The sequence below is a fragment of the Podarcis cretensis genome, assembly GCF_951804945.1.
Source record: "Podarcis cretensis genome assembly, chromosome: 2".
NCBI lineage: Eukaryota > Metazoa > Chordata > Lepidosauria > Squamata > Lacertidae > Podarcis > Podarcis cretensis.
In genome coordinates this window covers 35852276-35923580 of record NC_137171.1, presented here as the reverse complement: position 1 = coordinate 35923580, position 71305 = coordinate 35852276, and the positions used below count along the sequence as shown (strand labels likewise).

General features: G+C 43.7%; 2 protein-coding genes across 18 annotated transcripts; one reads left to right on the top strand and one right to left on the bottom strand.

The window, feature by feature from the left end:
- Nucleotides 1–18415: 18415 nt before the first annotated feature.
- EXOC7 (exocyst complex component 7) lies at nt 18416–54340 on the top strand. Of its 17 annotated transcripts, XM_079966006.1 has the most exons (23): nt 18416–18658; nt 19708–19773; nt 20116–20300; nt 24201–24306; nt 25019–25241; nt 26658–26798; nt 27748–27915; nt 29281–29292; nt 35113–35205; nt 35896–35964; nt 37560–37705; nt 37812–37964; nt 39086–39184; nt 39706–39768; nt 40564–40630; nt 43344–43382; nt 46114–46179; nt 47025–47142; nt 50110–50205; nt 51520–51583; nt 52661–52702; nt 52816–52949; nt 54142–54340. In XM_079966006.1, exons 1-23 carry the CDS (start codon nt 18599–18601, stop codon nt 54242–54244), a joined length of 2313 nt encoding a protein of 770 aa, XP_079822132.1. In that variant the 5' UTR covers nt 18416–18598; the 3' UTR covers nt 54245–54340. The 17 variants fall into 17 exon arrangements, with proteins under 17 accessions (XP_079822132.1, XP_079822141.1, XP_079822145.1 ...); XM_079966015.1 differs by lacking the exon at nt 29281–29292 and having other exon boundaries at nt 18417–18658; XM_079966019.1 differs by lacking the exon at nt 35113–35205 and having other exon boundaries at nt 18417–18658.
- A 7812-nt stretch (nt 54341–62152) lies between these two features.
- Nucleotides 62153–69180, bottom strand: ZACN (zinc activated ion channel). The gene is made up of 6 exons (XM_079966294.1): nt 69085–69180; nt 67923–68083; nt 66996–67040; nt 66681–66787; nt 65401–65570; nt 62153–62984 (listed from the first exon to the last, which is right to left on the bottom strand). The coding sequence occupies exons 1-6, from the start codon at nt 69128–69130 to the stop codon at nt 62911–62913; spliced, it is 603 nt and encodes a 200-aa protein (XP_079822420.1). The 5' UTR covers nt 69131–69180; the 3' UTR covers nt 62153–62910.
- Between the last annotated feature and the right edge of the window lie 2125 nt (nt 69181–71305).

Below are 71305 nucleotides of genomic sequence, written 5' to 3'. Positions count from 1 at the left end.
CACACACACACACACACACACACACATGCTGTCCTATGTGCCCTTGGAGCCCCAATGGGCACTTGGATGACTGGGGAGGGGCGCTGCAGGGTTGCTGCAACGGCCCACATCACCTCTGCCAAGGTGCCCAGAGGAGCCTGCATGCCTCACCTGGCTGTCCAGAGCAGTGGAGGAGCGGTTCAGGGAGTATGCTGGTGTGCTCCTAGCCACTCCAAGCCAGAGTGATTTTTGCACACAGGCACCTGGACCTGCGCCCTTTGCAGGTGCCAACCTGACCAACCCCTAGGTATGCCCCTGGTTGTTGGATTCCAACTCTCAGCAGGACCAGTTGTCAGGGATGGTAGCAACTGGCGTCAACAACATCTGAAGGACTACAGGTTCCCAATCCATGAGGTAGAGCGCATTTGTAGAGTCAAAACTGATTGATCTTAATGATGTAAGAAATCTGAATATGACCGTAAATAAAAGCTTGCTGCAGCTGTAACAAGAGGTTTAAATCTGAACATGTATGAGTTGCATGCATTAGGGACAACCCTCTCTCCCCCCCCCCCCAATTCATAGCTCCCTTTGTGAGATTCATTTCATTCCATACAAGTGCTGTGTAGCTCTTTCTGGAGCCAGCAACAAATCTACAGCATTTCAGAGGTTGGCTCCTTCTTGGGAAAATAATGACTGTGCAGAGGACTATTGAGGAGCAAAGGTTCAACATAATACAATGGCCCGTCATTTGGATCAGCATGATTATTACTTTTCTGTTGCTTGTTTACCATATTCCCCCAGCTGTCCTGCAAACTATCTTCCTTTCTCGCTGGGCAAACACCAACACCTCAAACTGCTCTCCCCTTCAGAGGAAAAATATACACATAAGCCCTCCTCTTTCCCCCCTCTCTGTTTCTTGCCATCCTTTTATTTGTTGCTCTTTCTCTTCCATTGAGTACAGGGGTTGGCACAGAGCCATCTTGGCAACAACCTGCTTTCACTTGCTAATCATTCTAAATATTGAAAATCAACGCCTAGAATAAACAGCTCTGCAATGGGGCCCAGTCTTTGCTCAGTTTGGAAATGCTAATCTGCCCAGCTTTTGTTTCCTTCAGGAGGATTTGACGCCTTGCCTTCTGAGCAGGTCACAGCTGATGGTTCCCCAACCCCTCACCCCTCCCCTTTACATTTTTTTTTTTTTCTCATCCTGAAAATTCGTCCCCTTCTAACATTACTCACTAGGGTGGGAAAAAAATAAGGAATGGTGCAGGGGAGCAGAAGGGCTGGACACATGGTGCATAGTAATTAAGAAGTGTCCAAAGTTGAGGAATCCAGCTTCCAGTGCAGAGAAGAATCCAGAAATTCAGATATGTTGTTCAAATGCCCCTTTGCTTGGCAAAATGAAGCCAGAGATTTCGTGGGAATGGGCTCTTTTCTTCTTCTTCCCCTTTGTTCTTTTTGGGAGTTCTTGTGCTTGTTCTCATCAGTTGGATAGTCTAAATTTTAGGCTGTTAAAAAAAGCAGCAAGCGTCTTGGGCTACAGTTCTAATCCAGGACCCAATGGGAAATGTTGAAGCTTAATAGCTTCATTGTTCAGTTTTGTTCCTCAACCAATTTTGGTTTGTGGGGCATTCTAGCCCAGCCCGCCTGCCCGCAACTGCCATAGGATTTACTAGATAAGAATTGCTCTCGTATCTGAAGCTGAAGTCCATTTCACACATTACACAGAAGCAAACTCAGGTTGGCCACTAAATGTGCGCTCAACAGATTGCTGCAGGCAGAACTCCCCAACTAGTACACCTGCAAGATACTGTACTGCAAGCTTGTGTTTTACATCTTAACTTAGGGGAGGTGGCTATGGAAGGAATTCAACCTAGCGCTAAGGAGATTGTTCCACCAGCATAAGGATTTCAGCTTGCAAGCGGAATGATCTCCCGTCTACTCACGTGCTGTGTTCTGGGGGTTTCCTTGACCCATACACTGAGCCAGTGGGGAGGTGCAGGGGTGGGAGAAGAGATGGGAAAGCCCCATTGCACTAGGAAAAGTCCTTGCATTGGCTTCTGCTAGTGGGACTCATTAGTTGACTCTAGCCCATAGCTCAGTGGTAGAGCCCATGCCTTGCATGCACCGGGTCCCTGGCATCTCCAGATAGGACTGAGGAAGACGTCTGTCTGGAACCCTGGAGAACTGCTGCCAGTTCATCTACTTATTTTCGGTGTTGTATCATCTCACAGGGACGCAGGTGGCGCTGTGGGTTAAAGCCTCAGCGCCTAGGGCTTGCCGATCGAAAGGTCGGCGGTTCGAATCCCTGCGGCGGGGTGCGCTCCCGCTGCTCGGTCCCAGCGCCTGTCAACCTAGCAGTTCGAAAGCACCTCCGGGTGCAAGTAGATAAATAGGGACCGCTTACCAGCGGGAAGGTAAACGGCGTTTCCGTGTGCAGCTCTGGCTCTGGCTCTGGCTCTGGCCAGAGCAGCGATGTCACGCTGGCCACGTGACCCGGAAGTGTCTCCGGACAGCGCTGGCCCCTGGCCTCTTAAGTGAGATGGGCGCACAACCCCAGAGTCTGTCAAGACTGGCCCGTACGGGCAGGGGTACCTTTACCTTTACCCTATCATCTCACAACATTTGCGAGTGACACAGCGCAAGAGACAGACAGTGCAATCCTAAGTGTGTCTACTCAGAAGTACAAGTCCTAAGAGTTCAGTGGGTTTGCTCCCAGGCAAGTGTGTGCAGTGTTGCAGCCTCAGTGACATGTTTTGGTGTCTGATTTGAAAATAATCTATCACTGAATCATTTTTATTATCCTACCACTTCTAAAAAAGACCCAGCGCTGGGAAAGATCTCATGAGTTCCCCAGGCCATTCATATTGTTGTCATAGCTGGAGAGCAGATCTAGGAAGGATCTACTAGGGTTTTCTGTTTTATTATCATTGCTTAAGGTCTAAACCACTGAGCCTTGGGCTTGCAGATTGGAAAGTCGGCGGTTCGAATCCCCGCGATGGGGTGAGCTCCCATTGCTACCCGGTCCTTTCTCCTGCCAACCTAGCAGTTCAAAAGCACATCAAAGTGCAAAAATAGCCCTTCATTTGTTAAATAGTATTCTAATACTATTAGAGTATTAGAATACGAAATACAGCCAATGATAATCTAGCTTGGTGTGCCACAAACAGGAGAGATCTCTCACAGGCTTGAAGGCAATACCTCCATATTGAGTTGCCAGCACTTGGGGGGGGGGGGGGAATCAGCTTCTGTGCTTTTAAAGAGGTTTGCTTTGCAGTCATTAGCAGGTAACTGTGCCTATCACATGCCATGAATTTCCTTTCACCCACTTAAACGGGGTTTTGGTTTTTTGCCATTGTCCCAGGAGCAATCTGGGTGGACAGTTTGCAAGTGTCTAGTGCTTTGTATTTGAATGGATTGAACTTCTAGAGGTGTCTTGCTGCTCACAAAAGTTAGCACTGCCCTTGGCTACGCAAGAGAACTTCAGTAAAGGAAGCCTAGATGGTCCTAGAGTGCCATATGGGAATAAAAGGGCTAAGGTATTTTCCTCTGGTGTTGCATAGAGACTGAGTTGGCAGAGCTAGGAACCAGACGGAGGTTTCCTGCATCCAGAGGCTATCAGCTCACAGCTGGCTTCTTTTCCAGAACACTGTCATGCATTAAATCCTAGATCAGGCTGTGACAGTAAATCAGTCTTGTCCTCTTCACTCTTTATGCCTATTCCTCCTCTGTTGGATGACATTAACAAAATCCTCCTAACAAGAGGGATACTTTCCCAGTTGCCAGTTCCCACATAATATTAGTTCTGTTGCAGGCTCTCAAGGGAACAATGGAAGTTCCTGATTTTCCACATGCACACATACCTGTCTGTTTGCTTTAAATTGCATTCCATCCCCACTTCATACAAATTCAAGGACAACCCATGACCTTACACAGTCGGTCACTTGTCCCGAAATCATAATAGCAGCCCAAATGAGAAACCTCAACCTGATTATTTTAAAATTCAGGTATGTATGCGTGATAATCATGGCTATAAATGTATGTCTGAATGCTTACAGTGGCCTCCACAGGTGCCCCATGCTGGTGGCATTTCATTTTACTTTGGCCCTTCAAATCAAATCTGCTAACCTGCAGCTTAGGTTCAAGTGTACTTCAGATCTGCAGTTTACAGAGCCTAGCACAAAAAAGAACACCATCTGCTGTGGCAAGCGTGTGTGCTCAACCCAATCTCAACATCATTAGCTCAGAGCACTGTCTCCAGATAGGGAGTTTCCAACCCAGGGGATTTGCAGAGAACACACTGTGCCAGTGCTTGTGTGCTAGGCTTTTTTCTTTTTTTTGGTCCCTGTAGAGAGCAGTGTTTCAGGTCAAAGTATTTTCTCCAAAGCAGCTGTGGGACCGTTTGATTTTGTTTTCCAGTGCCCTGGATCAGCATGCGTATTTACAGCTATGATTTGGATCCTTCATAGAGGAAAGAGGGCCTAGAGATTTTGAAGCTGAAAGGTTGCGGACTGACCATACAGTACTGGGCTGTTCTCTGGTGCTTAACAGGTTTAACTGCAGAAATCAGCAGGTGACACTTTTCACAACATTATACAGAGATAAGCACCACCCCTGCTGATATCTATACAGCAAGCTGCTGTTAAAGGCAAGGGCAATTTAAAAGTTGGTAACCCTACCCATGCATGTGTGTGCTCCTTCTTCGTTTTAATAGATGACGTAGTTTTAGGCCTGGGATGCATTGTGACAAAACAAGCTATTATTTGGCATATATCTTAACATGTCGTTAAAAAACCCCAACAGCCTTAAAGGTAAAGGTAAAGGACCCCTGGCAGTTAAGTCCAGTCGCGAATGACTCTGCGGTTGCGGCGCTCATCTCGCTTTACTGGCCAAGAGAGCCAACGTTTGTCCACAGACAGTTTTTCCAGGTCATGTGGCCAGCATGACTAAGCTATTTCTGGCAAAACCAGAGCAGCGCACGGAAACGCCGTTTACCTTCCCGCTGGAGCGGTACCTATTTAACAAGTGGATTTAACAAGTGAAGGGTAAATTTGACTCGAATGCGCCCTGCATCAACTGCTGAGCATAGGGGCTAAAACCAAGGTGGGCTGAGAGACAGATAGCCAGGTGAGGTTCTGCCACGTCACTGCGCTCTGCTGGCCTGCTTGGCGGCAGTCGAGATACATGTCCTGCAGAGTGACCTGCCCCAGGGAGCCCGGCTCCTTAATTACTTCGCCTCCTTCCTTCCGCGCACCTTTGGGAGGCCAGAGAGGTAAACAAATATAAACAACATCCATGGCACCCAGCCGTTAACTGGCTGACGTGCTTCTCGGCCGAGGCAAATGTGTGGCACAATGAGGCTGGCAGGCCAGGACATGCCCATGAAAGGAAGAAGGGGCTTGGGAGAATGAGGCTACCAGTGACCTGAAGCCGCAGGTGCAGCCTGTCCTTTTCACAGCCAGCATGCCAGGAGAACAATTCCTGTCAGCTCTGACTCCCTCAGCCCACACCCTGGTAGACACAGTTGTAGTGAACATCTCATGCACCTGTTGGCTCAGTAGGTGTGTGTGCGGTTGCCAGTGTATTCTCAGAGCCTCTAGAGGAGGGTCTCAAGCTATCCCTCCCTCCCTCCCTCCCTCTCTGCCCCTTGGCTTGTGCACTGGCAACACCCTAATGTGTTCCTCCATTATTTACTTATGGGATTGATAAACTGCCCACCATTTAGAAATATTGTGGTGGTATGCCAAAAGAGAAATAATACAGTGCTACCTCGGGTTACAGATGCTTCAGGTTACAGACTCCGCTAACCCAAAAGTAGTACCTCGGGTTAAGAACTTTACCTCAGGATGAGAACAGAAATTGCGGGGTGGTGGCGCGGCAGCAGCAGGAGGCCGCATTAGCTAAAGTGGTACCTCAGGTTAAGAACAGTTTCAGGTTAAGGATGGACCTCTAGAACGAATTAAGTTCTTAATCCGAGGTACCACTGTAAATGCAAAGTTAAAACGATAAGAATGTATTAAATCCGTCTGTACTCCCTCTTTGTGGTGTAGCCCCTTTCAGCAGTTCTATGGTGAGAACCGTTAGCTATCTACTGGATGCCCCTTCAGGATTAGTTCCTAGGGAGAGAGGGGGGAAACCCTTTGATCGACAGATGAATTACTGTAGTGCTGAATTTTGGTGAATGTTAATTCTGGAACAGTTATTTTCACCACCAGTCCCAGGAAAATATTTTCTCCACTTCCAAAATGTGACCCGACTTCACTGTCCGTCACTACATTTGTAGGTGGGAAGACCCTTCATAAAGGACAAATATTCTTCCGCATGGAGCCCCCCCCCCCTGATCCAAAGGAGTGTTACATTTAGAATGCCAGAACGAAAGAGAGATGAAATGCAATAATTTGTGTGAAAGATGGACTTTCTTTGGAACTGCCCATCTTGAGGTTGAGGAACACTCAAGGTGCAAAGGTCTGCTTGCTGATGGTTCCTCTCTTTCCACCCCCCTCAAAAAAGGGTTCTGGTACATTATTATATGCTCAGCATGGATGTATTAACATCTGCCCTTCAGGATTTCAAAGATGAAAATAGAAACACTTTTGTGTGTTGGCATTCTCACTTCAAGGATTATTGCTTGAGCCCCCACTGCGTTACACGTTGCTGAAGGCACTTTTCTGCTCGTGGTTTATGCTGTGTTTATTTAATCTGCAATATAGGCTGACCTTCACCAGCTTCCAAAGGAACTTTCTTTAAATGCATGCACTTTCTTAAGAATGTTTAATCTTGAGGTGGATCTGCTTGTATTTATGACAGAATAGCAGGCACTCAAAACACATTTACCAACATTTGCTATCGGGGTAATTAGCAATGGAGAATACAGAAGGAAAACAGCGAACTGACATTTTTAGTTCATGCAGGGTTTGAAGGATGAGGAGATGTCACAACTTGTGAAACTTATGGTCGTCCACATGGTGCCAGAGTGCAATTTCCATCATTCCTGACCACTGGCCATACTGGCTGGGGCTGACAGGAGTTGGAATACAACAACATCTGAAGAGCCACCGGTTCCCACCCCTGTTCTAAGGCAGGGGGTTGAAGAGGGGTCTCTGTGAACAGGTAAGTGTGTCTATTCCTCTGCTCACTAGCAAAGCCAACGAAGGGAAGTGTGCAATAGAGGGTCACTGCAGGAATTCGGCTACGGGAATCTGTGAGGCATGCATGCCTCATTTGCTTGGTTTGCAGGAGGTAGTGCTTTGCTGCTGCAGCTTTCGCCACGAGACACATTAACAAGGAAGAGTGTATAAATATCCAAAGGTCACTTTGCTCCACTGTATCAGAATATGATGAGGAGCTGCTTTGATCCGTTCGCAATTTATGAATGATCTGGCCATACTCTCAGGTTGTGCAGGGCAGGAGCTGGAAAAACCTGGGGAAATTGCATACAGATATTGCACTGCAGTAAATAAATGCTCAAGCGATCATCATCCTTTTACCCAAACAAGTTGTCCATTTTTTGGTTGTTTGTAAATTGTTTGTAAATTGCAAAACCAGAAAATTATTTTTTAAAAATTCTAAAAAAAGAGAGGAAGAAAAAGTTCCTTCTGTCTACTTTCTCCAAAACAAAAAAACAAAAAAACAAACAAAAAAACAAGTGAGTTGTCTGTGTGGACTTTAATGTGGGCAGGTGGGCTGCTGTCAGGAATATTTCCCACTGCACAGCAGTTTACTGGTGGAATCAAGTTGGGACAATAGAAATGCCATAAGAGGTTCTTTAAAGAGATGATTTAGTTGAGATTTCTGCATTGCAGGGGTTTGGACTAGATGACCCCCAGGGTCCCTTTCCAACTCTACAATTATATGATTCTGTAAGCTAAATGTTTCGATAGCTCTGTCCACTTCTCCATGATAGTCTGGAGGACCAGCAATAGAAACAGTACAACTCCAGCGCACGTAATCCCCAGTGTTCAATAAACACCTGTATTTCCCATTCTATTGCAAGTTGTAATCCAAAACATTTAGTGGGTACCAGGCTGGCGAAGGATGATCTAGTATTTATCATAACAAGAAGGATAAAACTCTGTATTATATTGGTGCGGCTTTTGAACTCTGAGCCTTGTTTCTCTTCCCTCCCTTAAATCAGGGATGCTGTTATTGTCCACATGGGAGAGAAGAACTGAAATTTTCCAATGTTTTGAAAACCTTGAGCTCATGATTTTCTGGGTAAAGAGTAATTGCCCTAAAAGATGATGACCCAGGTGAGGTGGATAAGATTAGATTGCATGTGGGGGGGAGATGGGAAAATGGCACAGTGGGTTCTCAGGCTGCCTGTTCTCACGCTTTGTATCACTGGGGAGGCGTCATGAGGTCACACAAGGAGGGGGGATTGCAGGGAGACTGATGTGTCCTTGCTTGCAGCCAAATAATGAAGGTTTTGTGATTTTATGTTAAGCCACGTGAGGCTTAAATAGTTCTTGAGCTTCTCTCCCTCCTATTTGTCAAGCCCAATCATTGTTAATGCAAAAAGAGGAAGACGCATTTGCAAAGCAAATGAGCATGCTGGTCAATTTAGGTTTCCACAAGTTAGAAGACAATTAAGGAAGGTACTGTTGTATAAGCTGTGTAAGCGAAAATGCCCTAAGTTTACAACGTCTCAGGCAGCAAAATGTCTTGATCGGGCCCTGGACCAGGTGCAGAGCTGAGGTAGAAAATGGCAACCGTACAGGTTGGGAGATAGAAAACTGCTCTAGGTGCTAGTAGGACAGGAAGAAAACTGGACCCTGTATTGTGGAAGACCCATATCTAAATGACTTGTGGACATTGGTTTCATCTACCAGTAAATATTGAATTATGGTGTTGGAGGAGACTCTTGAGAGTCCCATGGACTGCAAGAAGATCAAACCTCTCCATTCTTAAGGAAATCAGCCCTGAGTGCTCACTGGAAGGACAGATTGTGAAGCTGAGGCTCCAATACTTTGGCCACCTCATGAGAAGAGAAGACTCCCTGGAAAAGACCCTGGTGTTGGGAAAGATGGAGGGCACAAGGAGAAGGGGACGACAGAGGACGAGATGGTTGGACAGTGTTCTCGAAGCTACCAGCATGAGTTTGACCAAACTGCGGGAGGCAGTGGAAGACAGGGGTGCCTGGCGTGCTCTGATCCATGGGGTCACGAAGAGTCGGACATGACTAAACGACTAAACAACAACAAAATATTGCCAGCTTCAGATATGAACTGCTATGGTTTCATCTTGAAATACGAAGCATCTGCCAGCTTTGGATAGGAACGGAAGGCAAAGAAAGCATCTTTCCATTTCTGCATTACCCTATTTGTCACAACAAAGGGGAATACGGTGACATATCAGCAGAGCCTTCACCATTGTGTGCCCATCAACCTCAGCTGTGTCAATTAACTGGGGGAAATTCTCAATCTGTGATTATACGCTTTAGTTGATCTACTAATTATCTTGATTAAATCTTGCCGCCGTAATTATTTCATTTTGCAGCAAAATAGGATCCCAAATGTGAGGATCAAATGACTGTGGCTATTTTTAGCCACACAATAAGATCAAAGTGAATGAGTCAGCCAGAAAGGCCCCCTTGTCCTCCGACAACATGTGAACCTGGGGGGTTGGTCACACGCAATCCTGATCTGAAGACAGCATCTCCCACAAATGACATGAGTCTCAGTAAACATCCCAAAGATATTATTTTCTTTCTTGCACAACGCAGTGCCTTTTGGCCAAACAGTACTGACAAACAGGTTCCCTAGTCATTGTATAGACGTGGTGGCATGCAAATACACTTGCCTACAATTCACTGGCAAATGAAACTGCTGCTCTTTGAATGAGAACCAAAGAAGTACAGGCACACCCTAATAGATATTCATCAGGCATGCCCTTCCTTGGCTCTCTGAAACAGTATGAAGTATGCTTTGGGCTCTCCGTAAAGCTGTCTGGTGGTCTAACAAATTTATTCGCTTCATGCTGTGAAAGGAACTGAAAAGCTCCACCCTACTTTCATATTCCCTTTAAAAACATTGAGCCTAATGAATAAAATTATAATTAAATTTGTATCTCACCCTTCATTGAAAGATCTCCTGGCAGTTCACAACATAAACATACAAAATGAAAAGACAAAACACACAATAAAACAAACCAATAGACCCTCTCCTGCTAGCACCTTTTAAAAGGCCAGAGAATGTTAAAAAGCCTGGTTCTAGAGAAATGTTTCTGCTTAAATAGATATTGTTGTTGTTTTTATATAAAGAGGACATATTCTGAATCCACATCCTCTAGGCTCCATTGTGTTTCCCTTGAGATCATTGGGGTGTGTCACAGTGGGGTGTTTAGGGCCCTCTGAAAACCTCGGACCCTCCAAACTATGTTGGCAGAGAGGGTCCTACCAATATTTGTGAAGTGCTATGGGTGTGGACAAGGCCATAGGCTCTGGATGCTGTCAAGGTGGTAACATGTTCTGAAAGGGTCTCCCTGAGCAAGACTTTCTCAGTGGGCTTATCTTCTCCTTGTGCCCATTGGTGGCCTGCACGAAGCCACTGTTCCTCTCCCTCTGAGCCCAATCCTCACCATTGCTTAGAGGGAGAAAGGTATTCATGAGAGCAAATAGGGACAGCAGCAACAAGGAGGAGAAGTGGATGTACAGTGGTACCTCGGGTTAAGTGCTTAATTCGTTCCGGAGGTCCGTTCTTAACCTGAAACTGTTCTTAACCTGAAGTACCACTTTAGCTAATGGGGCCTCCTGCTGCCGCCGCGCCACCAGAGCACAATTTCTGTTCTCATCCTGAAGCAAAGTGCTTAACCTGAAGCACTATTTCTGGGTTAGCGGAGTCTGTAACCTGAAGCATATGTAACCTGAAGCGTATGTAACCCGAGGTACCACTGTACTGGGATCAAACTGAATTTGAAGCAAGCAGTTCATACCCAAGATGCTGTGGCAACAGTTCTCTGGAATTCTGGTGAAGGAAGCCCCAGAGCTTTTATGTTTTCGACATCAGTTGATAGCTTTTCTTGCAAGTCTCCCCAGTTATCTATTTTTTCCTCCTCCCCCCTTTTTATTTTTTATTTTGACAAAGTAATAATAATAAATAAGTAAGAATAAAAATGTGCACCCCACCACCGAGACTTCCTAGCTATCATAATTTGTGCAGCTGTCAATAAATTTGTGAGCAAGTCCTTCATAGCCTGTGAACCTTCCACCACATTGTAAATTGATAATAATGCTACCTCTGGACTTTCGGTCAGCTTTAACTCAGTGATTTCTGTTATCTCCTTAAACACCCTTTGCCAGAAAAATTGAACATATTTACACCCCCACCACATGTGAACATAATTCCCTGTTTCCTGACATCCCCTCCAACATAACACCGAATATTCTTTGTTTATTCCCAGGGGAGCGGAAGGAAGCAGTAGTGTGTCAGCTCTTAAAGAAAACTTCACTGGATCCTTTAGATCTATCCAATTACCTCCCAGCTTCAAATCTTCCATATCTAGGTAAGGTAATTGAGAGAGCAGTTGCTGAACAGCTTGGTAGGTTTCTGGAGGAAACATTGGCTTTAGATCCATTTCAGTCCGGATTCTGTCCTGGTTTTGGGACCAAGGCAGCTCTGGTCGCCCTAACAGATGATCTCTGTAGACAACTGGATCGAGGCGGGTTGGGACTGCTGATTCTCTTAGATTTGTCAGTAGCCTTTGACATGGTTGATCATGATCTTCTGGACCACCGCCTCGCCGACGTAGGGATATAGGGCATAGCCCGAAAATGGCTGTGCTCCTTTATCTCTGGTCGGGGACAGAGGGTGGCACTAGGGAGGGAAATGTTGTCGCTCCACTCCTTGGTGTGTGGAGTGCCACAGGGCGCAATCCTCTCCCCGATGCTTTTTAACATCTTTATGCGCCCCCTTGCCCAGATTGTCCGAAGCTTTGGACTGGGTTGTCATCAATATGCTGATGACACTCAGCTCTATCTGCTGATGGATGGCCACACTAACTCGGCCCTGGACACACTGACCAGATGCTTGGAAGCTGTGGCTGGATGGTTTCATGGGAGGCGATTGAAACTACATCATTCAAAGACAGAGTTCCTCTGGCTGGGTCAGGATGGCATGGGGATGAGGGATCAACTCCCTTCTCTTGCGGGGGCCCAATTAGTGCCGGTGCCTTCTGTTAAGAGTTTGGGTGTAATCCTTGACCCCTCCCTTTCCATGGAGGCGCAGGTTACAGCAACAGCCAAGGCGGCATTTTTCCACCTTCGCTGCATCAAGCAGTTGGTCCCTTACCTTTCCCGCTCCGACTTGGCCACAGTGATCCATGCAACGGTCACCTCCAGGCTTGACTATTGTAATTCGCTCTACCCGGGGCGGCCCTTGAAGCTGTCCCAGAAAGTCCAGCGGGTGCAGAATGCTGCAGCGAGGCTCTTCACGGGGTCTCTGCCATGGGAGCATATTCACCTAGTGCTTTTCCAGCTGCACTGGCTCCCGGTGGAGTACAGGGTCGGATTTAAGGTGCTGGTTTTGACCTTTAAAGCCCTTCACGGCTTTGGACCCTCATACGTACGGGACCGCCTCTCCCGATATGCCCCATGGAGGACCTTAAGGTCCATAAATAGCAACACCCTAAAGGATGTCAGATTAGCCTCAACCAGAGCCAGGGCCTTTTCAACACTGGCTCCAGCCTGGTGGAACGCTCTGTCTCATGAGACCAGGGCTCTGCAGGATCTGATTTCTTTCTGCAGGGCCTGTAAGACAGAGTTGTTCCACCTGGCCTTTGGCTTGGAATCAATTTGACTCCCTCCCCCTCTTTATTTTTTCCTTTCTCCTTCTGTGTTGGAACTCCTATTTGGGGACTTCCCTGGCTTTTTTCTGGCCCATGTAGGACCAGTCTGGATAGTTAGCCTTGGTGAAGACTTGATGTTTTTATCCCCCAAAATGTTTTAGATTGAGTTCCACTGAAATGAGGTTGCATTTTAATGTTTTAATGTATTTTAATCTTGTTTTTTAATTAAATTGTTTTTATATTTGGTGTTAGCCACCCTGAGTCCAGTCTTGGCTGGGGAGGGCAGGGTATAAATAAATTTTATTATTAATTATTATTATTATTAGATTTAAATATATTTTATTTCTGCAGCTTTTCATTCTTGGTTCAATACAGTTTTATGATCTGTATTACATTTTATATTCTGTGTCTGTACATTACTCAGGTATACTCTGTCCGACTGCGGAGCAGTTTATATGTACAGTGTGGAAAAAGTGAATAGAGAAATGCTCCCCCTCCCTCATAACACTAGAACTCAAGGACATCCATTGAAACGGAATGTTGGACCATTCAGAACAAAAGAAAGTACTTCTTCACAGAGCGCAACTATGGAATCCGCTCCCACAAGAGGCAGTGATGGCCACCAACTTGGATAGCTTTTAAAAAAGGATTAGAGAAATTCATGGGGGATAAGGCTATCAGGGGCTGCTAACCCTGATGGCTATATTTCACCTTCACTGTCAGAGGCAGAATGCTTCTGAGTACCAGTTGCTGGAAACTATGGAAGGGGAAGAGTGCTGTTGTGCAAAAGTCCAGCTTGCAGGCTTTTCTTGGTGTCTGGTTGGTCACTATAAGAACAGGAAGCTGGACTTGGAGGCCTGCTGGCCTGATCCAGAAGGCTCTTCTTATGTTTGTATAAATTCTGAAATTAAAAAATGAGATTGATGCCCTCAGCAGAGGACGGTGTCTTGCCACAAGTGTCAACAGCCTGGTTGCCTTTTGTAAATGGAATGGTGGAGGTGCCATTTTGTCCTTTGCCTCAGGCAGCAAAATGTATTGGGTTGGCTCTGTATAAGGTAAAGGTAAAGGGACCCCTGACCATTAGGTCCAGTTGTGACCGACTCTGGGGTTGCAGCGCTCATCTCGCTTTACTGGCCGAGAGAGGAAGCCGGCGTACAGCTTCCGGGTCACGTGGCCAGCATGACTAAGCTGCTTCTGGCGAACCAGAGCAGCACACAGAAACGCCGTTTACCTTCCCTCCGGAGTGGTACCTATTTATCTACTTGCACTTTGAGGTGCTTTCGAACTGCTAGGTTGGCAGGAGCAGGGACCAAGCAACGGGAACTCACCCCATCACGGGGATTCGAACCGCCGACCTTGTGATCGCCAAGTCCTAGGCTCTGTGGTTTAACCACCCGTGTCCCTGGCTCTGTATACTATGTTGCAATAGCCCAGAACTATGAAATGTTCACAGATGGCGTTGGTGTGACATGTGAAGCATGATTCAAAAGATTATATTGTGTTAGACTGATATATGATAATTATCATAGCCACCACATTCATGGCAGTTGTGACAGCCTGGCATATATAGATGGCAGAAAGGGGGAAATCTCAAGCCTGGATTTCCCCCTCTGAAAATTCAGGATTTTTGCCAGAGTTATTAGGAGCATAGTGGGCCCCCTTCTGCCCTAGTAGTTCAGCAACTTCTCTGTGTGGCTCGTAAGAGGCCAGCCGTGGGGCAGCTAATTTCCGCTCTTTTCTAACCCTCCTTCTCCTCCTCTTCCAGCTGTGACTTTGTTGCTGGGCTCCTGTCTGGCAAGAATTTGGCTCTTCACCTTTTATCCTCCAGAGTGTTTCTTTAAGGAGGACGAAATATGTGGTGCTTTAATCACTCCCCTCCCTCCTCGTGCTTCTCTGGAGTAACAGCCTGGTTTCTTCTCAGGAGATATAATGCTTTGGCCAGAAATGAAAAAACTCCGGCCAGTAGCACAACAGTAGCTCCTGCTTCCCTGTTCCAGTCCTGTCCTCACCCTTTCCCTAGTCAAACACTCTGATGCTTATGGTCAGATAGTAACCAGAAAGTCCCTCCCCAAGGGGCTTGAGAACAAGCAGAGGAAAGAAAAGAATGCAATGTCACAAAAGGAAATGAAGCAGGCATTCCTTGCCTCAAAATCTGTGTTCAGGTAAACCTCACCTAGTTGGACACCAGCTAGACAAAAGCACGATACCCAGGAATAAAGAGGTGTGGGTGTAAAACAGGGCCCACACCTCTTATGTATGTGGAATATACGTGGCTATTCTTATTTTGGCCAGGAAAACATCATTAGGCCATTAGCTTGGTTTGTACATAACCTAGGGTGATTTGTAGGGCTGAGGGCCCATGTTCCTTCCTCTTTCCCCTTATGAGGGGTGCCATGTCCTAGGGGCCAAACTCTTTTGCCCCCCCCATATTTTTGTGGGGCAGGGTGGGTCCCCCAATGGCAGTGGTAGCAGCAGCAGCAAGGGGAGCTGTCAGCCATTGAAGGCACGCTGGCGCTGCGTTTGGCTCTGCCCCTGACACCTCCTGACATTGTATGTGGAGCCACACGTGTAAATTTTACCTTTGTGCAGTAAGCTAATTTTATACACACACACACACACACACACACACACCCCTACCTCTTTATCCTCCATCCATGCAAGTGAAAGGCGTCATCACAGATTGGGGACACATTCCAAGGGCACATTCCAGCCAGGCAAAACCACTCAAGGAGGGTGCAAAAAAGAGATGGAGAGGATTGTTACCTGAGAGAGAGTGTATGAGGTGAAGGGAATCCCATGAGTCAAATCAAGAGGACTGGGTGGGTTGCATCTGGCCCCCAGGCCTGAGATTCTTCACCCCTGCTGTGCATGTTTACTCAGAAGGTAGGCCCACTGTGTGCAGCTGGGCTTACTCCCAGGTAAGTGGGCATAGAATCATAGAACTGCAGAGTTGGAAGGGACCACGAGGGCCATCTAGTTCAACCCCCTGCAATGCATGAATCTTTTTGCCCAACATAGGGTTTGAACCCACAACCCTGAGATTAAGAGTCTCATCCTCTACCAACTGAGCTATTCCAGCCCTCAGCATCTTGTGTGCTGTTAAATAACAGTTAAAAACACAATGGCAAAAAGTTGGTGCCAAGTGGAGCTCTCCCATTCTCATACCTGCATTGGTGGGGGACAATGTTTGATCAGATTGCAGCCAGGGAGGGAAGGTATAACCCCCATTCCTTGTGCCCCTCCACATCTATAACAGAATAAAGAAAAACTAGATGTAGCTGTAAACTACACATTTAATGCAATGTGAACCTTGGCTCTCACCACTCCACCTCATGATAGGGCCAGTGCTATTCCAGCTGATACCTTTCCTTGCAATTGCTTTCTCACATTGTGTCCCTAAACCAGTTATAGGGAAAGCTGCCTTCTGAACAAACCCTAAAATACATGTACGGCATAAAATGGAGTCTGGGTAACTGACACCTCTAGCAAAAAGTTTTCTAGTATAAGCTGGTACACTGCTGAGTGCACAGTATATGAAACAATTGTACAGTGAATAGGATTACTGGCTTATTTCACAGAGGCCTAATCTGGAATAACTTTCCGCTTGTAACATCTCCATCTGAAAGAGTCAATGAACTCCCTGCCAGGTAGTGTATTTCCCCATTCTCCAACACATTATTGCGGTGTGTGTACTGCTGTTTGCTAAGTGGATTAGGAGTCAGGACATAGTATTTACTTTTATCTGAGTTGCATCAAAAATAGCTTGCCCCCTACCTGAAAGGAATGTCCCAATTAAATTACAAATGGCATATCCTAAGTGTAAGGACTGAAGTTTGATTGATTGGTTGGAACAAACAAAGCATTCAACCCTCACTATTCCCTCTTCAAAACTGGTACATAGGGGACACCTAGTGGAAAAGACATGTTGGTTGAATACATTAAAAAACGAGCAAACCCCGGTTTTAGCATGTCACTAATTTCTTGTTCCATTTGTAATATCACTAAAGTGGCATCTAATTTTTGTTCCTTCTGTAAGAAGTAACCAAGGCTTACTGGTTGCAAAAAGCTATATATTGTTACCCATTTGAATGCCTGAAGATTTGTGTCAAAACCGCCCCCCCCCCATTCAGTGTTTAGAACCTTGATTACAAATAATGCACCCTTGTTTTTTCTAAGCATCCAAGCATCTTGGCATCTATGCCACAAGAAAACAACCACAGAAGGAGAATTGTCAAGAGGAAGCTTTTTGAAGTGTACTGATTTGAACTCCTAAAACAAGAGATAGTGTCTAGGGACTTATTCCCATCTCCATGTGCAGGGATTACAGCGTTCAGCTCTTTTTAATAATAATTGGCTTCATGTGAGTCAGCTATACCTCTGCAGCAAGTTGGGACCCAAATGGTCCTTTAACTGCCCATTTTATATCTAGAGCAGAAGAAACAGCTCACAGTGTACAACAGTAATGAATGTCCTTCTGATTTATTGTGGTGTTTTCCATCCAAGAAACGCAACACATGTAAAGGGTATGTGTTTGTAATGTGTACAATGAATCCCCTGTGAGAATCAAACAAATGCAGCAACATCTTTTGCTTTAAAATGGTTTATTTCTATACAACTCCTTAGATTTGAGGACATTTTCACTGGTGACCCTTCTGTAAAAGTAGAAAGAAGTAGCACTGAATTTAGTGGAACTTAACTGACTCAGGCGCAAAACAGCTCTGCTCTTATGCATCTTTACTTAAAACTAAGTCCCACTGAGATCAGAACCACGTACACCCAAATCAATGTGTGCCTAGGAGGATTCCTTTGTTAGTGCAGACTGCAGCTCTTGTGATGGTTCAAGCAATACCAAAGAAAGTGACAGTTAGAACTGTGAGCCTGATAGATACGGTCCAGCATTTGATGGGAGGAAAACAGAAACTTTTCTTTAAGGTGAATGGTAACAAGCAAGCTGCATCTACAAGAGCTAGTAATATGCTATTCTAGGGAATTCTTGAAAATTAACATTTCTGCAAAGCCGAAGAGCTCACTTTCACATTTAGATGTTGTTTATGCAACATCTAAATTTTAAAACCTTCGTAATTTCAAAATACAGCACACGTGTTTGCAGTGCTCTGACGTCTAGTTCCCAAGTAATATTAGTATCTGTGGCTGGAACACTTTGAAGTTTGCAAAGAGCTTTGCAATTTGGGTCAGAATTATTATTATTTTTTTACATTCAACCAAAGCCATTTGAGAACTAGGCAGAATATAGACAAATCTGTATATAAGGCAGGCATATGAGAAAAGGGTATCCAGTTACCCAGTTAAGGCTATTCTTAACCTAATGCAGTCGGCTGAATAATTAAACGAATATGACCAGGTAACTAAACCAAGCTTGCTTTTCTCTGTGGTGTGAAGCGACTTAGGTACAACTAGCTCCACCTGTTTGGACCCCAAACAGATTGCCACTGACTGCCGTCTCTGGGCGGCATTAGTTGCCTCTTTTAACATGGAGGCGGCCTGGCAGGGTCCTCGGTTCTCAGCATTCCAAGCCCAGCCCCCTTCCGCGCACGCGCACTACCGCACCAAGCTCTCAGAACTCATTTCATCTCTCCAAAGTTCCGCGCGTTCCCCCCCACCCCACCCCCCGCACGCGCTCGCGGGGCGGGGCTCCGTTCTGTTCCTGTCAGGTGGCAGCCTATCGCCCGCCACTCTCAAGATGGCGGCCGTCCCATGCCGGGAGAGGGCGGGGAATGAGGCGGAAGTGAAAGCGGGTAGTGTTGACAGAGAGCTATAGCTATTGAAGCGGCCTTTGCCTGCGGAGTTGCTGAGGGGGGAGAAGCGCCTTGGTGTCAGGATGATTCCGACGGAGGAGGCGTCCGCCCGGAGGAGGGAAATAGAAGAGAAGCTGAAGCAGGTGGGCGGCACCTCACTGTGCATCCCCCCCCCCCAGCATCGTCCTCTCAGCCTCGCCCTCGTTGGGCTGAGGCTTCGGGCCCTGCTCTGCTCCCCCCCCCCCGTTTAAAGTCTCCCGCCTCCAGCTTTCGGTTCCCCCTGCGTGGTTCACTGCCTCCCTCAGAGACCACAGGCCCAAACCCCTGCCCTTAACCTGGGACTCAGTTCCACTGAGCTCAGGGAGGCTTCCTTCCAAGTAAATACAGGACTGGGTTGTGAGTGATTCCCTAAAACCAAGTGGGGGGTAGGGAGGTGGGAGGGAAAGCCCACTACATGGTAAGATTGCCATTTGTTTACTGTACTTCCCCTGTAAACTGCCTGTGTGACACCCTGAAATACAACTATTTTCTTGGTTCTCTAAATGAAAGGAAAATCTTCCCCTGTTAATTGTTTTATGTGCTTAGCGGCACAAATAAGCCTGGCTGTTTTGTTTCTTTGTGTCCTTTACACGTTGTCCCAATAACTGGGTGGCTTCCAATAATAATAAAAAAAGGCAAGACAGGATTGCAACACTAAGGAACTGATGCAGCAGAAAACCAGACAAAAACGAGTGCAACCGAGTTTGCAGCAGCACCAAATTATTGCAGACATTTAAAGTCCAAGAATACTACAAAGATGTAAAAATCAGAAAACGGTATTAAGGCTAAGAAGGTTGACAAGCCAGCATTTTCGTGTTGCACGAACGTGCTCCAAAATGTTTAGAGGTAGTCCCAAGATCCAGGAGTACAGCCTTCCCCAGCACCCTTGACAAGAGAGTGTTTCTCTAAAGCTCTGTGGTTCAGAGAGCGTTGTGCCAAATTGGAAATACTTTAAAATATCATGAAAAGGTATATTGGTTAAAGCTGCTTTTTAAAATTTTGTTTAAATTCATACCCAAATCTTGAAAAATTTACATTAAAACATATAAAAGCAACACCCTGTTACCATTTTCCAAGTCTGCTAAGCATCTAGAAAAGTAGTTCAAGAGCCAGAGTAATGGGTTGTGTCTTTCCTCCTCTCTTGCAATGACAGGAAGAAGAAACATTATCTTTCATTAGAGATAGTTTAGAAAAAAGTGACCAGCTCACAAAAAACATGGTAAGTTTGCATAACATGCATTTTATTTTAAAGTGGAGCATAAATATATTATAGGGCAATCCTATGTGTGTATGTACTGGGAAGTAAGTCCTACTGAATTCAATGGATCTTATTCCCGAGTAAATGTGCCTTACATTGCAGTCCTAATACATGTTAACTGAGAAATAAGCTGCATTGAGTTAAATGGAACTCAACTCCCAGGTAAGTGCATAAAGATTGCAGTGTAAATCTCAGTTTATGTTGTGTTTCACTTGATGGAACTCCAAACTAAAATACAGCAATGCAGGTGGTTATTGTTGAAGGAAATGGACCCCATGAGATATCTCTGGTTTTGTTTTTTAGGTTTCCATTCTCTCATCTTTTGAAAGCCGTCTGATGAAGCTGGAGAATTCAATAATCCCTGTACATAAGCAGACTGAGAATCTTCAGCGCCTGCAGGAGAACGTTGAGAAGACATTGTTCTGTTTGGATCACGTTATAAGTTATTACCATGTAGCAAAAGACACAGAGAAAATTATAAGGGAAGGGTGAGTTGAGTTTCAGGACCCTCAATATCTTTGTGAGGTCTGTTCTTTTTTTCAGTGTCAGTCTCTTCACCTGTCTTTTACCACCTTGAATAATCTAATTAATTTTAAGAATGGTGGTTGAATTACAGAAGGTAACTGGAGATAGGCATTTTAAGTTATAAGAAACATGGGATCCTCTTTTATTAGGAAAATAAACCTGACAGTGGTTATGAGCAGGCTTTCCCCAGTTGTCCCATTGGTTTTAGAATAATATCTCTGAGGAGGTACATCAGAGCACACCCCTTTCAGGGGTTTCAGGGGATGAAAATTCAAGGCACAACTGTTAAATATCACCTTTCTGGTCCAATATAAATTCTGATCATTTTTAAAGATTTCTTTACCTCGCAGGGGGTCGACCTGGCTTGTGTGACGGAGACCTGGGTGCACGAAGGGGCAACAGTTACCTTACGAGAGATGGCGCCCCTGGGTTTCTCTGTCCTCCACCGACTGTGGGCCGGGGGGGAGGGGTGGTATTATTAATCCGGGAAGATTGTCCTTTCAGGGCTCTACCATCGCCATCGATCCCCGGCATTGAATGTGTTGGCCTAGTGTGGGGCTCTGAGGAGAGCTTGGCTGTCTGGCTGGTGTACCAGCCACCTAGCGCACCAGCAGCCACCCTGTCAGGCCTATTGGAGGCGGTGGCCGGCTGGGCCTTGGAGTTCCCTAACCTACTGGTATTGGGGGACTTCAACATCCATGCTGATGCCAGTCCCTCCTCACAGGCTCTGGACCTGGTGTCTTCCATGGCGACACTAGGGCTCTCCCAGTTTGTTTCGGGCCCCACACATCAAGCAGGCCACACGCTGGATTTGATCTTCGGCGTAGGTATAGATGTGATCATGTCTCCTTCGATGAAGGTGCCATGGTCTGATCACTACGCTCTGAAAGCCAGGATTGACTTTCCACCCCCACCCTGCTTAGGTGGTGAGCCAATTTGGGCTCGCCCGCAGAGGCTGATGGACCCTGAGAGATTCCGCCAAGCCTTGCAGGACCTTGCTCCCCCTGGCGACTCATTGACTGAGCTTGTTGAGGGCTGGAATATCCAGCTCCTGGCAGCCATCGATGAGATCGCACCTAAGCGCCCTCTGCGACCCCGCAGAAACCGGGCTCCCTGGTTTACCGAGGATCTCCGGAAAATGAAGTGGGACCTCAGACGGCTAGAGCGAGTTTGGCGGGGTGCCTGTGACAGAGCCTCAATAACATCTTATAGGGCTTTTATGAAAACCTACGAGATGGCGGTGAAGGCTGCTAAGAAGTCTTACTTCTCGGCCTCCATTGCATCCGCTAGCTCTCGCCCGGTGCAATTATTTAGTATAATCAGGTCTTTAACGTCCCTTGAGGGACAGCCAAATTTAAATAACAATTTGACACACAGCTGTGAGGCATTTGCGAGCTTTTTTGTGGAGAAGGTCTTGTTGCTCCGCCATGACCTCCCTCCCAATTTGGATACAATAAAGGAACTGGAGGCCCCTCGACTGTCCTCGGGTCCAGTATTGGACCACTTCGACCGGATATCCCCAGCCGATGTGGACAGACTCCTCCGAGCTGGAAAGCCCACCACCTGTTCTCTCGACCCGTGCCCGTCTTGGCTGATTAGAGCGTGTCCAGACGAGGTGCGGGCCCTCCTGAGGGATATCATCAATTTGTCCCTTGGCATGGGGACATTCCCAGGGGAACTGAAGGAGGCAGTGGTGCGCCCGCTCTTATAGAAAACATCATTAGATCCTTTAGATCTATCCAATTACCGCCCGGTTTCGAATCTTCCGTTCCTGGGTAAGGTGATTGAGAGAGCGGTTGCTGAACAGCTTGGTGGGTTTCTGGATGAAACATCGGCTCTGGATCCATTCCAGTCCGGCTTCCGCGCTGGTCATGGGACCGAGACGGCTCTGGTTGCCCTAACAGATGATCTTCGTAGACAGCTGGATCGAGGCAGGTCGGGGCTGCTGATTCTTTTAGATCCAAGGCACAGTCCTTCAATGGCTGCGCTCGTTTCTCTCTGGTCGGGGACAGAGGGGGGGGGGGAATTGTCATTGTGCCACTCCTTGGTGTGTGGAGTACCTCAGGGTGCGATACTCTCCCCGATGCTTTTCAACATCTTTATGCGCCCCCTCGCCCAGCTTGTCCGGAGTTTTGGGCTGGGTTGCCATCAGTATGCCGATGACACCCAACTCTATCTGTTGATGGATGGCCATCCTGACTCGGCCCCAGACACACTGACCAGATGTTTGGAAGCTGTGGCTGGTTGGTTACGTGGGTTACGTGGGTTGAAGCTAAATCCTTCGAAGGCAGGGGTCGTGTGCCTGGGACGGGACGATATGGGATGGGGGGGGGGGCAACTCCCATCTCTTGCGGCGGCGCAATTAGTGCCAGCACCGTCCGTTAAGAGTTTGGGTGTAATCTTTGACACCTCCCTTTCCATGAAGGCGCAGATTGCAGCTATAACAAAGGCGGCATTTTTCCATCTCCGCCAAGCTAAGCAGTTGGCTCCTTACCTCTCTCGCCCTGACCTAGCCACTGTGATCCACGCGACAGTCACCTCCAGACTGGATTATTGTAACTCGCTCTACGTGGGGCTGCCCTTGAGACTGACCCAGAAACTCCAGCGGGTGCAGAATGCTGCAGCGAGACTCCTTACGTGGTCTTCACTGCGAGATCACATTCACCCGGTGCTATACCAGCTGCACTGGCTCCCGGTGGAGTACAGGATCAGGTTTAAGGTGCTGGTTTTAACCTTTAAAGCCCTATATGGCCTAGGACCCTCGTACCTACGGGACCGCCTCTCCTGGTATGCCCCACAGATAAACTTACGGTCTTCAAATAAAAACATCTTGAAGGTCCCAGGCCACAGAGAAGTTAGGCTGGCCTCAACTAGAGCCAGGGCTTTTTTGGCTGTGGCTCCAATCTGGTGGAACACTCTGTCACAAGAGACTAGGGCCCTGCGGGACTTGACATCTTTCCGCAGGGCCTGCAAGACAGAGCTGTTCCACCAGGCCTTTGGCCAGGGCACAGCCTGACTCCTTCCCTTGGCAATCTTCACGGAGCTCTGGCCCAATGGTTGCCAGTGGCTTGATACAAATTAATTTTATAATGAATGATTTTAGAGTGTTGTTTGTGCTGTACTTTTGTACTGTTTTATTGTTGTTAGCCACCCTGCTAACTGGGGAGGGCGGGATATAAATAAAATTTATTATTATTATTATTATTATTAAAGCACTCTGCTGTTTTATGTATGCATTTATTATTGTAGATTTCATCACAGAACCATAGAGTTGGAAGGGACCCTAAGGGGCATCAAGCCCAAACCCTTGCATTGCAGGAATCTCAGCTAAAGCATCCGTGGCAGATAACCATCCAACCTCTGCTTAAAAACCTCCAGTGAGGGAGAGTCCACCACCTTCCAAGGGTGTCCGTTCCACTGTAGAGCATTAAACATCAGATGGATTTTGGTGGAGTATAGTGAAGTGATAGCCTGGTTTTTCCCCCATTGAGGACTTCAGATAGAGGCAGTTATTTACCCTTTGCCTAAAATTATCCCTACCACTTGTCTAGGCCAATGTCTCAAAGAAAACTGTTCTACTGAAGCTGGTGACCTGGCACCTAATGACAAATCATAGGTTAAAAGGTTGTTTATTTGGGCTGTAATGTATGCCAGCTATCCTTGTAACTTACATACTTTAATTCCATCAGTGATGGCAGACTTTCCTGTTGGGAAGAAAAATTACAGGATATTATTATTATTATTATTATTATTATTATTATTATCTGGGAGAAAATGGTAAGCCAGCTTCATAGGGATTTTATGGTAAGCAGTTGCCTCTTCATGTAGCTTTGTTGTTGAACCAGATGTATTTTTAATTGCAGCCCTACAGGAAGATTGGAGGAGTATTTGGCCTGCATGGCTAAAATTCAGAAGGCTGTGGAGTATTTCCAAGACAACAATCCTGACAGCCCAGAGCTTAATAGAGTGGTATGTAAAGCAGTTGCACACGGGACTACTGACTACACATTCATCTCTCTTCAGAGCTCTCCTTGCTTTTTCCATTTAGGCTTTGCTCCATTTGGAAGCAAATATCAACACATCATAATCTCTCTGAAGATAGTTATCCAGAATGACATATGAGCACACCTACATTTTGTTTTTGAGCTTTTCTCAGAGAAGCAGCCTCTGCAGAAGCCCCAAATTGTCTGTGTTTAAACCCTGTGTTTAAAAAAGAAACATGCACAAAAATGTTTTGATACAGGAACTTATAAAATAGAAAATGGTGTTCACTTGGTATTTCCCTTCTCCTTTACAGAGCGATTTATGCCAAATATTAAAAATGGATTTTGAGCAGATGATTTTAAAGTGGGGGGAAATACTGTATAGTACTGCTGGGAATCAGAAGTGGGGAATTCAGGCATTGTGGCCATTGTGAGAACAGGATCCTGGGCTAAGATGGGCCATTGGCCATTGGCCATTGGCCTGATCCAGCAAACTTTTTTTGAAAAAGTTCTTATGCCAAATCTCTAGCTTAGGAGGTGAAAGAGCTATCTGGTAGTCCTGCAGGTGTGTCTTCTGAAAGGAAAACAGACATATTTGGGTGCAAATGCACTGTGCAGAAGCCGAACAGTGCTGTTTTACCACCTTAAAACCAATAGTTCTTACAGCTAATCTTTTTCATATATGTTATTCCAACCAGAAATTGTTGTTCGAGAAGGGGAAGGAGTCTCTGGAGTCTGAATTTCGTAGCCTTATGGCACGACACTCTAAACCAGTTCCACCAATCCTTATCCTGGATCTCATCACTTTGGATGATGAAATGGAATTGCAGGAAGATGTGACATTAGAACACCTCCCTGAGAGTGTTCTGCAGGACATTGTCCGTATTTCTGGTTGGCTGGTGGAGTATGGGAGGAACCAAGGTAAGTCGTGAAGTGATTAGTTGTCTTTCTTTTTCTTTCTTTTAAGCTTCAGGCAGTCAGCTAAGACCTCCTTATCTTGCTAAGCTTTCAATGTGGGTTAAAGTTTGGTCTTGCTGAATTCATTTTCTTCTCTTCTTGAGTTTATTGTATGAAATTGATCTGAATAGTTTGGACAGCCTTACTGCATTTCGTGCATTTTAAGACATCAGCAGTGGTTGAGGTTACATTCTTCTATAATATTTGAATTAGTTGTTGTCACCTCATTTATGATACATGAACATATTCTAATATTTGTTTCCCCAACTGATCCTGTTAGCTTTGCATAATCCATGCAACTCCCAGGATTCTGTGGGGGAAACCATGACTGTCAGAGTGGTATAAATGTTCTTTAAATGTATGGTGTGGTTTGTTTGAGCATAATGCAAAGCCCAAGGATCATGGCTCCTGCTCATGAGCGAAGTGGAAGTAAACCATGAACCTTGGCTTACCAGGACATTCAAATCAATACCACTGTGTGGCACAAATCTTCAAAGCCCTTATTTTAAAGTGACTAAATTTGCATGTATTATAAAACTTGTCAACCTAATACTAAGATCAGTTATGGCTTATGCAGCAAAGGTGCATTTTTTAAAAAGTTTGTGTGTAGTAGGCAAAGATGCACAGCTGGACACTCCTGCCCTGGGTCTCATCTGTTGTTTTTCATCTGTAGTTATAATTCTACTGTGTGCACTTGTGAACTGAGCCTGGAATAGGCTCATTGATTTTTTTTTCCACTTCACTAGTCCACAACCTTCAAAATCCCCTGGGTGTCTGTTTTTTGTATGCCTTCTGAGCAGAGGATGGTTATTTTTGTGATGATATTGCCAGTAGATGCAGGCTAATATGGAATAGAAAATGAAAACATATCCTCTGCCCTGCATAAAACTCCAGGTGGAACATTTTGTGTGCCAGCTTTTAAAAACAATGCTAAGCATTAAAAAGTGTTCTGGAGTTCATTATGCTTCATCTATTCTACACAATCTTGTTGTAATCCTTATAATGACCCTGTTTGATATATTATTATTATTATTATTATTATTATTATTATTATTATTATCATCATCATCATTATATTGAGAATGAAAGAATGAGAAAGGGTAGTAGTCTATTGCCTACACAAATTCAGAAAGGTCAGTTTACTTCTAAGGTGTTCCTGCTTCTATAAAAATTAACCGTCAGCTACTATTCTGAAATTCCTACTGTGAAACTCTAATTGCTCTTTGTGATTATTACAGTAATCTATTATTATAGTACTATGCGTATAGGATGTATACTCTGACTATTAGTTACTACAACCCTAATCTATGAAGCTCTCTTGTAGCCTGAACTAAGCCCTGTGGGCATCAGTTGTATGACATGGTTTTTCTTGTGGTGCAGGATTTAACTGGCTGTTTGAGGAGGAGCATCTGTCTGCAGGAGCCCAGAGAGGAAGCCTAAAGAGGGAGCACAGAACGGGGTCTTACACCAGCATAGCCTCTAGGGAGAGCACTGTAGGGCGAGAATTAGAACACAACCGTAGTAAGTGTAGGAAGCTTAGATTTAGAAAGCATCTGGGAGTGATGTAGAATACAAAACTACTTTCATGTGCACTGAAAAGAATTCTATAGCTTTTTTACAAAGTAACTATGGTCTAAACCACTGAGCCTAGGGCTTGCCAATCAGAAGATTGGCGGTTCGAATCCCTGCGACAGGGTGAGCTCCAGTTGCTCGGTCCCTGCTCCTGCCCACCTAGCAGTTCGAAAGCATGTCAAAGTGCAAGTAGATAAATAGGTACCACTCCAGCGGGAAGGTAAACGGTGTTTCCGTGCGCTGCTCTGGTTCGCCAGAAGCGGCTTAGTCATGCTGGCCACATGACCCGGAAGCTGTACGCCGGCTCCCTCAGCCAGTAAAGCGAGATGAGCGCCACAACCCCAGAGTCGCCCGCGACTGGACCTAATGGTCAGGGGTCCCTTTACCTTTTAACTAGTAGAAGTGGTCTGATTTTACTGTAGTAGTAATATGTTGTTGTTTTTTTAACATATTGGTGTTAAAATATTTCTATCAACAACTAATGCAATTTTCAAACAAGTTTGCTTTGTTTTTCTTTTTTCAGCAGGATTTTTTACTAACTTAGTATCTACTGGCTAAGCCACACATTCATATGAATAAAGCTTAAGATGCACCAGACATGCATTTTGATGTACTGATGAGGTTTCTTTTAAAATCCAAGTTTATTTCAATTAATACAAAATAAGCAAGTTTTATCTGAACACGGAATATAAAATTTATAATTCAAATTTATGGATTATATTGTTTGAAGATTGACGTTCGTTTTTCCATTAAGCAAGAAATGCTGTCAAATTTTAAACAAAATTATTGTTTGATTCCCTCCCGTCACGATAGCTTTGATAATATCAAATGTGGTTTGGAACAAAAAAAAAACTAACTGCTGATGTACACTACTAAGTGTGTGTATATTTCTTCCTAGACTTCATGAATGTTTACTATCAGATCCGTTCCAGCCAGTTGGATCGTTCCATCAAAGGACTGAAGGAGCATTTCCGGAAAAATAGCTCTTCCTCGGGGGTTCCATATTCCCCTGCCATTCAGAACAAGAGGAAGGACACACCAACTAAAAAGCCCATCAAAAGACCAGGTTAGTCCGAAGTGTTACATGCCAGTGTAACAACTGGAAGCTCCAGTCTTAATAGTCTTGCTTTTTAATCAGTCTGTTCATCTGATGGAGTTCTCTTTGTCTTGTGATGTTTGGTTTTTCATTAGGTATTTTCTAGATGTTTCCATTTTGGTTGGATGCCTACATAAATTTCCAGGTTGCTGTGAAGAGCCCCTTAAATAAAAGCTGCATTGTGTTCTTTTCTTTCTTTTTTTAATGAAATGGTTATAAGGAAAGTGATGTATGGAGGACCCACCATTCCCTGGGCCACTTCCAAGACTTTGAGATGCCCATCATATTTCACTGGCCCCAGTAGACATGCTTGCAGATACAGCAAGCATTTTAACACACTCTATGAATCTAGACGGAAGATCTGTGAATCTAGACAGAAGGTTTTTGTACTGTGTTCCTTGAACCATCAGTCTCAGCAAGAGTGCCCAGGTCTCATTGGGGGCAGATGGGCTCTGCTGTTGTTATTAGTATGAAAAAGCTAGAGTCTGTTATAATTCCTCCATTGTCACAGACTGTGCTAGCTATAGAAAATTGCTTTTTTGCCAAACATTCATGCACATATTGCTCAAGTGTAGATGCTAGAGTGATTTCCTTCATGGAACTCCCCACTGCCCACTGTTGGTCATGTGGAGCCTCTATAAAATTGCAAAATAAAAAATCCCTTTGCTGAACTTTCACCCACAGCAAGTACTGTGTGGAACAAAGGGCTTAATTTTAAGGGTTCCTTGATTATAACAGTTGCTGTAAGTATTTAAAAGATTCTCACACCAAGAGTTATTTTAAATCTCCTGAGTGCTAAGATTTTCTTGCTATTTGACTGCTCTAGGCTGTTGGCTTTTACATCATGGGCATAGCTTAGGTGGGGTGGCAAGGGGGGCAGCTGCCCGCCTAGATCAAATAAAACAATAGAAATACTTAATTAACTGACCAGTCATGTTGGTGCTGCCCCCCCCAACAAAGTCTTGGCACCCTAACAAAAATCCTGACTACGCCCATGATTTACATACAAGTGTAGAGTGTAGCTGTTTCATTGATTAAAAATGATAACTATCTGGAAGAGAAAACAATGTTTAAGGAGGTACGTATTTTATACCAGCTTCATCTTCTGTTTATCCAGATCAATTCAAAGCATTGTGAAGTGTGTCTGGGGGAAAAAGATAATAATTTTACTGGATGAAACTAAGAATTATAAATGTTCTCCCAATCTATAGAAATAATAGACAAGTAGGAGATTTGTAGAACAGTCTGAGATTTGAGTTATGAGGCATTACAATAGCATGTTATAATTGTTCTATGTCTTTGTTTTTGTTTTTATAATCCTTATGTGAATGACAGTCCTCATCCCAGGTAAAGTGTGTGTTCTGTGTGTCTCTTCTGCAGCTTGACAGACCTTAACTAAACATCTATGTGCTAAGATGCCATTGCAGACCTATTACTAGTGCTAGCAAAGTCTGTGCTTGGGTTTTTTCAAGGGGATATTTGCCTATGGAGGGGCATAGTTACAATGCCCTGGAGTTCTTCCTGAAAGCTGACTGTGCTAAGAGAGAAGCTGAGGAGGTTTGGGGTCAGATTTTTAAATTAAAGCCAGGTCCACTGTCCATGTGTACATATACATTGACTAGACTATCAGACATTTTACCTCTCAGTAAGATGGAAGCAAATGTTAATTTACTGAGAGCAATATATCACTTACCGCCAATGATGTTTTTGTTTTTCCAACCCTGAGACTAAAACTGCTGTTTTGTCTGAGACATACCACTTTATCTGGTGTGTAAGGCAGTAGATGCAGTGAAGTCATCCTTGTCTGACTGCCTCTGATATTTCCAAACCAGTGGGTTGCTACAGTTGTGTGAAGTGTAGGGACAATTCAGTGGACCACACGAGGCTAATTAACATCCTTAAATAATTTTGTCATGTGTGCTACCCATTTGCCTACAGCACCTATAATGCCAAACTGAATGAAACACGTATTTCTGACATGCTGGATGTGCTCGGTCTGCTAGCTTTCTCAGTTGGTGATCAACTAGAAACCTGGAAAATGATCAATCCCAACTAACAGTGTGTGTTTGAAGTAGACCTGCAGAGAAGCAAATCTTTAAACATAATGACAGATAATTGTGCTATATAATTATTTGGCAGATACTGAATCACTCAGTTTTATTTCCCAAAACTATTCAGCTTTCAAGGGCAGCTCTTCACGTGACATTCTAATGTCTCTGTCAAAATTGTCGCTCTTGGTTTCTTTTGTCGGAATGTAATCATCCCTTATTTTGTCTCTTATCTGTCTTGAATGATGGGCAAAGAAGCAACTGTTCCATTTTCTGTGCTGCTGCTTGAAAAAATCATGTTCACTCCACCCCCCCCCCAGCCAATGTTTAGCTTCTAGTTAGTGTTCCATGGCTCTAATGGAAGGGTATCTCTGTACTACATGCCTATTTTAATCCCATACATTGAATGAGTTAAGACCTTGCCCCTCCCTCCTGAAAAAAGAGAAAAGTCTCATGGAGCAGGTATCATGAGCTGGGAGAATATGTGCTACGAAAGTGTTATATTCATGGATGTAAATGATAGAGCCCCACCAAAGTGTAACTGAACTTGAGGAGAGCTTGTCTTCTCAATATAAGGATTTCAACCCTTTTACGCTGTTGCTCCCCCACCCACCCGCCCCAATATCTCTACATCATTCCAGACAAAATCTTGCAGTATTCAAGGATAGTTTTTAATGCAAAGAAATTACAAGGGGGCATGCTCAGTGATTCCTTGGGACTTCTTAAATGGATCACTAATTTATCGACTTGGGAGAGATGCCATCATGATGTTTAGACACATTTTTGCTTCATAATAGGAACAAAGCTGATAGTTTGGTCCTGAGCAAAGTTGGGGGCGGCTTTCTGCTGTGGAGTGACTTTTAATAAAAGTCTTTGAAGCCATTGCACTAACAGAATTATTTATGTTGAAAATATGTCTCTTCATGGGGAAAGGACCTAAAGTTCCCTCACCACTATGCTACAAGTAACCTAGATGTCTCCAAGTCCACCGTCCACCCCCAATACAAGAACCACTGGGTTACTGACTTCCCGAATGCTTGCAAGGAGATAATGTTTTGAGGACAGCTGTGTAAGCTTAGAAGTAACAGCCTGTTTCTCCTCTCTCGGCTTGATCACTGCCTCTACCTTGAATGTGATGCCTTCATTAGTAACCGCCATGCTGTCCCACTTGGTTCAAAAGTGCCTAATCGGGAGAAATAAACCTAGAACAAAAGCAGTTGGTTTCCAATAGAATCCATCAAGGCCTAATTAGGATGCTAAGTACTCTGTTCTCCAGTAGCACTGATTTAATACCCAGAAGCACTTGGTGTGTCTGGAGGTAAATATGGCTAATTGTTCTTATGCAAATCAGAGGAAGACAGTGAGCCAAGGTCCCTTATCTGTAGAGAGTATGGAAGACTTAACTTTGTAGTTTTGCATAGGGAATAGCTCATACTGATGCTTGCTAAATACATAGTAGCTAGAGTCATATTTACATTCTCAACAAAAATAAGAGTGCTAATTTCAATTATGCACCAGCTCTTCAGAGCCTAGTGATGTTTTGCATAATCAGTGGTAAGGCTCAAAAAATGTAGCATGGGTAACCTAATTCTAGGAATTCAGGAAGCATGGGTCAATTGCACAGTTCAAAAAGCTTAAGAATGGCTTCATACTTTTGCAGGGAAAAGGGATTTTTAAAGTTCAATATTTATTAAATTTACACCCCACTTTTCCTCCCACAGGAGCCCCGGGTGGCCTGTGCCTCATTTAGCAATACTTGCTGACTGCTAGCATTGCTTTCAGACACAAGGCATGTAAAAATTAGGCACGTGCACACCCGTTTATGATCTTGTATGCTCCACTTTAATAATACAGAATTTGAGCAAAATTTAAAATTTGTTGTTCTTTGCAAGCACTTGGAAGATAACTTGATCTGGCTTTCTTAATGCAATGATTGGTCTCATGATTTATTGCAAATGCATTATCTTAATTGGAACTGTCCCTTGTAAATGAAGTTCATTGTTTACAGCATTGTTGCAAGTTGGCTAATATAGAGTGCCTGTGATGATTGCAAGCCATTTGTGGTTTTCTAAAATGTTTTAAAAAATACTCTATAGATTTAGTCAATAAACCTCAGCGCAGATTCTGCAGTATTAATGTTCTTGCTGTTAACCAGTTTTAAATATCTGGCAGGTGGAGAACAGCTTACTGTATCTTCTGCCCTGCTGTCGTTATCCTACCATATGATGGCATTTGATAAATAATGCAACTATAATAATATTGTCACAATGACAACTTTTGAGGAGAGATTTCTGCTGCCTTAGTTCTTTCCCTGAATACAATTCCACACATTCAAAGCTAAACTTGCCTTCTTTGATGTATACTGCATTTGTATGCCCACAAAGTTTTAGGCAAATTGTTAAGCCAAATATTCTCTTGTTTCAGAAAAGTGCATTCCATTGATACAAGGTGTGCTTAGCATAAATAGAAACATAAAGGCTCGCAGCAGTGGCAAGGGTACTTCTTTCACCATTATTTTGTTACAGTACATAAAGTGCAATTGTACCATGATATCTGCTCTAAGTGGGGTACACAGTATTTGCAGTATTTTTAATCAGCAATAGGGCTAATAATAATAATAATAATAATAATTTATTATTTATACCCCGCCCATCTGGCTGTGCCTCCCCAGCCACTCTGGGCGGCTTCTATAGAAACCAAAAATACAGTAAAAAATCACACGTTAAAAACTTCCCTGAAAAGGGCTGCCTTAAGATGTCTTCTGAATGTCAGGTAGTTGTTTATCGCTTTGACGTCTGCTGGAAGGGCGTTCCACAGGGCGGGCGCCACTACTGAGAAGGCCCTCTGCCTGGTTCCCTGTAGCTTTGCTTCTCGCAATGAGGGAACTGCCAGAAGGCCCTCGGCGCTGGACCTCAGCGTCCAGGTGGAGACGCTCCTTCAGGTATACTGGACCAAGGCCAGTATCACATCTCCATTAGATTATGGGTGCTGGGGTTGGCTTGTTTGTGTGTGCATTGTAAGCAAAAGTGAAAGGTATTCTTAGTGATATATTACATAGTTTGTCCATTTTTACCATCATTGGAAAGGTTATAAAGCACTTTATACCTTTCCAGATTTGTTTCTTCTGCGTCTGTGTCTAGAGTGTTGTTTGATGTCGAAAGCATTGCTTGCACTCTGGGTGTATATGTACCAGGGAGGGCGGGGGTTATGCCTATCTGCGCTCTTGATTCTGTTGGTATGTTTTGTTGCATGTTCACTAATACATTCTCATGTAAACTGAGGTTTGTTTGTGGACTGACATTTTAACGCTTTCTCTTGTGCTTTTTTCAGTGTTTCTTAGTTGCAGCATCCTGCTTCAGCTACAGTTTAATGCTTTCTTCGTTTTTTTGTTTTACAAAAACGTTCAATTTTTGTGATGTATTTCATTTGCATTTATTCAGAAGTAGAGTCCTAGGGGCTGGGGAGGGGCACAGCTTGACTTTTTGTCCTTTCATTTTGCAGCTAGGCAAGGGGGCTGGAGCAGATCTGAGCTGTGCTGTTAGCTTCTGCCTTCTATTTTCTACAGCTCTCGTGGATGCCTACCCTGTTCTGTAAAGACTTAGCTTTCTCTTTACTTTACCTTTTTTTCTGTCCATGGTGAGAATGCTCAGAATAACACACAGTCTGTAACTACCGTACTTTTGTGGCCAGCTGTTCCTGCGCACAAGGCCGTGGGTATGCCTTATGTGGCCATTGGGGGCAGGTATTCCCTGTGGAATGTGGTACCTGCTGTGAAGCCTTGGGGTGCTTGGCTGTCATTTGTGACTTACATTTGTGCTGCTTCTGCTAGACTGGTAGGGGATTGGGAAAGAATTTCCAGGATTCAGTATATGGTGGTCTCTAGCACAGAGTCATGTGCCTCTCTGTGCATCTCCCTACCAGTTATCCTCGATATTCTTCCCTCATTTCATAATAGCAGAAAAATATCCGAAATCTTCTGCTCCCACATGCAGTATTGGAAACTATGTGAATTGATTTGGTTTGACTTCAGGCATTAAGTGCAATGTGGTTGATGCAAACAAAAAACAAAACAGAAAACAAAACAAAACAGTAATATTTTTGTGTGGCATGGTCTTTCTAGTTTGTAAATGGTAGCCTTGTGGGAAAATGGCAGACCATGCTTGTGCTCACAGACCTCATGGGAGGTGCTCTAACCTGATGCAATCTAAATGATGCAAGCAGTTGCTGCTTACAGTATTATTATTAAATAATATTTAATAGCAGCAGCAATCCGTTATTAGTTTTAAAATTCTTAATGTCCTGTTTCTCAAGATTCAGAGCAGCTGACAAGGTAATAAAAACAATAAAGCCATCACAAAAATTAATAAAAACAAAACAGATAGAAAGGATAAAACAATTAAAGCAAAAGAAGTCATCCAAGACTACGAATTAACAGAAACAACAGAAAATGAGGATTAACCCTCAACAGAGCAAGAATCCTCAGCTTTCCCACAAAAGCTTCCCTGAAAAGCCACATATAGATGGGATGGTGATTTAAAATTAAAGAAGGGACAAGGCTATCTTCCACAGTTTAGGCCCTGACCCTTGTATACACCTGCTTAACCTTAGCTGGTTGGGAAACTCAAGCAGGACCTCTGACTATGAGAGTGCACAGGGCTCTGCGTGGAACTCACACTGCAAAGAAATGGTCCTCCCCTTTGTGGTGCTCATGCAGCATCTGTAATAAGCGAAGCCATCTAGGGCTTTATCTACTAGTACTAGTACCTTGAATTGGGTCTAGTAGCACACGGTCCCATCAGGCTGCCCAACTTGCCAACCTAGCAGCTGCGTTCTTCACTGACTGCAGCTTCTGGACCATTTTCAAGGCAAGCGCCACTTAGAGCACGTTGCAGTAGTTCTTCAGTCTCCCTAAGGGGATTGGTGGCAGTATTAAAGGGCACATAATTGGGCATTCCTGAGTCTGTGTATGTGTATATGCAGAGCATTCTCACTGTTGGCCAGCACTGCCATGCTAGGTTTGGTTGGCAAGGCACTGGTGGAGGGTTGCTTTGTGTTTTGTTTCTCTCTCATTCATTTCCAAGGTCTCTTTGTCTCTCCTCTCTTGTGGCTCTGGTGACAGGCACGATCCGTAAGGCTCAGAATCTTCTGAAACAGTATTCTCAGCAATGTCTAGATGGGAAAAAGGGGGCCTCTAACCTCATTCCTATGGAAGGTAATCGCTTCTCTCACTTTTCACTCTTGAAGGGGGGCGTCTAACTTGGGTATTGGCCTTTCTTCCGCCTTCAAGGCTTCTGTTAGTCTTTAGCCCCACTGCCCTATACAATGAGGTTGCTCAATAAATATCCTGGCTTCTTGTGTCTTTGGGACACAAAAACTGCACAAAGAGCAAAGAGACCAATACAAAAAGATAGGGCAGCAGGTAACTCTTTGCAATGCTCTAAAGAGTTGCAGGCCACATAAATTTAGAGAGGTCCAATCTGTGATGCAGTTTGACTGGCTAACAGAAGTTCTGTTGTAGCTTGGTGTGACCTTTTCTCTCCATGATCTATCCTTGTTCACTTCATCTGGAAAGGTAGCAGCCCTTTCAACCTTGATCAAATTGGAATCGTTAATTCAAAGTACAATGCCTTGCTGTCTCTAAATGAATTTTAGGGACTACATTTAGAAACAAAGGCAGAATAACGGTGGCGCTTGCTTTTAACTATGAACCATGCATTATGCCATATTCTTGATCATGTTTGAAACTGCTACTACTATGGTATTGGAAAAGGGGGTCGTAGACCGGGTTGCCAGGAAAACACTTGTAAATGTCTGAGACAAGCAAATAAAACCTGAAGAGACAAGCACTGTGATGGCCTGGATAAACCACTCCTTCTGTTAATGCCCGCTGACATCTCGCTAGGTCATGAGCATGATTTACGAGTTAAACACCTTTCCGACACCCTGAGTGACAAGCATGGGCCAGCTGCTGGTAAGTACCATATTAAAACTTAAGCTGGCTAATTTAATACTTTTATTTTGAGTGTTTCTTGAGGTATTCTCCTAGGACAGTTCCAGGTGAATTTCCTCTCCCACCCCAAATCGGAGTATCTGACTTTTTCAAGCCGCACCGGATTGTGCTGATCTCTGCTAGTCTGAAAGACAACATGGGCACAAGAAGGGTTGACATGGATGGATCCGTCCAAAAGAGTGGCCGCAGCACAAACCTCCTATACTAGCTGGAACCTCTTTCCTTTAGCACTCTTCTCCACAACCCCCGAATACAGTTTAATCTTAAAGTGCTAAGCCACTCATATGAGAGATGACTGTCTAGGCTGTTCTTTCCCATTTATTCAAGATTTCAGTTCAGTAGAACTTGTCCCTGGTATTTTTACGCATAATTATCTCTGCTGTGCAAGTTCTCCAAACACCCATCTTCAACTGAATGGTGGGTGGGTGGGTGTATCTCTTCAGTGGACATAAAACTGAGCAGATTATATGATGTCACAGTGCCAGTAGCAAGATATAAGAAGAAATGGAATAAAATAACATCATATTGGCTAATGTCTTCAAAACCCCTATTTTAATAGTATTTGCAAGCATTTCTTTTTAAACCTGAGTTGCAACTTTCCTCAGAATTGTAGAATACCTTCACATGCTCTGGTGATAGGTGTGTATAATGGCAAAATAGATGTGTCAGCTTCTCCCCACATCATAGCAGACATCATGGCACAAGGGTTTTGTAATATACTGGATACCTATTCCATTATTCAAGACAGAAGAATTGGCTTCTGGGGGTAGATCTTGTAGAAATAATGGGGGAAAGAAGCCAATAGGAAATCCAGTAGCATCATGGGGAGAGGCACTGTTCCAAGAAGAGAGACGTGGAATATGTTCCTGGCCCACTGAGGGCCTTATTCTGCTATTTTTGGCATCAAGAACTTATTGACATTATTTATTCATTGAAAAGCATTTTTGTCTCACTCTCAGCTGAAAGACAGATTATTCTAGCATGTTGGAGGTATACTGATGTCTTGTGGCATTAGGGTTTTTTAAAGGCATTACCCTAGTTTTATCAGCTAAAGTATTTTTTTTTATGTTCCTTTACTTTGTTGGGCATAAATGTTTTAGGAGTGGAATGTGCTACTAAATCAAGGCAAGGCAAGTCCTTCCTTTTGTATCAATGATGCTGTTGCAAATAGGATAGATCCTTTCTAGGATGGAATTCTTTAGGAGAAATTCTGTTTCACAAAGGCACATGTCAATCAACACTAGAGACTGTTGTACAAATTTAAGGTGCTTTTAAGGTGTGAGTGAATGTGTTGAATCATTCACATTTGGGCTCCCCTTAAATGCTTGCGCTTAGCTTCTTAAAACATTGTATCCTGTCAAGAAGAACATGAAATATTCACCTCCCACCCCTAGATGCACCCTGTGGGCTGGCATGTAACAAAATTTGGGTTATTTGTATAGTTTGAAGTCAGTGGTGCTAGACACAAACTGCTCCACTACAAATGAAAATATATGCTAATATTATCAGGTTGCCACAGGAAACTGACATCTTCTACGCTTGTGCAATCCCTACAGGGAGAGATGACATGTTGGACATGGAGATCGATGCTTACATCCACTGTGTTAGCGCCTTCATCAAACTGGCCCAAAGCGAGTATCAGCTACTGACAGAAATCATCCCCGAACACCACCAGAAGAAGACATTTGACTCCCTCATCCAGGTCTTCTTGAAACTTAACATGGTTCCTTCCTTTTGCGGAAAAAGCCCATTTCCTTTTGTGGAAAAAGCCTATTTCTGTAATTCACCCAGGATTTGTTTTGCTGTAGGAGTCTTTAGACAACCTGATGATAGAGGGGGACAACATTGTCTCTGCAGCCCGAAAGGCCATCATACGTCATGATTACTCAGCTGTGCTGACTATCTTCCCCATCCTAAGGCACTTGAAGCAGACGAAGCCAGAATTTGATCAGGTTTTGCAGGTAACTGCCTATCAGTAAAACTCACTACAGTATTGCAAAGCAAGGTCATGTACAATTGGGATGCAGGATCCAGTTATTCATAGCTGGATCAGGACTCCAGACAGGATTTTGTAACAGTTGAGAACTGGTAGGGTGAAGGCCAATTCACAACACAGATGTCTCTTCTCCTTTGGGAGTTGCACTAGCTGCCTGTATGCAGCCCAGGACCCAAATATTTAAAGGAACACATCTCCCAATTTATGGTAGCCCATGCTGTGTGATCAGAGGGAAGAGGCCCTGCATGTGGTTCCACCTGTGAATGAGGTACATTCAGTAACGGCACAAAACAGGGCCCTATCTGCTGTAGTTCCTCCTGACTGTGAAACTCAACTGTCCCCCTCATTGGTGACGTTCTGATGCCAGCTTAAGGAGTTTTATTCATTCATGCATTTGAGAGATAGTCAGAAGTGTGGGCCACATAGACAGACTTTTGTGGAGTTAATTAGGTTTTCTGCTGTGTGTATTGCTTTTAACAATGCTTTTAGAAATTTCATTGTATTTTACATGTTTTATGGGAATGTGTGTTGTAAACCCTTCTGGGGTCTGGCTAGATGAAGAATGGTTATAAATAAAAATAATAAGCATATAAAATTTCTAGAAACCAAGTGAAAGAGAAGTAGCTGGGACTGAAGCACAAATGTCCATTTAAGACTAGCAGGCTTGTTCCCTCTTTCAAGAGCTGGAAGAGCCATAACTCTGCAGTAGAGCATCTCCTTTGCAGGCAGAAGGGCCCAGGTTCAATCCCTAGCCTCTACAGGTATGGTAGGGAAAGACTCCTGCCTGAAACCCTGGAGAGCGGATGCCAATCAGTGCAGACTATCCTGAACTAGATTGGCCAACAGTCTGACTTGGTAGAAGGCAGATTCCTATGTTCTGATGAACGCACACAAGGCCTGGCAGTGTGTTCCGCAGGGAAGCTTGAGTTTTACCTGCTGCTAACAAAGCTTGTGATTGTTTTCTTAGCATCAGCAGAATTGTGAGTGATACACTCTGTGTTCAGTAGATGATAGTAGCTGCCACACACACACACACACACACTCTTACACTTGGAGTTGTCTCATGTGCTGTGCTGGATATTTCAGGGCACTGCAGCCAGCACTAAGAACAAACTGCCCAGCCTCATAACCTCAATGGAAACCACAGGAGCCAAGGCTCTGGAAGATTTCGCAGACAACATCAAGGTAATGGCTGCCTTTCTGCTGTTTATCTATTTAGTAATCCACAGTAGTGCAGGAGATCCATGCTTAATGTTCCATTAATTATGTTTAGGTGTACTGTAAAATCTTGGAAGTTATAATGGGAGGAGAGGGGGGAAAGCAACTTCCCTTCCTGGAATTTAAAATGTGCATTTATAACTAACTTGATTTTGATGTAGTCTCTTTAACAGGCAGCATTGACAATCAAATGAGGGGAGTCCACATAAAGTTTTGTAAATGTTCACAGATCTTTTAGCAGAGAGAGGGAGAGAGAAGTGGTTATGGAGGGATCAAATAGAATGACAGTGGCATCTGCTTAAAATCTATTTTTGTCCACGCATCTTTTTTACAGTGACCAGTAGATGGTGCCCTTGACCCGTAGGGCTGTAGAAGTAGTTAGGTGGTTCAGGAAATATAACTGCATAATAACAAGAATGGGGTAGTTCTATGGAGTGCACATTTTTATCCATCTTATCAAATATTCTTTGGGTTTTTTTCCTCCCTAGAACAATCCAGACAAGGAGTACAACATGCCAAAAGATGGGACAGTTCATGAACTCACCAGCAATGTATGTGAAGCAATTCAGAATGTCCCTTGGTAAAACCAGCTCCATGACTTCATCCTTGTTTTCTGTTTTTCTTTGTTGCATAAGGGTAATATTCTTGTTGAACCAGGAGAAATGGCATGTTTTAAACCTGGGCTTCCATAACTGACAGTGTCTGGGGTTAAAGGAAATTGATTGATATTAGGCCGAGCTCATCTGTGTGATGCCCATAGCTGCAGTGGCATCCTTCAGACCTTCCCCTGACATCTACAAAAGCTCGGAGCCCCTGCCCACTGACTTCTTTGTCATGATCTTCCTGAGATAATGTGTGCTCAAACCTTGGAGCACTTTTCAGGCACAGAAAGGGTGTGCATTACAGTCTGGCAGGCAATTTGGAGCCTCGCAATTGGGTGACCTGGTATAAATAGTAGATGCCTTACATTCTGCCCTTGCCAGCTCATCAGAGGAGTGCCTTCTGCTTGCTGTGCTTCAGACTCCAGATTCCAGCTTCAAAAATAAAATGTCTTTGAGATCTCTGGGCTGGCTGATGCATCCTATGAGTGGCCAGTGTCAGCCACAAATCTCACCTATTACCACCAGGTCTCATCTTCAAGCAATGACCTCCCTCTCCCTTTGCTTGCAACCTCCATGATCTCTGAAATTAATTACCATAGATTATGCATTCTTCCAGGATAATTGTAGGTATAATTATAGATAATTATAGTTTTCATAAGAATGCCTTCCTGTTTCTTTTTCTTCACAAAGTGGAGAATAACTAATTGATTATTAAAAAAACACACGTATTCCTTCTTTTTACAGGCCATTCTCTTCCTGCAGCAGTTGCTGGATTTTCAGGAAACTGCAGGTGCCATGCTAGCATCCCAAGGTACTCACACACAGCTCCCTGGATACAAGAAAAAACTTCCTTGCACTAATAAAGTCATTTCCTTTGCTTGCCTTGCAGTAAAACCTCCTTAACAAGGGTACAGTTTACGCCTCACCTCATCGCCTGTCTAGCTTTATCTGGCACAGCAAAAAAACAAAAACAACCTGCAGCCATCTAAGTAGTTATAAGAGATTCTAAGAGAGATGCCTCTGGTTTTTCACATTAGTTTGCTAGTCTGCTGCTAGTTCTATAATCCTTGAAGAGTGAATTTTGAGATAGCCTTTCATCTCCTAAAATAGGTAGCTTTCAGTGAGAATCATGTTGGAATATTGTTATCGCCACATGAACAAGTTGTTAACTGGTTTTGTGGCTAGGTCATAATACAGTAATATGGAATAGTCATATGTTTCTGGGTCAGTTTCTGTTGGTGGAAGACAGTGTAAACTTTTGAAATTCAGAGAGTTGTTGCTTTTGGCAGAATGAGAAGCTAAGACCCTGGTTTTTAATATGTGTACTTAAGATGTCACATCTGAAACCCAGGGTATATAAAACTGTAGTTGACAATAATTTAGCAAGATATGTTTTTGCCTCAGCATTATGCAATCTTTATGTTCCTAGGCATATATAGGTTATGCAGTGGTGTATCACTATAAAAAATGGTTGTTTTTGTTTGAAAAAGAGGTGAGGCCATTTTAAAGATTATAACGTTTAAAGGGGACACCAGTTTGTCCAGTCAGGTCCGTGCTAAGGAGGTTTAACTAAGCAAACTGCACCTTGCATGTGCTGTCCATCATCTGTCCTTTAACAGGTGCCTGTATAATACTCAAAACAGGATCCATTTCTGTGGCTGACTCACCAAAATCCCTTCCGCGTGCTCCTTTGCCCGCTTAAATTGGTAATGGGCAAAGACAGTTGTGGAGCCAACTCTTTCATGGGCCAAAGGAGTGGCAGTTTATTACCAGTAGAGATAGCTGCAATTCCTTTTTGTGTCTTTTGATCAGGAAATCATAACAGTGACTGAGATTATAGCAGCTCCCGAAGCAGTAAACAGCTTTGGACATATAAAGGAGTTTTTAAAAGTCCTAATGGTTAGCAGAATGTGTCTCTGCTAACCTGGCCAATTATTAGGTTTGGGGCTTAATTGCAAGATTTCTTTTGCAGGGTCTGATTGCTTATATTGTCATTCTTGTAAAGCAAAATGTAGTAGATAAAGAGCTGGGGATTTTGTTGCTAATTTGAGACCCAGTCAAAGGCTAACCTTGACGGCACAAATCTATGTAAAAGAGCCACAGTGACCTTCATTTTTCAAGGAAGTTTAAACAGTTTCATGAGTGGGTGCCTGTGATCTCAAGTAGTTGCTTCTTTGGGCCACCTCTTCAGGATTCAGAATGCATATTTATCTTGTGTTTGTATCCTGTCAGGTAAGGGAAAGGGGCAGATAAATGATTTGCAGGGAAACCATTATGTGCACACCCCCGGCAAAAAAAACACCCTTATGGATCTAATTACAGTTATTCAGCTTCTCTCATCAGAGAACAGGAGTTAGGGGACAAGAGCTGCACTATAATGGCAGGTTCAGGCATAATTATAAACAGTGGCTTATTATTACTTGCATGAGCCTTTGGTTCATGCACTTACGGCTTTCCTCCTCTGGCGCAGTCACAACTAGAAGACTGGGAGCTTTCTGTGCCAATTTCAATTAATCACAGTCTAGTATTGTATTCAAACCCTAAGCTGTAGATTATCTTAACAATGGTTAGTTAAAACAAACCAGCTTCATAAATTATGATCTGAAGTTGGCTTGTTTCAGCTAATCAAAGTTAAAGCTAATCACTGTTTGTCTGCAATTAGTTTGAAATGGAAGTAAACTTCTAAACTCTTCTTCCTAGCTATGCCAGGCATGAGGAGGAGCACACAACCCAGAGGCTTGCTGCAGCTCATTCCTGCAACAATAAGACATGCTTTTTTATTGCACCCAAATAAGATGATAGATAACAACCCCTTCCGCAAATGATTAGCATTTTCCCCACAGAGTGCGATTTTCAATTAACCTTTTATTAGTATGCAAGTTGTGACATTCTTCACATGTAGTGAATCTAGGTTGCAAGCCTATGCGTGCTTGTTTGAGAGCAAGCCCTTCTGAAACAGTGAGACTGAAATGAGACCAGGGAGATGTAGGTTCAAATCCCTGCTGAGCCATGAAGCACACTAGATAACCTTGGAATTGTGTAGGGAAAGGAAGCAGAAGCCACTATCTGTGCCCACTAAAACCCAACAGAGGCCTTCCTTCCTTCCTTTTTGAGTCTACAGCTGCTGTTTTCACATTATTGTGATTGCAGTTTTTGAAAAATCTATGCCCATCAAGGCTGGAAACCCCTGTTTTCAATGGAAGCTGAGATTTTTTGGGAAGTCAGAAGCCCTTCTGCATGGTGCACTGAGTATAAGCAGCCTTGGCTATAAGTGGCCTCCTTAGAAGGAATGGCATATAAGCCGCCTACTAGAAACAGAGGTTTCCTCCGTTTCCTGTCACATCCATGCTCTAAAAAGGAGTGGCTCCTGCCTGCTGAACCCATGTAATGCTCTGTGTTGGTATCTTCTGCTTGGTTCTTGAAAGTATGGTTGTCTCTAACGTGTCTTTTTGCACTTTGCATTTCTTCCTTTCTCTTTTTTTCTTCCTATCCTTTTTATCTCTACTCTGCCTTAAATTTTATAGTTCTTGGGGACACATACAATATTCCTTTAGATCCCAGAGGTAAGCAGCAGGTGGTACTTGTACTACCCACATGCATACATAATACTACCTCTCTTTTTTTTGCACCTGGTTACATATTTCTGCTTGTCTTTAATTGTACCCGATAAAAAACATGTCTTGTTTCATTTATCAGAAAATGTTAGAATGCAGAGGTGGTTCTCCACCCCACCCCCAAAAAGCTTATAACTTGTATGTGGATGCAGCAGCTCATTTTCAAGGAGGCTCAATGTCTGTAAAGCGGTAAATAGCTCTCTGTGGTTCTTGACGGTGGTAACAGACCACTCACTTTTGATCTGAGGAGTGTGTCTATAACTCTAATAGGCAAGCTATGAAAGCACACATACACACTGATGCCCCAACAGCTAGTAGGGATGCGGGTGGTGCTGTGGTCTAAACCACTGAGCCTCTTGGGCTTGCCAATTGGGAGGTTCAAATTCCTGCAACGGAGTGAGCTGCTGTTGCTCTGTCCCAGCTCCTGTCAACCAAGCAGTTCGAAAGCATGCCAGTGCAAGTAGATAAATAGGTACCACTGTGGCAGGAAGGTAAAAAAACATTTCTGTGCGCTCTGGTTTATGTCATGGTGTTCTGTTGTGCCAGAAGTGGTTTAGTCGTGCTGGCCACATGACCTGAAAAGCTGTCTGTGGACAAACGCTGGCTCCCACAGCCTGAAAGCGAGATGAACACTGCAACCCCATAGTTGCCTTTGACTGGACTTAACCATCCAGGGGTCCTTTACCTTTACCTTTTTCCTGCCCCAACAGCTGTTTTTTCTTAAGACAATAACTCCAGGAGACTGGGATTTGAAGCTGGAAAGCCCATTTTACTCCAAACTGAATGACACCCCCCCCCCATTGTTTCACTTCTCATTACGCACCTTCCTTTGCAAACACACAGCTGGGACAACATGAGATGGGAAAAGGGAGCAGCTAGGCAGGGGAAAGTAGCAATGGGAGAATGGTGACCGCGGAAAGGGTTAATTACCCTTCCTGTATTTCTCTCTTCAATAACCTCCTTCAAGCTATTTTTGAACTGACAATTAAGACTTTGTTACAGTGGTACCTCGAGTTAAGTACTTAATTCGTTCCGGAGTCTGTTCTTAACCTGAAACTGTTCTTAACCTGAAGCACCACTTTAGCTAATGGGGACTCCTGCTGCCGCCGGAGCACGATTTCTGTTCTCATCCTGAAGCAAAGTTCTTAACCCGAGGTGCTATTTCTGGGTTAGCGGAGTCTGTAACCTGAAGCGTATGTAACCCGAGGTACCACTGTATATATATTTGCATACAACACACAGGCTCAGTTTCCACATAGCAGTAACCCAAATCATGGCTTAGTGTGAACATGTAGCTTCCCAGAGAGGAGAGGAGGTTGTAGCCACTAGATTCCTCTCCTGGTCCTGCTGCTGCCATGCTCTCTGGGGGAATCAACATGAAGTGAAGGTAAAATCCAGGCATGCTCAAGGTAAGCCTCTTGGAGGAAAGGTGCCTGTATCCCTCCCCCAGGAGCAGGTAACACACAGTGTACCTGCCCTCGTGCAACAATAAGCAAACAGGGCCTGTGAAGGGGCACTTCACCTGTTGCCAACTTCTCCCTTGAGAAATAGCAGCATAAGATGTTAGGCAATATCAGGTGAGTCACTTCAGCTGGAAGAACATGTTCTACATAGAATGAGCCCTTGTAGGCCACATCACTAGCACCTGCCTATAAGCCAGCTAATAAGTACAAAGCCCGGGAGTTGCTTGCAGGCCAAAGACTTGGACGAGTGCAGTGAAACAGGCTCAGCCCTAGACCCACCATTGGCAAAACTCTTGTCCCCTTCTTCTGTTGGCCTTGGAACATCACCAAGAAGTCATATGTGGTTTCGGTATCAATTGGCTCTGCCAGTATGAAAAGTTCACATACACTTCAAATAAAGTTGAGCCAGCTGACGGCTTCTCATCAAACTTAACACAGTTTCAGAAACAATTACGGCACTGCTTAAAAGTAAGTTGGTCATATTCACAACAATCCCACAGAATATACACTGCTAAGGTTCCAATGAAAATCATGTTTGCGTTCATACAAGCGAAACCTTTTGATAACCTGCCTTGTTTATATAACAGAAAGCTTGGCTGTTTCCTTCTAACCTATAAAGTGTCACCCGAATCTTGCTGAAGTCAAACAATTGCTTGCATTAATATGAAATGTTAGCACAGTTTTTGTGGTTTACCAAAACAATGTTTTGTTTTTATCCTAAAGAGAATATCTGAGACAAACAGATTTTCGGGGGGGTTGGGGGTTGGGAATGTTTATAACCAGTATCTTTTCTCTGTAACGGCCTTCACTATATCTGAACTTAATAAGATTATGGTAAAGTAATTCATAAGGTTGTATAAGCCTAAGGTGACAAAGGTTCGGACTGAATGTAGCTCTATTTTCCATTGCATAAAATGAGCAGGGGTAAATTTAGACCAGCCTTCCCAGCCTTGTGCCCTACGGATGTTTTGGACTAGCATCCCCAGTCAGCATGGCTAGGGGTTTTGGGATTTGTAGTCCAAAACCATCTGGAGGGTACTAGGTTAGAGTGAAACTGATCTAGTCTAGAGTTGAAGCAAAGCTGCTGTTTCCATCTCATAGTACACCCAAGATTAAAGTTTTAGCTGAATTTATAGAAGTAGAATGTTGCTTGTGTAGGAGACAAAGTAGCCATATAAAGAAATATAATAATTGATTTAATGTTTGCTGCCTTTCAGAGACCAGCTCTTCAGCCAGTAGCTACAGTTCTGAATTCAGTAGACGGCTGCTCAGCACCTACATCTGTAAGTAACTCTTCACCACTTTGCTACCTTCTTCCTTCTCACAGCCCCCAAACTATGGCTATGATTGGCCCATTTGAATTTAAAACATGGTGCTGAGTCCCGGCAGTCCCTACATTCAGCTGAGGCTGAGACTGATGCCAACCAGTTGTACAGAAAGGATTCCCCACTCCACCCCCATCCCCGTTTACCTGCAGCCATGCTGGGCTGCAATTGCTGCTCCTGCCAAAACAGTAAGCAATATATGAAATGTAGATTAGTTCCCTGTTTCAAGGAAAATAAAATATAAAAGATGGCATTTTTAAAATGTGTGATGTTTTTTGTTAATTAAGGCTGCATTCAAACTGTTGCACCTTTCTGTAGATATCTTATGGGTTTATGTAGGTTCCAGTATATGTCGTTGGTGTATTAAGAGTGCACCTTTATAACACATTGCAAAGCAAGTGGGTACATTGTGATAAATAGCAAGGGCACTGCTGCAATCTTGCACAACAAATATGATTTAAAAACAAACAAATCTTGGACTTTTTTTCCATAAGAAAAATGATGAGAATGATGGCAGTGGATAGTTCAGAATAATAAACATCCTATAAACTGTGTGCAAATTTTGTATATATATTTTTAAAAAAGGATTAGGATGACTGCTAAATATATACTTCATCTGCAAGTGGCCCCAGTGTTGGTTATCTCACACTAGATGCCAGGATCTTCAAAGAAGCATCTTCACTGAGACTTTGTGTTATATAGATTGGTTAGAATTTAGCCAGCCAGCTAAGTGGCATAGGTAATCTACTTAAGAACTTTACAGTGATCTTCTTGTCTCCTACTCATGCATCCTTTCTGTTAAGGCAAAGTGCTGGGCAACTTGCAACTAAACCTTCTCAGTAAATCCAAGGTTTATGAGGAATCTTTAAGTGCCATCTTCCTGCTTAACAACTACAATTACATCCTGAAGTCCCTTGAAAAGTAAGTACTTGGATATTGTTTATGTACGTGGTGGAAGACTGGAATTTCTGCCACTATAATTGAATTTGTGCTTATGAGGTTCTTTTGTTAACTCTCTGGCAGAGCACATTTTGTACTCCAGTTTTTCTGCTTCACTCATGCTTTGCTCCCCTTCAGAAAGAGCCCTTTGATGTCTGTCATTCCTACTGTAAGCAATATCTTACACAAAGGAATGGAAAATAAAAGCAGCCAAAAGGGCTGTGATTGCATCAGACTCTTTTATCTTGTCAGCCGAAAGGCTCTTGTTCTTGGAGAGCACTTCCTAATAAATCCAAGAAATAATTTACTGCTGGTTGCTTTGCATGACTCAAGAGCAGCTACTCGGACAAATAACAATTAATGTAAGCCCTTTGCAGTTTTACATTCCTGCAGATGATCTTGTCCACTACTCAGTACTCAAGCATTTATATATCTAAATATTTCTACCTGACTATGCATACAATAATGGGACGCAGGTGGCGCTGTGGGTTAAAGCCTCAGCGCCTAGGGCTTGCCGATCGAAAGGTCGGCGGTTCGAATCCCTGTGGCGGGGTGCGCTCCCGCTGCTCGGTCCCAGCGCCTGCCAACCTAGCAGTTCGAAAGCACCTCCGGGTGCAAGTAGATAAATAGGGACCGCTTACCAGCGGGAAGGTAAACGGCGTTTCCGTGTGCGGCTCTGGCTCTGGCTCTGGCCAGAGCAGCGATGTCACACTGGCCACGTGACCCGGAAGTGTCTCCGGACAGCGCTGGCCCCTGGCCTCTTAAGTGAGATGGGCGCACAACCCCAGAGTCTGTCAAGACTGGCCCGTACGGCAGGGGTACCTTTACCTTTACCTTTATGCATACAATAATACAATTAAGTTGGTAGTTATCCAGATTATGGTGTACCAACAGGTGGCACAAAGCACACTGCCATCAGGGAGGACCATAGTATGTTTGGTCAGACAAAGTGAGGAATTCTAGTCATTATAGAGGGAAAGAGAAAATTCCAGCTAGTCTGTCCTTGTAATTATGGTGGTGAAATCTTCATAACCACTAGCCTAGCAATCAGCTTTGTCAGAGTATGACAGCGGATGGCACTGTGGTCTAAATCACTGAGCCTCTTGGGCTTGCCAATCGGGAGATTGACAGTTCGAATCCGTGCGATGGGGTTAGCTCCCATTGTTCGGTCCCAGCTCCTACCAACCTAGCAGTTCGAAAGCATACCAGTGCAAGTAGATAAATAGGTACCACTGCAGCGGGAAGGTAAACGGCATCTCCATGCTCTCTGGCTTCCATCATGGTGCTCTGTTGCACCAGAAGTGATTTAGTCATACTGGCTGCATGACCTGGAAAGCTTTCTGCAGACAAACACCATCTCACTCGGCCTGAAAAGCGAGATGAGCACCACACCCCATAGTCACCTTTGGCTGGACTTAACCATCCAGGGGTCCTTTACCTTTTTACCTTTGCCAGAGTGCCTAATGTTCCTAAGCTTCAGAGCCTTATATTTCATTTTTTAAATGTGAAAACAACACCTATTAGTTCTACATCCCCAACAGCTGCTCTTCATCCCTAGTGCTTCTCTTACCATGCGCTCCAATAGCGCTTGTTGCTATTGCTTCACTTTCATCTTAAAATTGCAACTGATGGAGGCTACTCCCACCACCCAGACAAGTGCTCCTTTTCCATCTCCCAGCACCACCACCTCTTAGATTGTTTTGATCCCCGGGGTTTGGAGGACAAAGGGTTAAGGTATGTCTGTTGAGAGTCTAGTGCACAAGCATGCGTAATCTGGCTTGTTAACTTCTGGTTCTGCTCATTTCCCCAAGACCTGACTAAAAGCTGTAACTTCACAGGCCTGGCCTCCTGTGAAAGGAAGGGCAGTATAGAGATGCAATATATAAATAAATAACATTTCACATGCACCCAGAGCTTGCAGGCAAACCTATCCATAAAACACAGCACAGAGAAAGGACCTTAGCAATTTAACATCAGTCTATGGCTATGCTATCCCATCCTGTATCCCATCTTTGCTGCTAGTGCTCTGCAGAAGAATGGGGGGGGGGGAGGGAAGTGTTTTGGGGTTTGATCCTGAGCAACAGCTGCCTATTATTGAAATGCTGGGTGGAAATGAATGATACAATGCTGGGTTTAATTGGTTTTCAAGATAAGACTTCTCTAATGTGCTTGCCATTGGTGACTATATATTTTTTTCCTGCTCAGAGCCTTTACTTTTCTCCCTAACCTGGAGGAGGAGGATAATTATAATTATAAAATTATAATTATAATTATAATTATAATTATAATTATAATAGTATTATTTGTACCCTGCCTATTTGACTGGGTTGCCCCAGCCACTCTGGGTGGCTTCCAACATATATGAAAACATAATAAAACATCACACATTAAAAAGTTTCCCTATATAAAGAATTCCTTAGACCTTGTACTGTCTTCAGAAAAGCTCAGGAAGCAGTGCATTATCTTGGTGCTTTCCAAGACTTCCCAAAGTCAGGGCATGACCTGAGAGACTCCATGCCCAGATCTAGGCTTGGAAGAAGGAGGGGAATCTTTCTGTCCTTGTGCTGAGGCTTGAAATACAGTGAGACGGATTGTTGCTTCCCAGTCATTTATTAGTCACAGAATGTCAGCTATAATCACAAAGCTTGCTCAGGAAGGAGTGAGTACTTACCCCCATAGTTGCGCTGAGCCTCTGGTGTGTCTGGAGCATCTCCTGAAGCTCAATGTGATGCCACAGTCAAAACTCCTTCCCCCATGGGGCAGTGATGAACCCACATTTTGGCTAGCTATCAAGGCTAGCCAACATATGTGGGGCCCTGTTTCAACTTAAAACTACAGGTGGACTAAGCAGCTGTTTTGAAAAACTTGAAACTCTATCCTCAGAAAAGTACTGATGCCTTGTGACCTCATTGTTCATGTAGCACTGCTTGTCCTTGTTCTTCCTCTTAGGTCTGAGCTAATCCAGTTGGTGGCTGTGACGCAGAAGAATGCGGAAAAATCTTATAGAGAACACATTGAGCAGCAAATCACCGCATACCAGCGCAGGTCAGAAGAATGTGGCTGCTCCTTTCCCATTAGAGCCAGGAGGACCTCAATACTATAAATAGCCTATAATCATTGTCTATGTGAAGAGGCCTTTCAGTAGAACATTATGAAGTTGGAGAAGGCAATTTGTCCTTCTTGGAAATGTTATTCAAGTAAAAATAATTGGCATAGATCGCAGTTCTGACTCAACAACAAATTTCATTCCCACAGCTTGCATGCAGTAGGGTACATTGCTCTTTCCAGTATTTGCCAAAGGTTAGTTTTGCCAATGAGATCGGAAACCAACATGTGAATGGATGGCACTTAGATATGTTTAATTGAAAAGGTGCTGGGTATCTATACATATACAGATTAATAAGCAGCTAAGAGACTGCCTTTCCATATAAAATAGGTATTCAGGAGGTGAGGAGTTGAGCTGAACGGAAAGCTTCATTTTTATAAGGAACAACTTAGGTATGTTGACATGCTAGTTCTCAGATCCAGACATCAGCTAGTACCACAAGCCTTCCTTTCTCAAGTTGTAGTAGGCTTCAAGGAACTGATTTGGCAAAAGCCAGCCTTGATCCTAATACCCCGTCTCCGGCCTTTTAAAATTTATTTTTATATACAGCTTCACACTTCAGCAGAATATTCCCAAGCTGTGCCTACCTACTTTGTATCTGATATCATATATGATGTGGGGGGCCCATAAAGACATGAATCCCTGTTGCAAGAGGGTTTTCCAGGTGCTGCTGATCATTGGTGCCTGCCAACTTCCTGTACCTTTGCCCGAAGGGTTTGATTTCCCTGGAGGTTTTTAAGCAGCAGTTGGATGGCCCTCTGTCATGGATGCTTTAGCTGAGATTCCTGCATGGCGGGGGGTTGGACTAAATGACCCTTGGGTCCCTCCCAACTCTTAAGATTCTGTGATTTCAGACTGCAAAGCAAAATGCTCCATCTGATGTCATGGTGATGCTCACTTGTCAGAATGGCCTACAGGTGCTGGAGGTGCTGGATGCAGCCCACTGGTCAGATCCATTTTCGTACCCCTGGAGCAGCCTAACAAATATTATTATTCTTACTTAATTTCTGTATCACTTAATGCCCAAATAACACAAGCTACTTAAAAGCACGTCTTCTTCTGAGCCCTGGATGTACAGACAGATCCATGTTTGAAGCCAAACATGCTGTGATAAAGGTCTAGACCCCCTATTTGGATCCCCTATATATTGGAGCATATATAGCATATGCATATGTAATTTGTCACTTATTTTATTCATTTGTTTGTGTGGCCATCACACCCATGTTGCTTACTCTTCTTTATGTCTATTTCAGCTGGTTGAAAGTAACTGACTCTTTCTTGGACAGAAACTTGCCTGTCGTCCAACCTGGAGTCAAGGTGAGAACACTTCAGAAGTAGCTTTTCTGTGTTGGAAAGTTAGGATGTATATTACACACACCCACACCCCCCCCCACACCCCTATTTAAGAGTTTGTTGTGGAAATCACATTGGAGCCAAACTGTTCATGGTATTGAATGTGTTTAGTATTCCCTCCCAAGACTCTTATCAGCTTTGTGAGGAAGGCCAATTTTGGCAGGACTGTATCATCCAGGAAAACAAGCCACCCCTCCAAATTTGTGATGATCCAGATCTTGTCCCATCACCAAAGATTTTTTAAAAATTAATGGCACATGAAATGCTTATATGCAGTTTGCATTAAAAGCCAGCTGGAATAAGGAAGTCCTTGCTAACTGCCTACAGATCTCTCATGAGAGGATCTTTCACAGGCACTGCCACAGATAACACCCTGTCTCTCATACATTGTTTCCTGATCTTACCAGTAGACAGGACAGAGAGCAGGGCCAGCAAGATCAAACCTAAAGGCCAGACAGGTTCATATGGGTGCAAGTGGTTTCTCAAGTAATCTGGTCCTAAACTGCCTAAGGCTTTCAAGGTCAAATTCAGCACTGTAAATCAATCCCAGAAAAAATAAATGGGCAAAAGTACAGGTTGATATAAGATCAGAGTTACCCTCTCCAGATAATCGGGCACTAGCGTTTTGCATTAATGAAGTTACTATTTTCCAAGGCAGCACCACATAGAGAGCATTGCAGTGAAAGTAACCTGGGCATGGATAACTGACCCTAGTTCTTTGAGTGTGGTGGTTGCCAAAGGGAAATATTGCCTGCTTTGTGCTGGGAAAACCTTTAGATCCCTGTCTATAGTGCTCAAACAGAAGTGTGGGGAGCAGCTTTATTCCCATGCCATTACGCTATAGCAAAAGCAGAAATACTCATTGAGTATTAACTGAGTGCATGTCTGTAAGGCCTGTATAAGACTCCTATGAATGTATAAGGCCCAGCATCAAGCTAAGTGCTCCCAATTAATCAAGAAGCATTGGAATATCAGCCCTGGAACAAATTAGTCTGAGAAGAAGAAATAACCAGAAGAGCTCTTTTTCTCAATCTCCCACAGCTCAAAGACAAAGAGAGGCAGGCCATCAAGGATCGCTTTAAGGTAATTGGCCTAGACAGATGTTCTTGTTCTTGGCTTTGCACCCATTGTGTTAACTTTTCCAACTGCTCTACAGAACCAAATGCATGCTTAACATTATCTTCTCTCTGGGAAAGGGTTTTAATGATTGTCTGGAGGAGCTGTGTAAAATCCAGAAGGCTTGGGCCATCCCTGACACAGAACAGAGGGACAAAATCCGGAAAACCCAGAAAAATATTGTGCTAGAGACCTATTCTGCCTTACTAAGCAGGTAATTATTTGACCCACAAAGATGTCTTTGTTCAGAGAGTTTTGACAGGCTTTTAAAGTTGTGTTCCTGTGTTCCTATTTTGAAAGCTATCATTGTCTGTGATGGGTTTATAGATATGTGCAGAATTAGCCCCTCCCCCGGTGTCTGAAGGCCCCCAAGTTATTAGTATGCATTGAGAGGATACCTTTGAAACGTGACTATGAATTGCCATTGTTGAATTTAGTATTTTAGTTTGTTGCCTCCCCCCCCCCCACTCTTCACTTCTCCTACACCCCCAATTGAAATAAATGGATTCTGACCATAAGGGTGGAGGTTGCCCACCTGCCACCTGTGAAGGCCCACATTGGCACACCTGAACAGGAACAATTGACTCTGAGCTTTCTTTTCTTTTTTTTTTTTGGGGGGGGGAGGTCTCTAGCTCTTCTAGAAAGAAATTTATGAAGCATAATGTACAAGCAACTATCTAAGCTGGGGATCTAAGCAGAAGGACAGGTATAATACGTCTTCTGGCTCTATAGCAGCCCAGAGCACTTGTTGGAGTTGCAAAGGCTCACCCACTTCCAACACCAATGGGCTGCGAGGTTAACTCCTTTCCTCATTTTTGGAAGAAAGGATTTGCCTAGGCAGTTGTTATGGGAGAAAGATGGTGAGGAGAGTTAGGATAGTTGCCACCCCTTTGTGGGTTTTTGTCTGTACCAGTAGCTGGCTACATTTGATTGTAGGTGGATCAAGAAGGCATCATTTTGTGCACCAAATGTATGTAGTTGTAGCTTAGCCTGCATCACGTTAAACTCCCAGCACTCGGAATAAACACAGCAATTCTTTTTCTCTTCAGCCTTGCTGTATAACAGATCTTCGACCGCTTGTAGCAGTTCTCTAACTTCACTGAAAATGAATAGATTGGGGGAATTCAACATAATGCAATGTTGATTGTTCTGTCAGTATAAGTGGAGGTTTTGCCACCTTTGCTCCCTGAGCCACTTTCAGGGGGCACATGGGAGAGGAAGATGGAAAACCCCATTGCACCAGCAAATGTTCTTGCACAGGCTTTCGTTAGTGGGACTAGTTAGTTGAATCCTGTCCACTGCATGTTGTTCTGGCATCTGGTGAAGAAGGGGAGGGGAATTGAGGAGTGAGAAACCCTGTCCATGCTTGTCACACCTTTTTCTCCCCCTTGCTTTTCCTTTGGCAGGTATGGCAATGTACCCTTTACCAAGAACCCTGAGAAATACATTAAATACAGGGTGGAGCAGGTGGGAGAGATGATTGAGAAACTGTTCGACACATCAGCATGACCTCCCTGCCTGTATGTCTCAGTACTTTCTCAGCCCAGTATGATGGCCATGAGTTATGCTTGTATTTATCAAATTTATAAATTCCTAAGAACATGATTTATGGGTTGTCTCTTTCTTCTTACAAGATCATTGGTTGAAATCTTGCTTGGTGGGTAGGTGTTCCTAAGATACTAGTAATATGTATAGAATTCTCTTTTCCGCACAGGGCTAAATCCTTCGGTATAGTGTGCACACAAGTGCAACCTATAGCTTAAGGATGAGCTAGTTTCTCCTTCAGAGGCACTGCCCTGGCCATTACTATGTAAGCTTAAAACCCAACTCTCCCTAATTTTCCTTTTTTATTTTATTTTATTTTTTAGTTTCAACAGGACTACAAGGAACATACAAACACCAACAAACAGTTATCCACAAACAAAAAAATCTACTTGTAGATGGCACTTGGGACAGCTGCATGGTGTTATAAGTGGAAAGATGCTGCCACTCACAAAATACAGCAAAGCCTCAAATTATTAAAAATGTCTACAAAGATGGTCAGACCGAAATGGGAGCTAATTGTCTGGAGGTCACCTGGTACAGCCAGCCCAATAAACAAAAATCAAGAAAGGCCATCAAGTATCTGCAGGCTTACCCAGCTTAATCAAGCCCTTGCAGAGTCCGCTCTGCTGAGTTATTTTGGCTCAGTTTATTTCTTTATTTCTTTTTTAATCTAGAGGTTCTTTCCCTCTTTCCTTGTATGCCCTGTTGAAATGTGTGAGAAGTTACTCCCGAAAAGAAAGGGGGAAATCACTTATTGATTACTACCAGTGGATATGTAAATGGTAGATAAGTATCCTGAAAGGCCAATAATTGGCAAGAAAATAGGGTAATGGATGCAATTGTAAAATAATCTCTTCCATGCCTGGTTCAGCATTTTATAAGTGAGCCAGAAAGTTCAGTGGAGATTTTCCTGACATGAGGTCTTGTGCTGACAGTGTATCTTGGTCTCTTTTTTCATTCCCTTCTCCTCTAGGGACAAGTAAGACTTGGATGTATTTCTTTAAGAATTTTCTAAGCTGCTCTTCCTCTAATGGATTCCAGGACAGTGTACAAAGAGATATTAGCATAAAAGCAACTCTTGTAACATCTTTCATAATGACTTGGCAATGGGGAGGCAATCAGAGACTAAAGAAACTAAAAGCAGATTGAGGCATCTTAATGCTTTCAAATGCCAACACCACATTTTATCCTGAACCTGGGAACATTATACTCTGGCCATTGTACTACTTTGGGGAGGGCATTCCAGAGTTGGAAAGCAGAAAGGCATTTTGTGCTGGCTTGGCACAGAACATATGTAGCCATATGCAGACATGCGTTAAGATGTATCTGATCGTATATTTACTTGTACTGCTCGAAAGGTATTGAATTGCACTGTTAGCCATTTGGGGATCTCTACATCATAGAATTGTAGAGTTGGAAGGGACCCAAAAACTATCTCTATGGATTTCCACTTCAATTAGAGCTCTTAGCTTCAAGGTGTAATTTTTCAATGGTAGATTCAAGAGCATCACCCCTTTCAAAAACCTTCCCTGCAGTGCAGTCACTCCAGAGTGCCTGAAGATTTGAAATAATGTTACATGTTGGTTATCTTAATGGCACTCAGTAAAGAGCTGGAAAGGTCTCATAGCTATTCCCTGCAGTTTTTGAGTGTTTTTCAGTGGTGATGGTAATGCATCTTCCAAAGATAACCTGCAGATATATTGGATTGTTACTTTTCAACTACTGGATCACAATGTTCTGCTTCTAAAAGAATTGCAGTCCAGGCAATGGATTTCTCTAAACTGCAGTAAGAGCACAGATTTCATCAACACTTGAGGCATTTTTAATAGGGGTCTGATTTTCCTACTTAAAGTTGAAACAGCCCTAAAACTTTAAGTAGGAAAATCAGACCCCTGTTAAAAATGCCTCAAGCGTTGATGCAATTGGTGCTCTTACTGCAATTTAGAGAAATCAATTGCCTGGATTACAATTCTAGCATTATCTGAGAATAACTATTATCTAGTCCTATTGACCTAGAAACAAACTTGTGGGAAAGAATGAGGAGGAGTGCCATATTCTCAAAGCGTTGCTAGGAAGTATGGATGACGTGCTTGTACTCATTGTAGACTTCCACAATTCCCATGACAAACACAACCAACTTTTATCACCTAACCAAGATACAGAAAAGTTAGGACAAGAAATAGAAAGCTGCTTGAGCTATTTAACACTTAATTTAACAGCTCCTGTGTGATCCCATTGCTGCCTCTGTCTTCAATATTATTAAAAACTCAACATTTGTTTCTTAATGGTAGGTTACCCCCCTCCACTATTTGGTTTTCTTACTAGCGACCCCTACCTTTTATTCACATTTGCATGTCTGCTTCTTGCAAGACTCTGATTTGACTTTGTTAGGCCCGTTCATATGGCACATGCTCACTGCTTGAGTCATGCGTTGTTGAATACTCACAGCTGAAGATATGAACAGACTCCACTGAAATGCACTGTGCCTGAGGTGGTAAGCAGGTTCGGTTTGCAGTGCTTGATCTCTGGTCCCATTCACACATGCAATTTGTAGCAAGGGCAGCACATGCAGCAAGTGGTGAATGTGTATTTGTGAGCCAGATAACTTGGATTTGGTACAGTTCCGGCTTTCCACCTGCATGTACCTTGCACCTTTACTCTTCTCTCAGTATTTGTTCTAGCTAGTTCCTGAGTCATGTCTCTTCTGTTGTCTTTTTGGGCAGGTGAACTGAGACTGAATGTTATTCCCTTAATCCATCTGGTTGTTTTATCATAGCAGCATTAAAAGGCATCACCTGTACTCCTTTTCGTTTTGTACATTAGTAATTCTACACTCCTTTTATTGGAAAATGCAGATCCGAGGGAAAGAGGAATAGTACACACAAAGATTAATCTAGGTGTAATTGGAGAGCCACATTTCAGTAACTGTACGATGCTAGTAACAGCAATACACTACCAGATAGGTGAGTGAAAACTACCTGGGCTTTCTAGGAGCAGGGTACTGCTCTGTTTTTGTCTATGTGCAGTATTTATCGATTGCAGGTGAATTACTTTCCCCTTCCTATATTTCCCTCCTGCAGACCTGCGCACACCCCTAAACCTGCTCCAAACAGTGCCACCACAACTCTCCAAAGCATATTTGGTGGACAGGCAAAGGGTTGCAGGAGAGAAATGAAGAAAAGGAAGCCCTGTTGTGTGAGCAGAAGTCTGTTGCAAAAGTGGGCAGACACAACTGGGTATCACTCATTGTTTCTATTGATAAAATGATTGACAACAATTCAAAAATGCAAATAAACCTAACCTATACACAATAGAAAAATAGTACCACAAAACAAAAATACATAATATCTCCACTAATCCCCAGATGTCCAACAAAATGAAAAGGTTTTCACCTGCCCACAAAATAATATCAGGGTAAAGCACCTACTGTACTGGAGAACATTTGCTCTGCAACATACATGAACTAGGAAAACTCTCCACATTTTTTAGGGAGAAGCAATCATTTGTGTCACATCTAAAATACCATTTTCAATGTATTCTTCCTTTTAAAAATTTAATCAGTTCAAAGAAAGATCTGAAGGCACAAGATGCATCTCCTGGAAGACTGCTGAATGCACTCCATTTTCCATAAATCTTTAGATCAAAGCAAATTATGCAGATAGAGGATTGGCAAATATGCATAACTTCAACTCGGTACAAAGCAAGGCTTTAAAACGCGGCTTTAAGGGTGTCACCATTATTTTTGTTCCCATTTGATTCCATCTAAGTAGTCTTCTCCTGGAGGCTTCCCTGATTCGCATTTCCAAAAGAGCCAGAGTGCGGAAAACAGGAGATGAAACACAACAACCAGCCCAAAGTAGATGAAGAAGAAGAGCCTGTCCACATGGGCAGAAGCTTGTTTGAGATGCGATGACTCTTCAGTTGTCCCACAGTCTGAAAGGTAAAGGAAAAAGACGAGCTGAATGAATGCTCAGCTTGCAAACTTCATATGACCAAAGCACTTGAGGGGGAATTCAAGTGATCTCTTATGCAAACCCTTTCGGGTGATTGCCGCAGAAAACAAAATAAGCAGAACCCGAGATGCTTTTGAAAGGTACATTTGAAGTATTACCGATGGACTTTGAGAAAATAAACAGCTGGTAATTGATGAATTTGAATTCAAACCCCTTTGATACATTCACAGTTCTAGTGTAGATCCAAACCCCTTTCCTAAGCATTGGTGTTGGTTTGGGTCCAGATTGTGCAACATTGTGCAACAAATGAATTTTGCCTCTGATCAGAATTCAGAAAATGATTGGGCTTGTTAAATTCTGAATAAAGGAGGTCTTGTACTTTAAGTAGGTTCTTTTCTTTGCAGGATAGATACTTGCTTGGCAAGAGGGAGGACAAAACTGGGACAGAGTTCTCCTGCCTTAAGGCTTCAAGGGTGTGTTGTTGAGGCTCTCATGTTGCTGCAGCTGTCCATCTATTGATATTCAGAACCACCTTTCTGTTGCAACACTATAGCACAGTTTGGGAGAGAGTGGGGTGGCCCTGCTAGCAATTAATTACACTTCTGATTCTTTTCAATCATTTTTTGGCACTACACCATCTTCCTGCCACAAAGCCTTCAGTGGATCCAGAGGCTTGCCTGCATCAGGATGTTTGTTTTGTTGTTTTGTTGTTTTGTTGTTTTGTTGTTAAGACCAGCTTTCCCCAGCCTGGTGCAATACTGGCTGGAGCTGATGGTAGTTGAGTTCCCCATGTTTGAGAAAGGCTATTGCACACTGAAAGTGGCTTGCTACTAGTCACCTTGTTTGGGGAATGTCATTTTGTTTTATTTCCCGTTAGCACCTACCGCTTTCCCCAGGATCTTTTGTATGTTCTGGATTATTGCTTTGATCTGTAGGTAGCATAGTGGTAGCCTTTCCCTTTCTCCACTGACATCCACAATTCAGCCAGAGATTACTGTTGTCAGTAACCAACTTTGTCACCAAAACAGTCTCAATTGTGCTAAGGAATAGTAACACCAGGAGACTGATGTAGTAATAACCTGGAGTTTAGAAAAAAGAGGAAATTAATTGCACAGCTGTTGAGCAAATCATTGGATAATTGTTCTAAGCAATTGACTTCAAAAAATTGTTTAGCATAGCTGTAGAATGCCAGAGGGAAACTAGCAGACATGAACTGAAAAACTCAAAATAAGCGTGCACATAATTTCCAGTGAAACCATCATTTTTACAAAACATTATTTTTACGTCGATTGCCAGAAAGGAGAGCTGGAGCTGCCTGCTTGGCCTTGATGTTTGGTCTTCGTGACCACTCTTTTGACAGCATTACATTCCTTGGTGAAAATGTGCTGCAAAGTAAGGAATTTTTATAGTACTGTGAGCTGAGGCTTAACCAAGAGGTTTCAGCCAGGATGAAGAAAACAAGACAGAGCTAAAAGATTGAGCAGAGGAAAAGCATGAAGTGATTTCAAAAGATGAGGGAAAGGTTTTTGTACTGTATTGCAAAGGACAAGAGAACCAGGCACAGGAAACAAAAAAGTGACAGGTTTGAAGAGGAACACAATGACGGCAATCCTTATAGTGTTATTCATTGCAGGAACAGGAGCAGTAAAGAATAGCATTTCGGAGGGAATGAGCAAGTGTTTTGGCAGTATCAGAAAATGATGAAGTTGAGCAATAAGTGGAATCGAGTTCCATCTGTACTGACAATTGCTTACTTGCAATTGTCATTCCTACCATCTAACTTGCAATTGTCATTCCTACCAACTCCCATCTCCCTGACCATTGGCCATTCAAAGAGGAGGCTGCTGGGAGTTGGAGCCTAACAACATCTGGAGGGCCAGAAGTTCCCCATCCCTGGCCCATGTGTATGCCAGACATGTTGTTAAACACATCGTTCTCATGTCCCCACCCCACCCCATTGTAGGAATAGCTAAGGCCTGAATCTCACTCACACAGGCCCACTTTAAAAAAAATATTTTGTAAAAGAGGACACTGATGATGTGTTTAGCATCAGGGGCAGGCAGACTTTTAGTTTTGCACATTGTTTTCTATTAGAATGTCAGGATCTACAAACCAGTGCCTGTTGCAAAATGGTGTGTGCTTAGAATTAAATAATTCTGAGCCCAGGTATTTGCTTCTAAGTTCCAGAACTGAACAGAGCTCCTGGTTCTTCAGTACAAAAATCCATACCTAGTTACCTTAAACTTTCTTCATTTCAGCAATATCATTTAGGATGGGTAGTGGGGGAGTCATAGAACAGAATAATATAATTATAGTGTTGGAAGGGACCCCATGGGTCATCAAGTCTGATCTCCTGCAATGCCTGAATCTCAGCTTAAGTATTGGTGACATTTTGTTGCTATTATTCTTAAACAATAGTGAGTCAGACTCCTGGTCAATACACCACAAATCACCCAAAGATGCATCAGCAGAACAGATCGACCTTCTGCCTATCTCTATTAATATGATATTTAGTGTGGCCATGTGCATGCATGTGGAAAAGAAAGAAACCTTCACTTTGCAGTCTTGTAACAGCCATTAAAACTAGTCTGGGAAGGAGCATATGAGTCATGGCTCATGACTCATCCTAACAAATGTCTCTTATTCATCAACAAAGTCAATCATGTTTGAAATCATGTGTGTGTGTGTGTGTGTGTGTCCCTGCCCATGTAAGCAGCCTTCTATTTTGCTCCTCTTCTGCCCTGACTCCATGCAAATCCAGAGTTGTGATGAGGCACTACAAATCCTTCCACAAAGGCTGCACAATGACAGCCTTACAATTTTATGCATATAGTAAGAGACGCCCACACCCACACCCACCCACCCACCTCCCTCTCTTTCTTTAAGCAGCTATGCAGTGTATAAAATGGTGAATAGAAGGATATTGCTGTTTGATGTAAGAACCATTTGATTAATCTTAATTAAGAGAATTTAGGCTCTTGTTCCACAGCACTCTAGCTCATTCCTGTGCGCCTCAGTGCACAAGGAAGGATATTCTGAGTTAGGGTGAAGAAATGTGTGCTGGGAGAGAAGCTCTTAACTAAATCAGCACATTGTTTTTCTTATTCACAAGAAGTGCTTGGGGAAGCACTGCAAAGTAGGAAGAACACTTAGCCACTGACCAAAATGACATCCCTCTGGCAAGCTCTCCTTCCCACCTCTGTGACCTATAGTTCACTATACTCTGTCTTGATGCTGTCTTTCATTTAAAAATAAAAATAAATAAAAGTCTGCCTATTTCTCTAAAGAAACCCAGGGCTCATCCACACTTACCTTTTGCCCTGCACTTTCTAGGCACAATTCCACACTTTAAAGCACCATGTCTGAGCATTATTGCTTTATTTTGCCCCAGCACATTCCCTGTGAAAACCTGTTCTTTAACGCTCAATCAGAACAAACGGGTTTCTTATGGATAGCCATTTGCTGGGATTCAGCTTTTAAGAATGGGTTTTTGTGCCCAGACACGGTGCTTTAAAAGCACGGGCCTGTGCCTAGAAATGCAGCCTGACAGGAAGTATGGATGAGCTCTCGAGGCGACTTACAAAAACAAAACAACCCCTAACACACTAAAATTTAACAATATCCAGTCCCTTTAACAAATTCCAGCAGCTAAAACACAGAACTTATCCAGCAAAAATTAACTAAAGGCACTTTGACGGGAAAGACTATTGTAAGTAGAGTGGTACCTCGGGTTAAGAACTTAATTCATTCTGGAGGTCTGTTCTTAACCTGAAACTGTTCTTAACCTGAAGCACCACTTTAGCTAATGGGGTCTCCTGCTGCCATTGCGCTGCCGCTGCATGATTTCTGTTCTCATCCTGAAGCAAAGTTCTTAACTCGAGGTAACTATTTCTGGGTTAGCGGAGTCTGTAACCTGAAGCGTATGTAACCCGAGGTACCACTGTAAAGAAATAAAGAGTAGTACTATTTCAGTGTGATAGGGAAGGTTACCATGAAGTCCGGCACTTCAAGACTGATCATGACTGGCTTCTCTAAGAGAAGGCTGAGGAGTCTTCAGCTCGCCAGTGCTCTTCCCCTGTCCCTGGCAATCTCCCTGAAGCCATGCCACCTCCTCAGGTGACCAGGAGGGCTCAATCCTCATGCTCATTGCCATGTGCTGGGCAGGGGAGTGCACCCTCTCCTCCCCACATGCCACAGAGGGGATGGAAATCAAGTTCTCTTGGCTTTTCACCAAAGGAGAGGGAAAGGCCTAATCCTGCTACTCAGCCTGCTGAAAAAGAGACAGCGTTTGTCCATTGCATCTCTGCTGATCTCCAATAAGCTGCTGGGGGCAGCTTTTATGTCCATTGTGGTACATCAGCTGGGGGGGGGAGTTAACCCCCCCACTCACTGCACTCCATAATGTGTGTTTTTCTCTCTAATTGGTTACCAACGTTACAGGGAATTGCGCCACAGGGTGCCATTTTGGGCTACGGCCCCATGTGGCTTGTAATACGATTCCGCCTGCAGTTTTGCTACTTAATTTTTCCTGGCCTGTTCAACTTACTGAGCAATGGGTTGCAGGAAGAAGAGCCGGGCAAGGAGCCAATGAGGGAGGAGTGGAACACCAGGTAAGCCAACAGCAAGGTGATCATGTATGCCAGCCTGTCTTTGAGTGGGATAAGGAAGCCACAGAGATCAGCTACCACAAGTGCCAGGCTTGGCACAATTACAGAGAGGACGATTCGCATTCCTGTGTTTTCTAACTTCACCTAGAAAAGAGGTTGGGGTTTGTGGGTGAAAGGAATGATCATTTGAGGCTTTCAGCATTTCACAAAACATCGGCATTGGTTGGCAAAGTGGCTGGATACGTTGTATTTATTTATTTATTTTATTTATTTATTTAATCAACCTCCCTCTAATAAGTAAATACCAAAAGAAGAACACAAGCTTTGGCACTTTCCACTACTGTCATCTAATGTGGAATTGGCGAAGTCAAGCAACGTTTTAAAAGCCGCTTGCCTAAGTTGGTCATTCATGCCCTTCTGGCCATTCATGTAGAAAGAAGCAAAGTCACCTAAAAGCAGACGTTCGCAAAAAGGTGCACTTAATCTTCTTAAGTGAACATTTTTGTCATTAAAAGCAGACTTCGAGGGCCCTGGAAACCCCCTCCCTGTGAACTTTTTCTAGACCAGGGGTGGGGAACCTGCAACTCGCCAGACGCTGCTCAAATACAAATCCCATCATCCCTGACCATTGACCAAGGTGGCTTGGGCTGATGGGAGCTTAAGTCCAGCAACACCTGGAGGGCTTCATGCTCTCCATCCCTGATCTAGTCCTACCTTACAAGGTTGTTGTCAGGATTACAAAAAAATGTATGCGGAGTGCTCTCAATCCTCTGAAATGCTACAATAAAAACCATGTTGCAGCAGCAAACTAAAGATGCTTCTTAAATCTGGGGTGTGGAACCTGTGTCTCTCCAGATGTCAGTGGACTAAAAACCCCATCATCTCTGACCACTGATTGGCCTTGCTGTCTGAGGCTGATGGGAGTTGGAGTCCAATAGCATATGTTCCCTCCTGCAAGTACAGTTCACATTTCCAAGGAGAGCATTCCCTGCAGCTCCTCTCCCAAGTAGTTTGCTCTGTCTCACTTGCCTTCTTTGCTTTCACCAGCAGGGCTGAAGGCACATGGTACAGGGAGGTCCTGCATTGTGACATTCCCACACGCCCCAATCAGATGAGAGGTCAGGACCCAGCAGAGAAGCCCCTTGCATGCCTTCTCTGAGTTATAGTCCAGTTTCATCTCCTTACCATAACTACAAAGCAAGGCTGTGGCAAATTCTTCAGGCTGCTGACTTTCACATCCGTGACAAGGTATTCACGCTTTAAATTCAGAATCTGGTTTTGAATGGAGACGTTGAATTCCAGCTCATTGACTTGAAAGAGTTAAACACACATACACACACACACACAAGTTCTTTGGATATTCAATGCAAGTATAAGAGAGATTTTAGGAGTCCAATCAATCATCTATGCTCCCATCAATAGAAGGAGTTGCATCTAAGTTGGAAAGAGCCCGAAGGACCATAAAGTCAGGCTACCCCAAGACATGTTCCCCTTAAGGCAAACCTCACGTGGGCATACCCTCCAACATTTCTCTGATGAAAATAGGGATGTCCCATTCCATAATGATAATTTTACTATTTATACCCTACACATTGCATGTGTATTATTGGGTTGCCCCAGCACTCCGGGCAGCTTCCAACAGGCATAAAAACGTAATAAAACATTAAACATTTTATTTTAAAAACTACCCTATGCAGGATTCCCTTCAGACAGCTCGAGGGTCAGATAACTCCATACCCTCCAACATTTCTCGAATGAAAATAGGGACATCCTCAGGAAAAGTGGAATATTCCGGGATCAAATCAGAAACCAGGGCGGCTTCTCTAAATCAGGGAGCTCCCTGGAAAATAGGGACACTTGGAGGGTCGGCATACGGAACTCTTATTTGACATGGTAATTGCCGGTACAGGTGCATAATGGCTGTGGCAGGTGAAGGTAAGGCCACAAGAATGACACAGGAGACTGGTATTGGGTTGAATTAGGCCACAGCTTTATTGATTCCAGGAAAGAGTAGGTTTGACTAAGGCATTGGGTATGCATCCTGCATCAGGCAGCCTGCCTGCTACCTGATAGGAACCTGGTGGGGTCAAACTTGTGCTAGGGAGTCGTCCCCCCCCCCCCGACATGGATTGGATACCACGACTCCCCACAGGCAGCCATTGAGAGAGGTGTAGTGACCCTTTGGTCCCTCAGTGGACTCCCGGACACAGTCACCCCACCTGAACTGAGCGGAGGGGTGGGGCGGGGGACAGACAGGCAACTTGTCCTTTCTCCTCACTGATTCCTTCACTTTTAGTAACTACTTCCTAAAGTAGATCACCTCCTTTCAGGCTTCCTTCCTGCTACTTCTTCTAGCTCAGTCAGAATGAACATGGGCTTCTGTTGACTTCTTGGTTCCATCTTGTAACAACTATACCTAGAATAGGTTTGTTTGCCATGAGTAATCAACCTTTTTTATTTACCCTTTCAACCGGCAGTCTTGCCAGACTATTTCCTTCTGCACTACATTTACCAGATCCTGGCATTTGCATTGCCCAGCATAAGCAGGCATCTCACTTACCCGTGTTAGCTAGAGAGGAGAAGCTCAGAGTGCAGTGAGTGCTGTCTCGGGGGTAGTATAAGAGATCAAAGTTGCAGTTGCTGTCGATGCGCAGAGAGAGCGCAAACTCCACTTTCCCATCACTGTGAAGCACTACGGGAGGAGACTCTGTTTTCCACGTCACGTCAAACCTTTGGTAAACAAAAGGAGCTGTAAGACAAGGGGGACAGCAGAGGGGGACCTTCCTTGCTCGCTTCAGCATGCATCTGATGCTGTTTTGACATGTAGAATGGCATCTACTAGGAACTCGCCCGCAAGGTGAGTGTTTGGGTCACCTGGGCAGGTGGATAAGAAAAGTGAGCAGGGGTGGTGGTACAGGAAGAGCTGACTCAAGGTTTATTAAAGAGACCCTGTCCTGTCTTCACACATCACAATATGAAGATACACAATGCTGTATGAAAAGGGGGAGGAATGAAATCCAGAAAAGGAATTTAGGCTTAGCTAAAGTTTCCCATCCGCCGGTATGTTACACTCTTCTGTGTTTGTGGAGAATTACAGTGGTACCTCGGGTTAAGAACTTAATTCGTTCCGGCGGTCCATTCTTAACCTGAAAATGTTCTTAACCTGAAGCACCACTTAACTAATGGGGCCTCCCGCTGCACCACTGCTGCACGATTTCTGTTCTCATCCTTAACCCAAGGTATTATTTCTGGGTTAGCGGAGTCTGTAACCTGAAGCGCCTGTAACCCTAGGTACCACTGTACTCCTATCAGTTGATGCATTGGCCAAGAGAGAGACGGTATGGCGCCTTGTCAGATTATTCTGTGTGCAAGGCTGTATAGATTTCTGCCTTCAAGGAGATGGGTGCTTTACAAAAGGAGTGGACAAATTCATGGCAGGTGGGTACATTTCAAAGGAGCATACCTCTGGGGACCTGATGCCACAGGTTGCAGGTGGGAAGCAATGGGATGGTTGTCATCATCTGGCCCTATATGCAACATCCCAGGGACTTTGGGTCTGGTACGGTGTCGGATGCTGTTCTCACATTTTCCTATTCCTTTCCACATTCCCTCTTTCAGTGATGAGGACTCTGGGCCCCTCTAGATGTTGCTGGACTCCAGTTCCCAGCATTCCAGAATAGTAGTCATGCTGGCTGGGGCTGATGGGAGCTGCAGTCCAACCTGGAGGAGGGCTTCAGGGTCCCTACCCCTGTCCTGTGCCTTTTTTCAGGGTCAGAGACTGGAGAAACCCTTGGGACATATGTGTAATGGTACATGTGTACATTTTTCAAGGCTACTTACGATTCTTGAACTGTGAGGGAAGGAGTCCACACTGATCCCCAGGGCACAGTGATGGTGGTGAAGGGGAACTCTGTCTCATTCCAGGCCAGCTGTTCAGCATACCATGACTGAGGATTTCAGTGAAAGGAAACGTTAATCTTGACTGTATCCTCCTCCCCACTCACCCACCCTTTCAAATCTAAAATCTGCTTCACTCACCAACTGTATCACTTCAGCATCCCATGGACATGACCAAGCTAATTATTTGATCAGGAAGTGTGACCACTCTATCTCCTATTACTTCCCAGTTCTTTGATAAGAAAGACTAAGCATTACCTGATAAAGCACGAGGACAGATGAGATAGTGTATTGCATGATGTCCTAGTGGATAAAGAATTCAAGGTCAAACGCACACAAATACATGCACACACACAAACATGTTCATACAAGAATTTTCAATAAAACATGGCTCCAAAAAATCTGCCTTTTTATGTTGGCCAAAAAACTTGTCACTTACATATAACAGCTCCAGCTTGGGATTCATCTATACTCAGTTGTATCATCATCATCATCATACTGCCCAATAGGTAAGGTAAAGATAAAGGACCCCTGGATGGTTAAGCCCAGTTAAAGGTGACTATGGGGTTGTGGCGCTCATCTCACTTTCAGGCTGAGGGAGCCGGAATTGGTCCACAGACAGCTTTCTGGGTCATGTGGCCAGCATGACTAAACCACTTCTGGCGCAACAGAACCCCGTGACGAAACCAGAGTGCATGGAAACGCCGTTTACCTTCCCACCGCAGCAGTACCTATTTATCTACTTGAACTACGAGGTTGGCAGGAGCTGGGACAGAACAATGGGAGCTCACCCTGTTGCGGGGATTCGAACTGCCAGCCTTCTGATCAGCAAGCCCAAGAGGCTCGGTGGTTTAGACCACAGAGCCACCCGCATCCCCTTACCCATATACCCCTTACCCTCTACCCATGGGTCTCGGGGTGGTTTGAACATACATTATTTTGAACATGAACATTATATTAGTATAATCCTTGTTTGGAGACAGAATGTCAATTTGTAAGCATGGTACAGTCATACCTCATGCTTCAGGTTGAGCGTTTTTGGGTTGCGCTCCGTGGCACAGAAGTGGCGAATCACGACCTGTGCATGTGCAGACGCGGGTTGCGTTCACTTCAGGATGCGAACGGGGCTCCGGAACAGATCCCGTTCACATCCCGAGGTACCACTGTATAAGTTGTTATACCTACCACATGAAGCACATTAGACATCTTTATCTTGACATCCACCACAAGGGGGCCGTTTCCATTTCTGGGCATCAGGGATGGGGAATATGTATTCAGCAGTGACTCTAATAACTTCACTTCCAAGGAGTTGATAGGATCTTGCCAAGTCATCTGAGGCAAGGCTGCTAAAAGCAAAATACACAAGTAGTCCGTTTCAGAGCCATTCATATAATACACTCCATCTCAAATCAAACATTGATTCTTTTATGTTGGAAATACGGAGGGTATTTGCAGCAAATTATTCCACTCACAACTATTAGGCAACAGAACTATTTTGCTTGGCGAGGGCTATACATATATGTATTTGTAGGATTTCTTTCTTTCTTTCTTTCTTTCTTTCTTTCTTTCTTTCTTTCTTTCTTTCTTTCTTTCTTTCTTTCATCAATTTAATTTTTACAATTAAAACAATTTACAATAATCCAAATACAAAATACCATGTAGGATTTCTTATTCACGTTTTACCATAATGCTCCAGGGCTGTTTATAACAATGTAGTTATACTGTTATAAAAACAAGTTAAACGTGTGTTTTTGTTTTTAATATGCATTGTAGGAGAGGAATGGCTCGCCAGATATTGGACTTTGGCTCCCTGAGTCCATGACCACTGACCATGCTGACTGGGGCTGATGGAAACTGGAGTCCAACAAACCCTGAAGCAGGGTTGCCATATTTCAAAAAGTGAAAATCCAGACAGAAGTTGTTCAGCTATTTTTCAGGGAAATTGGCAAAAATGACACTGCCGACATTTAAGCCTATTTCCTCCTGGACACTGCTTTCAACTGTAGTATTCCAGGTATGTCCAGGAAATTCTGGACATATGGCAACCTTACAGTGGTACCTCAGCTTACATATGCTTCAGGTTACATAAATTTCAGGTTACAGACTCCGATAACTCAGAAATAATGCTTCAGGTTAAGAACTTTGCTTCAGGATAAGAACAGAAATCGTGCTCCGGCGGTGCGGTGGCAGCAGGAGGCCCCATTAGCTAAAGTGGTGCTTCAGGTTAAGAACAGTTTCAGGTAAAGAACAGACCTCCAGAACGAAATGAATTAAGTACTTAACCCAAGGTACCACTGTACTGCCCTAAGTGTATACAGCGTTTTTAAAAAAAGGAAGTTCCTCTTACCTAGCACCAAGAGGAAGAGATTCAGGCAGATCCTTGTCACCGCCATCTTTTTTTAAGGTCCTGCAATATGAAAGCATGGCAGCAGGCTCTAATGCAAGGTAAATTGGACACCAATTCATAGCACAGAGAGCCAAAACGACCATTTGTCACACATGGTTGGTGGCACAGCTAGAGCATGAAGCTGCCAGTGAAAAGGAGATGGAAATTTCAATTCTGCTAGTTTTGAACTCTGAAGTGGCTTCCAGGTGTGTAGGACTGCCTAACGATACTTTCATGGGAATTCTCACATTACAAAGCACGTAATCTTACAAAAATATGCATCTCTCTCTGTTCTCCACTGAGTGAGGGCTACTTGAGCTTCTCCACTCACGGCTTTCTGGAAGTTATCATCTCTAGGTATTGGCTTCTGCCTTATCTTCTCAGGCTATGGGGCAGTCAAACAATACTTATTATTCTGTAACCACATGAACACAGGACAAGAGATTCAACAAAAGCTGCCTTTTGCAAAATCTACATGCCTCTGGACCCCCCGTACAGGATAATTTGCAATCAACATGCACTTATTCATCATACCTGCAGAAGATGCCACACTGTTCACATCAGACATGAGGTAAGGGCTGACCTGAACATCACAGAACCAGTTTTTATATAGGCCATTTACTACGATATTTCTTTTGGGGGATGGATTGTAATGTCAGCCTGCCATGCTTCAATTCATGAACAACAAAGCTCTGCAACCCTCTGGTTTTCTTTCTACCAACAGCTGCCCTTTGGGAGATAATTTCCTGGGCTTTCATTGCATTCCCAGCAACAACAACAGTCCATTGTGAAACAACACAATGGAAATGTGTGTGTGTGCGTAGAAGGGTGTAAATTGCCATAAAGAGAAGTATGAATTAGTTCTCTGCATCACTAACCAAACAAAACCAACACCTTGTTTATTATGTGCTCAGATGCTGGTGTGTGTTCTTTTTCATTTCTTTCTGTCTATTGGGGAAATGAAATATAGGGTTTATCTCAGTATTTATTTCCAGCCAATGAAGATTTAAACATTGACTCACTTCTTTGCAAATACAAATATTAGAATACATTTTTAAATATTTCACAGAAAGAGGGACAACTCGAGTCTGAAGCGACTACGCAATCAAAATAAGTGGTGCGTTATTTTTAAAATTTGTAACCGCTTTTCAAAAGTTCAAAGCTGTGAAATAAATCATACAAGGATAAAAACCGCTCTAAAACAAAACAATTACAAGTAAAATAAAATAAAATGGCACAACGTAAAATCTAGCCACCGATTTGGTTGCTCAAAGCACAGTGTGTTTTGCTAGCCTATTCTACCCCTTACAACAACCTTCTAAGGTAGGCCAGTATTACTATCTCCTTATTGCAGATGCGGGACTGAGGCTGAGAGCTAGCAATCTACTTGAGGGCCCCTACTGAGTTCGTGGCAGAAGAAAGATGTGAAGCAAGGACTTTCCTGATTGCTAAGCCTCTAAAGCATGAGCCCCATGCACAAACTTCCCAGTTGGTAAGGTCACCGTAGAGCAATTCTGCACCAAACTTGCACAGAAGGACTGCTGCCAGCCCCTCTGCCACATTAGTTCTGTATGCAGGACAAATCTCTCCAACCCTTGCCTTGTGACAGCCAAATGCAAGCCGGGAGAGAGCATTTTGCAAAGAGTTGGTTCAAACCCGACACTAACAAATGAATGAGCAGCAGGCTAACACTCATGATGCAGAACAAAAGTCAAAGGTGCAGGGTCCTTGTCCCAGACAGCAGGTACAGAGCTGCCAGGAAATAAATAATTGGCAAAGCAATTCTGTTGCGTGAGGCAGAGCTCTGGGAGAAAATGGATTTCTGGGGTTCTTCAAGTCCTCCATTAACCAGCTCTAAACAACTGAAAGCTAAAAGGACTCCTATATACATCCTAAAATCCCATTATACATCTCACTCTCAGGGCACTCACTGTATGCAGCTGCACAAAAATAAAATGATTATCTTTTATGAGACTATTGCCAGTTTGTATAAGAGCAGGCAGGTAAGGGCAGCAATATGATTGCTGCTACTGATGCTGTTTATTTTATTTTCAACTCTCCCCCAAAAGTAGCTATTTTGTGGGGGGGGGGTTAATATTTTATTTCAACGTTTGCATTATTTTATAATGGTTTAGCAACATGGCTCCTTTCTAATTCTCTCACCCGTTTAATAACACAGTAT

Coding starts and splice junctions, on each gene's coding strand:
- EXOC7 (XM_079966006.1), top strand. CDS start 18,599: ATGATTCCGACGGAGGAGGCGTCCGCCCGGAGGAGGGAAATAGAAGAG. Junction 20,301..24,200: donor GAGAAAATTATAAGGGAAGG/GTGAGTTGAGTT, acceptor TTTTAATTGCAG/CCCTACAGGAAGATTGGAGG. Junction 47,143..50,109: donor ATCCTGAAGTCCCTTGAAAA/GTAAGTACTTGG, acceptor TCTTCCTCTTAG/GTCTGAGCTAATCCAGTTGG.
- ZACN (XM_079966294.1), bottom strand. CDS start 69,130: ATGGCGGTGACAAGGATCTGCCTGAATCTCTTCCTCTTGGTGCTAG. Junction 68,084..69,084: donor TCTCTTCCTCTTGGTGCTAG/GTAAGAGGAACT, acceptor TTTTGCTTTTAG/CAGCCTTGCCTCAGATGACT. Junction 66,788..66,995: donor CTGTCCTCGTGCTTTATCAG/GTAATGCTTAGT, acceptor TGAAATCCTCAG/TCATGGTATGCTGAACAGCT.